This window comes from Eupeodes corollae, chromosome 2 (genome assembly GCF_945859685.1).
Source record: "Eupeodes corollae chromosome 2, idEupCoro1.1, whole genome shotgun sequence".
Taxonomy (NCBI): Eukaryota; Metazoa; Arthropoda; class Insecta; order Diptera; family Syrphidae; genus Eupeodes; species Eupeodes corollae.
This window is the reverse complement of record NC_079148.1, coordinates 101,571,036-101,631,983: the sequence shown is the minus strand read 5'-3', so window position 1 is coordinate 101,631,983 and position 60,948 is coordinate 101,571,036. Positions and strand designations below refer to the sequence as shown.

At 37.0% G+C, this 60,948-nt stretch overlaps 4 protein-coding genes across 4 annotated transcripts; 3 read left to right on the top strand and 1 right to left on the bottom strand.

Moving 5' to 3' along the window:
• The first annotated feature begins 565 nt into the window (after window positions 1-565).
• On the top strand, window positions 566-31,793 carry LOC129944643 (importin-7). Its single transcript, XM_056054209.1, has 15 exons — window positions 566-858; window positions 10,397-10,632; window positions 10,699-10,799; window positions 10,865-11,261; window positions 11,338-11,514; window positions 11,581-11,726; window positions 11,788-11,897; window positions 11,993-12,680; window positions 12,750-12,973; window positions 13,045-13,221; window positions 13,287-13,420; window positions 17,762-17,967; window positions 30,419-30,540; window positions 30,614-30,770; window positions 30,837-31,793. Exons 1-15 carry the CDS (start codon window positions 769-771, stop codon window positions 31,031-31,033), a joined length of 3,162 nt encoding a protein of 1,053 aa, XP_055910184.1. The 5' UTR covers window positions 566-768; the 3' UTR covers window positions 31,034-31,793.
• A 7,439-nt stretch (window positions 31,794-39,232) lies between these two features.
• On the bottom strand, window positions 39,233-40,540 carry LOC129946768 (mitochondrial 2-oxoglutarate/malate carrier protein-like). The gene has a single exon (XM_056057084.1). It carries the CDS (start codon window positions 40,341-40,343, stop codon window positions 39,360-39,362), a length of 984 nt encoding a protein of 327 aa, XP_055913059.1. The 5' UTR covers window positions 40,344-40,540; the 3' UTR covers window positions 39,233-39,359.
• A 7,090-nt stretch (window positions 40,541-47,630) lies between these two features.
• Window positions 47,631-48,967, top strand: LOC129946000 (mitochondrial 2-oxoglutarate/malate carrier protein-like). The gene is made up of 2 exons (XM_056056004.1): window positions 47,631-47,807; window positions 47,864-48,967. Exon 2 carries the CDS (start codon window positions 47,886-47,888, stop codon window positions 48,852-48,854), a length of 969 nt encoding a protein of 322 aa, XP_055911979.1. The 5' UTR covers window positions 47,631-47,807; window positions 47,864-47,885; the 3' UTR covers window positions 48,855-48,967.
• A 1,120-nt stretch (window positions 48,968-50,087) lies between these two features.
• On the top strand, window positions 50,088-51,714 carry LOC129946986 (mitochondrial 2-oxoglutarate/malate carrier protein-like). The gene is made up of 2 exons (XM_056057371.1): window positions 50,088-50,421; window positions 50,478-51,714. The coding sequence occupies exon 2, from the start codon at window positions 50,500-50,502 to the stop codon at window positions 51,466-51,468; it is 969 nt and encodes a 322-aa protein (XP_055913346.1). The 5' UTR covers window positions 50,088-50,421; window positions 50,478-50,499; the 3' UTR covers window positions 51,469-51,714.
• Window positions 51,715-60,948: the final 9,234 nt, after the last annotated feature.

Below are 60,948 nucleotides of genomic sequence, written 5' to 3'. Positions count from 1 at the left end.
TTTTTACATTAAAACAAAACTTTTAAATGTAAAAAATTTCCAGGTATTTGGATGTTTACTCGCATAGCTAATGTGAATGAAATTTAAACTTATTAAAAGAATCGTTAAAAAAATTGATTCAAGTTAATTAGATCAAAGTATTTCTAAAAGACAATTATTGAGAAACTAAAGACTTAAATTCCAGTTTCTTTGACTTAGAAATTTCAGAATTACAGCCTAACCGTAATTCTAAGTTGTATGATAACTTATTATATTTTTTTTATAAAACATTTTGAATTTAAAACTGACGATTTAAATTTAAGAAATTTAACTCTCATTATTTCAGACGGGTTTCCGTTCCATTATTCTATTTCTTACCGCCAAAATGGCAATCACCTTCGTCAAATCACATTTTTTAACGAACCACCTCATTTCCAACCCTTGCCATCTCGTTTTAACTCTCGTCAACCAGCTGACATTCACCCATCCAACACTCCAGCCATCTCTTTTCAATGCAAATCTCAATTCTGCAAGCTGAACGAAAAACTGATGAGGAGAGGACCGAATTTCAATTTTACGAATGTGAAAAAGAAAATCTCGTCTACTTTGTCTACCGCCGGTCCACCACCGCCGCGTTTTCATTTTTTTAACTCGACAAAAAAGAAGTCCTCTCCTGTTTTTGTGAAGTTAAATATATAAATAAATCGGTGCTGAATTGATTAAAAAATAAATCCAGCCAAACAATTGAAACTTCTGTGCGCGACCAATTGCGATAGAAATCAACCTAAAATGGATCAAACCAAGCTAACAGAGCTCCTCCGAGCAACAATAGATCCTTTGCCTGACCAACGAAAACAGGCTGAAGAACAACTATCCCAGGTATGATGATTATTAAATTGCAATCCCCCAAATTAATTTGGTCATATTCAAAAACATCATAATTAGAGTGCAATGTGGTGAGACAAATTAAAACCAAATCACCAACGAGCAGCGACAGTGGGATTGAAATTGAAATGCCATCGCATGGTTGGCCATTGGCAATTGCAAAGCCATGTGCTCTGCCAATAAGATGATTTTTGGAGCAGAAATTCCACTCGAAATTGGTTGGTAATCGATGCGGGCTGTGGAGGGTGTGAGGTTAATTAAGATTAATGAATTAATCTTTGAGATAAATGTTCAATTAGTCATCAAAATTGAATTTTTCAATTACATTTTGGCAGATTTTTTCCTTCAATTCTACTAATGGATGGCAAAGGCAGAGAATGGAGGAATCTTTCTGTCTCATAATGTTCTTTCTCTCTTTTTTTGAAGTTTTCTTTTTATTCGTCTTTACGAAATTCTCTTTGTTTCTTGTGTTTATAGTTATGTCAAATCAATTGAATGTGTTGGTGGCAAGAATATCGATGCACAACAAGTAAAAACGATGAATGACGTTTCTGCAGTTTTGTATTCTTATCGTTGTCCGTTGGATGGTCATGGTATTGCCAGATTGAATTTAATGCGAATGATTTTCTTTTTGAATTGATTTGTTGACCAAGAAATGCAACAGATGGATTTCATTTTTTATTTTATAAATAAATTTCAAAGACAATCTGCTGTTCGATTCGGATGAATAATTTGATTCACGTGAATGTAAACACGTTAATGCAAAGAAAAATGAAAATTTTCAGGGTAAAATATTTTTTAAGTTCATAATAGTATCTACTGAAGTAGTTTTCCTAAAAGACGTTATAAATTGAAATAATGGTTATAATCGAAACTTAAACGTTCTTTCAAATCATGGCTTTAACTGTTTTTTAAGATCAATGATCTGGCTGAATATAAGGGTGAGACAGTTAACAGTTAAAATTCGTTAAAACAGTTGAATCTTGAGGCTTCCTCCTAAGCTCAATGAAACCAGTTTGAGTCCCTTACGAAACGTGAGAGGCTGATTATGCTGATATGATTAAGATGGATGGTGGACCAAGATCCCTTCACAACGGCAAACTCGGTAAGCGTACAACTTAAAAAACCTAACAACGTCAAAGTGCATCCAGAAACGGTTAGAAGAGTAATAGTTCAAGGGAAGTTAAAGTCATGCACACCAAAGAAAAACCCATTTGTCAATAACATCAACGGACAGAAACGACTCTCGTTCGCAAAGGAGTATGTTAGGAAGTCTCCGGACTTCTGGCGAAAAGTTTTATTTTCCGTCGAGTCGAAATTTAACAATTTTGGGTCTGTCGGTCGTTTGAGGGTATGGTGAAAACCAAACGATGCCCTTAATCCAAAGTACACTATCAAGACTGTAAAGCACGGTGGTAGAGTTGTTATGGTATGGGACTGTATGGCTTCTTCGGAAAGCTGGAAATAATCGAGGGATCATAGATGAATATGTTTATATTGACATCCTCAAACGAAATTTAAAAACAAGTGCCGAAATTTTGCTGTTTGCAGACGATTACTATTTCCACCAAGATAACGACCCCAAACAAATCGAACATAATACACGTATGTGGCTGGCATACAATGCTCTCCATTTGCTACGAACCCCACCACAGAGTCCAGATATAAACCCCATAGAGCACCTATAGGATGCTTTAGAAATTAAGATCCGCATCCACTATATCCGAAATAAACCTCAGTTAAAAGCCTTATTATCTGAATGGAATAATATAAGCAGTTCTTATACAGAGAAACTTGTAGGGTCCATACAAACCCGCTTAAGAGAAGTCATAAAGCTAAAAGGATATCCGACAAAATACTGGGACCAAAAGTAATAAGGAACAATAATTATTTTTTTTTCCTTTTTTCCAAACTTTTGTGTATAATTTTCAATATTTCGTAATTGTACGCAGACTTTTGTGCAGCACTGTAAATGAATATTTGATTTTGTTTGCGTTTGATTAGAAATTGAAAATATGTATTGATCGATCACACAAAGATTATTTTTGAGAAACAAAAACTTGAGTTATTTTTTACTAAAAATGTAACTTTCTATTTTCTGGACGGAAAATAATTGTTTGTAAACAGCTAACACTGTTTAAAAGTGAAACGAACCATTGATTTCCTCCAACTTCACACAATTCTAATGACAGATTTCTGTCCGTAAACATTATTCGTATAAATGTCTTGCCAAACAAATTTCAATGATTGGTTTCAATGATGAAAACCAATGATAGAGATAATTGGCCCCTTACGACATCAGTATGGCTTCTAATCTCCAAGTTTTTTTTAACAAATTTATTACTTCAGCAGTCAGTCGGTTATAACCATTTAATAATAATAATTTTAACGCTTTCTTCTGTTCTTATGTAATCCGTTGTAGATTTCAAAAGATAGTTGAGTTTAATAGGTTTTAAATATCCAATATTAACTAAGACCACTAAAATGAATGACCCTTTATAGGCAGTGATTAAGGTTCTAATAGTTGCACATACAGACATGGACATTAAATTAGATACAGAGACAGTTGCTAAGAGTAAAACCAAATTAAAACAACAACATACATTAGAAGTAGTTTAACTTTCTCATGCAAAATAACATATTCCTTAGCTAAGACTGTATGTTTGGTGGACATTAAAATAGAAACACATTGAAACACAAACCTTAATATTTAACTAAATTCAAAAATATTAGCTTGTAATATTTTGTTTTACTTTTATAAAACAATAAGTTCACTTTAGGACTTAAATTCAAATTGTTTTAATGATAATACAATTCCATTGTTCCCTAGAAGAGAAAGCTGTCATTTAAGTTCTACGAAGAGTAGGGAAATCTTTGACGAAAATAGCCAGGATAATGAGCAGATCTCTCAAGTTGATTTCAAAAGCAATTTGACGCTGAGAGCCAAAAAACAGAGGGAAAACCAAGCAAACCAACCAAACGAGATGGCTGAAAGATAATTTGCGCCTCAAAAAAAGATCCATACAAGTCTGCAAGGGAAATAAAAAACAAACTACAGCTTCCAATAACTTGCAAAACTGTTCGTAGTAGACTTGTTGAAGCTAACTTGCTCAGAAGGATCGCAAGAATGGTGTCCTTTCTAAGGAAAACAGAATATAACAAAGCGGTTTAAATTCGCCCACGGTCATTTTGATTGAAGTGGGCCAGAAGGAGGCAAAAAGTGGAGGAATATTTTGTGGATGGAAGAAAAAAGGTACATTTGTTCGGAAGTGATGAAAGACAAACCGTTAGAAGGCTTAATATGAAAGAACTTTTTTTTTTTTTTTTTATAATAAACACACACTCAAGGGGATACTACCCTTATTATGCAGATGCACAGTGTGAGCACTAGGAAGAGGAGAGAGGGTTTAAAAGGAGATGTCGGTGCACATTGGTTTTGAATTCCTGAATATTGCAATGACTAGGAAAGACAGAGTGTGGTAAGGCAATCCACATTCGCGTAGTACGGCTAAAGAACGAATCTCTGTATTTGACAGTACGACCGAAGTTGGGCTCGAGGGTATACTGATGAGCATTCTTAGAAGCGCGAGTATTACGGTTGAACTGTTTAAGGGGAGGAATGCAACTGGCTATTTCACTAGAGCATAAGCCGTTAAAATAACGGTAAAAAAGGGTCAGACAAGAGACCTTACGACGATGTTCAAGCGAAGTAAATGAACTTATGATGATATTATCACCTATCAATTTAAATGCTCTACGTTCAATACTATCGAAGAGGCTTAAGTAAGTTGCAGGAGCACCAGCCCAGAGATGGGAGTTATACTCAAGCTTTGGACGTATGTAAGTCTTGTAGATAACAGCCAGATCAGAAGGGGTGAAATATTTCTTACATCGCCTAAGAAAACCCAAACACCTTGCGGCATTTTTGGCGACATCGCGTTTGTGATCATTCCATAAGAGGTGGTTGGTGACACACATACCGAGAATATCGAGGTGTTCAGTCTCATTGATGCAAGTGCCATCCATGGATAATGGCAATGGGGGTATATCTCGCTTTAACGATACAAGACAGCATTGGGTTTTCGAAGCATTAAATTCCACGCGGTTTTTTAATCCCCATTGAACAATGCTGTTTAGATCGGAATTTAATGAGCTTATCATATTTTGTCGTTGCAGTTCCACATCCGAAGAAGAGGGATGTGAGTCTGAAAACGAATATGAAAAGCTAAGAGTACTATCGTCAGCGAAACAATGTATTGGATTAGATGTTGCAGACAGAAGATCATTAATAAAAATGAGAAAGAGTGTTGGAGATAAAACAGAGCCCTGGGGCACACCAGCATTTATTTTATGGTTTTCAGACTTGAATCCATCCAATACTACTTGTATTGAACGATCCGAAAGGTAATTACTAATCCAATGAAGCAGGGATTCATGAAAACCGAATGCACGCATTTTCGATAAGAGAGCCTGATGCCAAACCCTATCAAATGCTTTTGAAATATCATGTTCAATAATCATACTTTCTCCAAAACTATGTAAAGATTTGTTCCACTGTTCCGTGAGATGAACCATGAGATCACCAGTGGACCTATTGCTACGAAAGCCGTATTTTCGGTCATTAAGAAGCTTTCGGTCTTCGAGATATTTCTTAAGCTGATAATTTAACAGCGTTTCAATGACCTTGCAAAGAAGGGACGTAAGTGCAATCGGTCGGTAGTTAGAGGGTGAGGAAGATTCGCCTTTTTTGGGAATAGGCTGGACAAATGCCCTTTTCCATCCGCTCGGAACGAGACCTGAGGAGTAGGACAGATGAAAAAGCTTACGCAGTGGTTTTGCCAGCGTTGAAGAACACCTCTTCAGAACAATAGCGGGGATACCATCCGGACCAGCGGATTTATGTGTGTTTAGATCTCTTAGGACTCTTGCCACAGTACGAGTGCGAAAAAAGATTGGTCCCATAGAATCACTAACTCGCTCAAGTACAGGCGGAGTCATAACACTCACTGGCAGCGTAGAATTGGCGGCGAACTGCCTAGCAAAGAGATTAGCTTTCTCTAAAGAGCTAACAAAAGGAGTGTCATTATCAACGAGCGTAGGAACCGAAGAAGAGGAAGAATTCCTCATGTTTTTTACAAATGACCAAAAATTTTTACTGCCTTTGGGACATTGCAGTATTTTTTGCCGTAAATTTTGGTCATGTAAAAATTTGGTCCGTCGAATAAGGGCGTTGCAGGCCTTCCTGGCTTGTTTGAACTTTTTCCGGCTTTCCTCAGTACGGTTGGCTTTATAGCAACGGAAACTAACCTCTTTGGCCCTAATAACCTCTTTACAGCTCGCATCAAACCAAGCGTTTTCCTTGGGTCTGATACTTTTAACCCTGTTTGGTATAAAAGTTCTCATTCCCAGGAGAATTAAACTTGTGATCATATCAGCGCTGGCGTCAACGTCACTATCGAGGAAGCATAGTGACCAGTTAAAGATCCTGAAGTAATTATTGAGGCCGTCCCAGTTGGCTTTCTCGTATTGCCAAACGGTTCTCATAGGAGCTCTTTCTTTAACTGAACAGTTTTGACACGAGAAATTTGCTGATATAACACAATGGTCAGATGTGCCTAGAGGAGATAGAACACTAACAGTGTACTTATCAGGGTCAGAGGTTAGAAACAAGTCAAGAGTGTTTTCTGCTCGACCTTCAACGTCCGATATTCGGGTGGGCTCGTTGACAAGCTGAGTTAGGTGGTTCAACTCAGCGAAGATTTCTGCACACACTCCATCGGGTGTTGTCTGGCCTGAATGTTGAAGCCATGAAGAATTGTGTACATTGAAATCGCCCGTAACAACGATTTCAGTGCGAGGATAGGACGAAACAATTCTTTGGATGGAATCAGACAAAGCATCAAATTCACGAGAAGTTGATACTCTGTCTAAATTTGGGCTTCGATAAAGGAAGCAGTAGTGAATGATTTGCTTATTCACGGAGAATTTAAACCACATATAATTAAAAAAGGAATTGGTGCAAAGACCATATTGTGGTAAGAGCTGATAAGCAACATCATTCCTAATGTATATGGCGAGGCCATGGTGGGAAAAGAATAAAGGCACCAAGCTATACCCATGAATAAAAAATTCAGCAGGATCGGAATCCTCACCTACTTGGGTTTCACTTAGTGCCAAAACAGCTGGCCTGTATGAAACAGTATGGCGGTATGCTAACTGACTCCCAAATACATCCAGAAAACGGTCAAGAATGATGGCGGCAGTATCATACTTTGGGATTAATTTTCTTGGTATGGCGTTGGACAAAAACATTCAATTGAGGGTAAAATTGATCAAAATATGAAGGTGAATATCATGAGGGATACGATGATGTCTAATGCGGACGAGAACCTGCCTCTCAAATGTGTTCTACAGCACCACAACGCCTCTTAGCACCCATCCAAATCTTAAAATTTTTCTCATCCAAAATTGCTCCAAAGTATTTTAAGGACCAAAAAATCGGCGTATTATGTGGCCATCCTAATTGCCTGACTTAATTCCCATAGAACATTTTGGGAGACATTTAAAATGCGCGGTTGGGAAAAATTAAACCAAACTGTGGATGATGGTTCAACAGGAGTGGTGCAATATTTCAAATGACGGAAGCCGGCGATTATTTGACTCAATGTTCAACAGATGTCACACTGTAAATTAAGCTAAGGGCCAGGCTACTAGATATTAAACTAATTTTTAAATCCTGAATAGCTTTGCATTTAATTTAATTTTTCTAAACTTTGTATCCATTTTAATGTCCACGAAATTAGTTCCTTTTTTTACATTTATGAATTTAAACTATTTTAAAGAGAGGAGATAATAGAAAAAACTGAATAAAACAACAACAATTACTTGTGTGTGCTTAGAATAGTATAGTTCGATAGAACGAAAAAACCTGTAATTGGCTTACAACTTTCATGTGGGTGCGGTGGCGTAGTGCGTAGTGCACTAGCTCCTCACACGCTAGATCGCTTGTTCAAGCCCAGCTCGGGCAAAAGTTCTTCAAAAATTAAATTGAACAAAAAGCGATTAAGCACCACTAAAGGAGTCTGATGATCGGGTTGGCCCCCGTGAAATAGCTATAACTCCAGCCTATGAAGTTGGTGGTAGCACACACAAGTTGTTGTTATTTCATTCTTATATTCAATTATAAATTCGGCAAGCAGCTGCCTTAAACTGTGAGTATAAAATTTCATACAAAAACCTCCTTAAACTATTTTATGTTATAATTTTACTGCAAATGTGTCAACTTCTCGTGAATTTGAGGCTTTGCCTGATTCCATCCAAAGAATTGTTTCGTCCTAACCTCCCACTGAAATCGTTGTTACGGGCGATTTCATTGTACACAATTCTTCATGGCTTCTATATTCGGGCCAGTCAACACCAGAAGGAGTGTTTGCTGAGATCTTCGCTGAGTTAAACCACCTAACTCAGGTGGTCAACGAGCCCACTCGAATATCGGTTACTTGTTTCTTACCTCTGACCCTGGTAAGTACACTATAAGTGTTTCATCTCCTCTAGGCACATCTGACCATTGTGTCATATCAGCAAATTTCTCGTGTAAAAACTCTCCAGTTAAAGAAAGAGCTCCTAAGAAAACCGTTTGACAATACGAGAAAGCCAACTTGGACGGTTCCAATAATTATTTTAGGATCTTTAACTGGTCACTATGCTTCGATGCGAGCTGTAAAGAGGTTATTAGGGTCAAGAAGGTAAGTTACCGTTGTTTTAAAGCCGATCCAACTGAGGAAAACCGGAATAAGTTCAAGCAAGCCAGGAAGGCCTGCAACGCATATATTCGACGGACCAAATTTTTACATGACCAAAAATTACGGCAAAAAATACTGCAATGTCCCAAAGGCAGTAAAAATGTTTAGTCATTTGTAAAAAATGTGAGGAATTCTTCCTATTCCTCGGTTCCTACGCTCGTTGTGAATGACACTCCACTTGTTAGCTTTTTAGAGAAAGCAAATCCCTTTGCTAGGCAGTTCGCCGCCAATTCAACGCTGCCAGTGAGTGTTATGACTCCGCCTGTACTTAAACGAGTTAATGATTCTATGGACAAATCTTTTTTCGCACTCGTACTGTAGCGAGAGTCCTAAAAGATCTTAATATACATAAATCTGCTGGTCCGGATGGTATCCCCGCTATTGTTCTGAAGAGGTGTTCTTCATCTTCATTCAAAACCACTGCGTAAGCTTTTTCATCTGTCCTACTCCTCAGGTCTCGTTCCGAGCGGATGAAAAACCGCATTCGTCCAGCCTATTCCCAAAAAAGGCGAATTTCCTCACCGTCTAATTACCGACCGATTGCACTTACGTCCCTTCTTTCCAAGGTCATGGAAACGCTGATTAATTATTAGCTCAAGAAATATCTCGAAGACCGAAAGCTTCTTAATGACCGGCACTACGGCTTTCGCAGCAATAGGTCCACTGGTGATAGGGTTTGGCATCAGGCTCTCTTATCGAAAATGTGTTTTTGGTTTTCATGAATCCCTCCTTCACTGGATTAGTAATTACCTTTCGAATCGTTCAATACAAGTTGTATTGGTTGGATTCAAGTCTGAAAACCTCAAAATAAATGCTGATGTGCCCCAGGGCTCTGTTTTATCTCCTACACTCTTTCTCATTTTTATTAATGATCTCCTGTGTGCAACTTCTAACCCAATGCATTGTTTCGCTGACAAAAGTACTCTTAGCTTTTCAGATTCACACCCCTCTTCTTCCGATGTGGAACTGCAACGACAAAATATGATAAGTTCATTAAATTCTAATCTAAACAGCATTGTACAATGGGGATTAGAAAACTGCGTGGTATTTAATGCTTCGAAAACCCAATGCTGTCTTGTATCGTTAAAGCGAAATACAACTCCCTTGCCATTATCCATAAATGGTACTTGCATCGACGAGACTGAACATCCCGATATTCTCGGTATGTGTATCACCAACCACGTTTTGTGGTAGATCACATACGCGATCTCGCCAAAAATGCCGCAAGATGTTTGGGTTTTCTAAAGGCGATTCAAGGAATTTTTCTCTCCCTCTGATCTGGCTGTTATTTACAAGACTTATATACGTCCAAAGCTTGAGTATAACTCCCATATCTGGGCTGGTGCTCCTGCAACTTACTTAAGCGACTTGGATAATACTGAACGTAGAGCATTTAGATTGATTGGTGATATTACCATCATAAGATCATTTACGTCACTTGAAAATCGTCGAAATGTTTCTTGTCTCACCCTCTATTACCGTTATTTTAATATTTAATGCTCTAGAGAAATAGCCAGCTGCATTCCTCCCCTTAAACAGTTCAACCGTAATACTCGCGCTTCTGGTAATGCTCATCAAGTGCAACTTCGAAGTGTTTAACGTTCCTTTAAAGCAGAACTTTTATTATAGACTTGCCCAAGTTGTAACACACTATTTTGAGCATTTAACTGAATTTTCAAAACTTCCACATCAATTTGAGTATTTTAAATATCTTAAAACTTTATTTCCAGATCCATAAAATAATTGGTTTTGTTCCGACCATTTTACAAATTGTTATGAAAAACACTGTTGAACTGCCAGTAAGACAGGCCGGAGCTATCTACCTCAAAAATTTCATCACTAACAACTGGTCGGATCGCGAAACAAAGCCAGGCGAGGCAATCATATTTTCCATCCATGAACAAGATCGTGCAATGATTCGTGCAAGTATTGTTGATGCAATTGTTCATGCTCCTGATTTAATTAAGTATGCATTTTTGTTTAATCATAAAAATACAATTAAAATAATTTATCCATTTTTGTTTGGTTCCAGGGTGCAATTGTCAATTTCTGTCAATCATATTATCAAAACTGACTTCCCCGGACGATGGCCGCAAGTAGTTGACAATATTAGCATTTACCTTCAAAATATGGGTAAAGTCTTTTTAAAAACAAACAATTTTTATAGATGCATAATAATTTGAAGATTCTTGATTTAGATGTAAACAGTTGGAATGGAGCTCTCCTGACAATGTATCAATTGGTCAAAACATACGAATACAAGAGATCCGAAGAACGTGTACCATTGAATGAAGCAATGAACCTATTGCTTCCAATGATCTATAGTTTGATGGTGAATCTAATGAACGATCCATCCGAACAGAGTGTGCTGTTACAAAAACAAATTCTAAAAATCTACTATGCACTAACACAATACAGTCTGCCACTGGAGTTGATAACAAAAGAAATGTTCTCACAGTGGATGGAAATATGCCGTCAAGTTGCTGCACAACCGGTTCCCGATTGTTCGCACTTGGATGAAGACGAAAGACCTGAATTCCCATGGTGGAAATCGAAAAAATGGGCATTGCGTATTATGGTACGCATGTTTGAAAGGTATGTAACAACAAACTGACTCTTAAAAAAATGTCAAAATGATTAAATTTCATATGGTTTGCTTTTTTGTTTATAGATATGGAAGTCCAAATAATTGTGTCAGCGAGAAATATCAAAAATTCGCTGAATGGTACCTGCCAACATTCACATCTGGCGTATTGGAAGTCTTACTTAAAATTCTCGATCATTATAGAAATCATGTCTATGTTTCGCCGAGAGTTTTAACAAATATTTTATCATATCTGAAAAATGCGTAAGATTTTCAAAAAGAAACAAAAAATACCCTTGACTAAATCATTGTTTTGTTTGTTCTTTGCAGTGTTAGCCATGCATACTCATGGAAACTTATTAAACCCCATATGGTTGCTATTATTCAAGATGTTATATTCCCAATTATGTCATTTACAGAATCTGATCAAGATTTATGGGAAAGTGATCCACATGAATATATTCGATTGAAATTTGGTAACCTTAATAAAATAACATTAATTCTAATATCAGTCGTAATCTATTGTAATTGAAATAGATATCTTTGAGGATTACGCTTGTCCAGTTCCTGCAGCACAAACACTTTTGCATTCGTGTTGTAAAAAGCGAAAGGGAATACTTCCCAAGGCTATGAATATTATAATGCAGGTAACTTAGATAACTCGCAAAATAAAAAAGAGAAACAAGCCATTTTCGTATTAGACATTTTTTGATAACATCGACGAATGTTTTTTATTTTTTAGATAATCACATCACCAAATGCTGATAACAAACAAAAAGATGGTGCGCTTCATATGATCGGAACACTAGCCGATGTTCTTATGAAAAAACGTGTCTATCGTGATCAACTCGAAACAATGCTAACAACTTATGTATTCCCGGAATTTGTGAATCCCGTTGGTCATATGCGAGCACGTGCCTGCTGGGTTGTTCACTATTTCTGTGACATTAAACTGAAAAATCCCCAAATACTAGGAGAAATCATGCGTCTGACATCGAATGCCTTATTAACTGACAAAGAATTGCCAGTTAAAGTAGAAGCCGCTATTGGCTTACAAAATTTCCTATCATCCCAAGACGATGCAGCACCTTTTGTTGAACCACAAATAAAAGAAATCACCAAGGAGCTACTAACTATTATTAGAGAGACTGAAAATGAAGATTTAACAAATGTTATGCAAAAAATTGTTTGTACCTTCACCGAACAATTATTACCAGTGGCTGTTGAGATTTGTCAACATTTAGCAACGACATTTAGTCAAGTTTTACAATCCGAGGAGGGTTCCGATGAGAAGGCAATTACGGCAATGGGTCTACTCAATACAATTGAAACCCTATTGAATGTTATGGAAGAACATCCTGAAATAATTGCCAATCTTCATCCAATTGTTATTAATGTTGTTGGTCATATCTTTCAACATAATATTACTGGTAGGTTTTTTTTAGAGGGTTCATTAAAGGTTTATTATAGGATGGAATGAATATTATCTTTTGTTATAGATTTCTACGAAGAGACCTTCTCTCTGGTTTATGATTTAACATCCAAGACAATATCACCCGACATGTGGCATATGTTGGAGCTTATCTACCAAGTCTTCAAGAAGGACGGTATTGATTACTTCATTGACATTATGCCTGCGTTGCACAACTATGTAACTGTTGATACACCAGCTTTTCTCTCGAATCCAAACCGATTATTGGCCATCTTTGACATGTGCAAAACTGTAAGGAATCTCTTTAATCTTTCCTTAAACAGAGAAATGTATGCTAAAAAGTTGCTTAAAATTTAAAACAGATGCTGACGAATAGTCCTGGAGAAGATCCAGAATGTCATGCAGCCAAATTGCTCGAGGTTATCATATTGCAATGCAAGGGACAAATTGACTCAGTCATCCCTATGTTTGTTGAATTGGCTTTATCCAGATTGACCCGCGAAGTTCAGTCATCTGAGTTGCGAACAATGTGCTTGCAGGTTAGAACAAGCTCTTAAACAATTGATTACAATTTAACTTTGGATTTTTTGTTTGTGTGTTAAAGGTTGTTATAGCAGCTCTCTACTATAATCCCCAATTGTTGCTATCAATTTTGGACAAAATGTCGCAACCAAATAACGAACCAATTAGCTCGCATTTCATCAAACAGTGGCTACATGACACCGATTGCTTCCTTGGGTAAGTTAAACACACACACAAAATAGAAGCTTCAAATAAGTTTCAAAATATTTATATTTTTATATTATTTTCCTTTATTTAAAAAAAAAAAACACTTTACTTTTCAAATTTATAATAATATTTCTTATTTTAATTTAATTTCAAATTTTCTTCATAAACCTCTGTCGGTCTATTTTTTTGAATCTTATTTTTTTCAGTTTTGTTGTGTATAATTAATAACTCAAGTAATTTGCGTTCTATGGTTAGGGTCCTGAGTAAACAGAAATGTGGTCTTGGGGTTTGTCATATAAATGTTCAAAGCTTTTTACCGAAGATTTACATTTTTATTAATTCAGATGTAGATGTTATTTGTGTTACTGAAACATGGTTAAGAGATGATATTGGTGACGAGTTGTGTGGGGGCTACCTAATTTTTAGGATCAATAGAGCAGATCGTGTTGGTGGTGGTGTGGCAATATATGTATATAAAATCTAAACCAAAGTTTTCTTCTGAGAGGTGGTCCTATTGAATATTTATTCGTTGAGGTTTTTGAAAGCGAAAGCAATCTACTTTTAGGAGCAATTTATTGGCCAAATAATCATCTAGAATTTTCAAAATTTTCTGAACTTTTAGAAGAAATCACTCTGGGTTTCCCAAATATAGTTTTATGCGGAGATTTTTATTGCAATCTACTAAGCCAATTGATAACATAAGTTCACTCAATCTTAGCCCAGCTAATACTGTGACTCCGACTCACTTCTTTGACTGGCGCTTCTTCCAATGAATAAGTTCAATTCTTAACGAACCCATGTACCCTGAAAACAAAAATTTTGAAACAAAATGATAAGCCCTGGTTTACAAATAATATAAGATCGTTAATGCAAAAACGGGATCATGCATTTAATAATTGGAAGCAATATCGATTGCCCGAGCTACGTCTCACATTTTGTTCTCTTCGGAACAGAGTTATTGCGAAAACTCGTACAACTAAATCTCAAATTTTCTCTAAGCATTTAAATACTTCACTGAATGGGCGACAACTATGTAGAAACTTGCGAAAGGTTATCATTGGAAATTCGAGAAATGCGCCTGCTGTAGATCTTGATGTAAACACACTTAACGAAGCATTTGCCTCACGACCGTCACCTTCGCCTTTGCCAATCGCTCCTGGGGGTGTCTCGTTTGCGGAAGACTCAGACCATCCTGTTTTCGGTTTTCGAGCAGTAGATTCTATTGATGTTGTAGAAAGCTTACTCTCAATCAAGTCTAATCCTATTGGTCTGGACGGAATTGATCCAAAATTTATAAAAATGATTCTGCCATTTTTGCTGCCCTACATCACGTTTACATTTAACTCCATTTTAATGCCTGGAGTTTATCCTGACGTTTGGAAAGTAGCAAAAATCTTACCACTTCCTAAAAATGCTAAAGCAACCGAATTCAGAACTATCTCAATTCTTTCTTATTTATCTAAAGTTTTTGAGAAAATTTTGCAGAAACAAATTAACGCTTTTCTTACGACTAACTCCCTGATTACCTCGCAAAAATCTGGTTTCAGCAAAAAGCACAGTTGTATAACTGCGCTTTTGAACGTAACTGAAGACATAAGGCAATCGTTATATAAGGATGATGTAACTTTTTTGGTTTTACTTGTTTTCTCCAAGGCATTTGACACAGTTAATCATGTCATGCTTTGTAACAAGCTTACTTACTTACTTAAGGTGGCGCTACAGTCCTGTGTGAACTAGGGCCTCACCCAACAAACTTCTTCATCTAGCTCGGTCGCTAGCTAGATGTCTCCAGTTTCAAGTTGGGTGAGGTCACCTTCGCGCCACCTGATCCGCGGTCTACCTCTACTGCGCTGTCCTGTGGGTGCGGATTCGAAGACTTTCCGGGCCGGAGCATTGGTTTCCATGTGCTCTACGTGACCCAGCCATCTTAGTCGTTGGACTTTTACTCTTCTTGCTAAGTCTACGTCGCTGTACAGCCCGTACAGTTCGTCGTTCCATCTTCTCCTCCACTCCCCTTAGATGCATACGGGACCGTAGATGACACGAAAAACTTTTCTCTCGAAGCGACCCAAGGTGCTTTCATCCGCTTTTGTCTTGGTCCATGCTTCTGCACCGTATAGCAGGAAGGGGATGATAAGGGTCTTATATAGCAACACTGTGGTCCCTCGAGAGAGGACTTTACCACTCAATTGCTTTCTTAGTCCAAAGAAACAGCGGTTAGCAAGAGTTATTCAGCGCTGGTGTTGTTTTCTGCGTTTACAGCGGAGCCTATGTAGACGAAGTCCTTGACTACCTCAAAGTTACGTCTGTCGATTGTGACGTTTTGACCAAAACGTCGGTGTTGTATGTCCTTTCTAGACGACAGCATGTACTTTGTTTTGCCCTCATTAACCGTTAAACCCATTTTTGCCGCCTCTGCCTCAATACTCACAAAAGCCCAATTGACACCACGCTGAGTTCTTCCGATTATGTTAATGTCATCAGCATATGCCAGTAATTGGACAGAATTTTTTGAAAGATAGTGCCTCTAGTGTTGACGTCTGCACTATTCTTTCAAGCACGATGTTAAAAAAATCGCATGAAAGCGCATCACCTTGTCTAAAACCTTTTTTGACATCGAAAGGTTCTGTTAAGTTGTTTCCAACCTTTATGGAGCAGCGTGAATTCTCCATGGTCATCCTGCACAAACGGACGAGTTTGGCAGGGATGCCAAAACTAGACATGGCTCTATACAGCTCTTCCCTGTAGACGCTGTCAAATGCGGCCTTGAAATCGATGAAAAGTTGGTGGGTGTCGATTTGGTGCTCTTGAGTTTTTTCCAGGATCTGCCGTAATGTGAATATTTGATCAACTGTGGACTTTCCTGGTCTAAAACCGCACTGATAAGGACCTATCAGGTTGTTGACGATGGGCTTTAGACGTTCACATATTACGGCAGAGAAGATTTCATAGGCGATGTTAAGTAGACAAGTAGACTTATTCCTCTATAGTTGGTGCAGTTTAGAGGGTCTCCTTTTTTCAGGATCGGGCAAACAATACTGAGGTTCCATTCATTGGGCATGTTTTCTTCCGACCATATCTTACAGATAAGTTGGTGCATGCTCCTAACCAACTTATCTCCAGCTGCTTTAAAGAGCTCGGCATTCAAGCCATCTGCTCCAGCGGCTTTATTGTAACAAGCTTATGCAGCAGTTTAATTTTTCAACAGGCGCCACAAAGCTCATATATTCATATTTACACAATAGAAAACAAGCAGTCCAAGCTGGTGACAGCTTGTCCAATTTTCTACGAACGTTATCTGACGTTCCTCAAGGATAGATACTGGGTCCTTTTCTATTCTCAATGTATGTAAATGACGTCCAAGTATATCTAAGCTGCGCTCTCGGACTCATTATCAATGGAGCCTAAAATGTCAATGAGGACCTTGAGAAAATTTTAAATTGGTCCCATTTAAATTGTTTTTTTTTTTTATTTAATCCGAACAAATCTAAATGCTTAGTTATCTCAAGAAAAAACTTAGATCTTGTTTCCTCAAATTATGTTAAGTAATGATATAATCGAATACGTACAGCAAAGAACCTTGGCGTTACATTTAATCGATTTTTGACTTGGGACGATTACATAAACGGACTTGTTGGCAAAATGTTTGGTGCTCTACGTACACTTTGGGTAACCCAACGCCAGTTAAAACACGAATACTGCTAGCGACGACCTTGCTTATACCTTTTTTGATTTATGCATGTGATTTATATTGAAACTGTAGATATGATAGCAAACGCAAACTTAATATTGCTTTTAATAATATCGTTCGCTATGCTTTTGGTTTACCTAGGTATAACAGAATATCTAATTATTCTTTCCTGTTACTAAATATGCTCTTCGAAAATTATGTAAAACTTCGTTGTTTAATCCTCCTCTCCGATATATTGCTCACACAACAACCACAATATTGTTTTGGCAGAATATGTTACCCCACCTCTAACAGGCCTCGTCAACTAGTTCACCCTCGCTATACATGCTTAACATCTGAGCGTCAATTTTTTGTAAATTCAGTTCGCCTCTGGAACTCCCTTCCATGCTTTATTAAAGAAAATCAAAACACAACAAGGCTTAAAAAGGACTAATAAATTACTTTTAAATTTAAACTTATATTACATACTTACATAGACCGTATAGAAAGTTCTTAAACTTTTCATATTATAATAATAATCATAATATAAATAATCATTAAATAATAACTACATTGTCGTTCCCATTTATAAGCTTGTAACTACCTTATAAGATATTGTATCTTACAGCTACTAAGCATTCTAATGATCAATAATAATAATAATAAATATTTTTTTACAGCATTCACGATAGAAAACTTTGTGTCCTTGGACTGTGTACATTGATATCACTGGGTGAAGCTAAACCACAAGTTTTAAGTGAGGTATCTGGAAAGATTATTCCTGCTTTGATTCTATTGTTTGATGGTCTTAAACGTGCTTATCAAGCTCGAGCTATTGATGAAGAGGAAGAAGAAAGTGAAGATGAAGATGATGATGGCTGTGAAGGTAAACAAAACTAAAATATAAATTATTATTATTAGGGCTGCACTTGGGAGACATTAACAGGCCTATTCTGCTATTCATCGAGGGGTATTTTACTTGAATTTTCACTAATCATTATTCTGATATTCATTCGAAGTGAATCTTTGTAGATAGATAGATAGATACATTTCTTTATTACATATATAAGTCTTACAGTCTATTAAAACTAAGAACATAAGGACATGACAAAGCTGCGTGTGCCTGATAGACATTTTTTAAGCTAAAATAGATTCAATAAACAGTTTTTTACATTTTTAATTTATTTTATAAACTTATTCGCCTTTTAAAGAGAAAATTGTTAAAGAAAAAGCGAATCTTGAAAAAGGAGTAGTTTTTGTTTAAAATAAAATTAGTTTATAGCAGATCATAGATAATGTTGAAATACGTTTTATATTTTAAATTTGAAAGATATTACACTTTTAAGCAATTTTAATGACTTGGAGCGTACCTAAATATCTACTATATAATTTTCACGTGATTTGAAACACAAATATTTGAAAGATATTAAGCTTTTTATGCAATTTTAATGATTTGCAACATAAATACTATACAATTGTTTCATGATTTGCAAAAAAGCTTTTTATGCAATTTTAATGATTTGAAACATAAATACTAGGTAAACAATTTTCACGTGATTTGAAACACAAATATTTGTTATTTTTTTAACTGGGAGTATATTTCATAAGGTTCAAAAACTATTGCGATATGTCAACGCATGTTTACAAAATTCAAAGAGATTTACCCAACCAATTGATTCGTTGAGAATATCAATAAGCTCGTTCAAAGTAAAAAAAAACTGTCTTGGAAATATAATCGTCTATTTTCTTGCCATATTGGGCAAACTGCTATAAAATGGTGAGTGTCTTCAAGTTCTCTTAAATTGCAGAGAGTGCAGATTTGTGATAAATCGGATCTATAAAGCATAAAGTTTAGATTAAGTATTTCGACCTTAGCCCTGAAGATGATACCGATAGCTTCTGCAGTTAGTTCCTTGCAAAAATAACTCATATCAGATGACAATTGGAGGTTCAGGTTCCTGTAAATGTTTCTACTTTCTGAAGAGGATGTCCTTTCTAGATATTGTAAATATATCGCATTATCAGTTTTAGCAATCAGGTCATCAAGTAAATTCTGCCATTCAATAACGTTATTTTTAGTTAAAGGAAGCGTTACATTTTGTGCCGCAGCACGATGGTTCCATTCTTTGAAAGGTGTTGCCTTTCTTCGAAGTTGCCTTAACAGAATTGACTTATGTAGTCCGTTTTTTCTTTTCACTACTGTAGTCAGATATTTGGCATGCGATTTAAGATTTTGGATGTAAATCGGTGCTAAATCTGACTCCACGTGTAAAGAATACGTTGGTGTTGCGTTAGGTAATCGTAATAGTCGTTTGAAAAAGAACCTCTGGATACTTTCGAATTCCTTATGTTGTGCGTACCCAAATGCTTGCACCCCATAACACATACAAGATTGACTGTTGCTTTGAACACTCGGTACTTCGAGCTAGTTTGGCTTCCCTACCTTTCTCCTTTGTATGTTTACTCCAGTTAAGGTTAGATGTTATCAACACTCCCAGGTACTTGAACTCCTTTACTACATTGATGCGCTCATTGTTGATGGTCATTGATTCCTCCGGTATTGATTTTTAGGCCCTAAGTTGAACAGTAGTCTTGAAGTCTGTTGATTTGCAGTTGCAGAACACATGTTGTATCAGCCAATAGCACCAGGTCATCGGAAGAATGTTAGTGACAGCATCGATATAAAAGGCAAACAAAATTGGGCTGAGAATGCATTCTTGGGGAACACCCGTAGTCGTCTCAAACCATTCCGATAAGTTGCTTCCATTCCAAACTGCCGCAGTTGATTGCAGGAATTTGGAGTATAATAGAAGAAATTTCCTAGATACACCTATAGATGATAGCTTGTAGATCAATGCTTGCCTATTTACCGTGTCAAAGGCCGCTTTAAAATCTACGAAGCAAACTTAGAGCAATACTAGACAGCGCGAAGATATGATTCACAGTAGAGAATCCAGACCGAAACCCTGCTTGAAAAGTACTTAGCGGTTTGTTGACTCAATCCATCTGATAAGCCCCTCCCATAGAGAATTGAGCTAAAAACTTTTCGCAGCGTATTTAGGATAGATATGCCCCTATAATTCTCAGCAACGCTCGTCTCCCCCTTCTTGAAAATGGCATAGATAATCGCTTTATTAAAACAGATCGGAATGGAGGCATCATCGAATTTATAAAATTCGGAAGGAATTCCGTCGACACCAGGGCCCTATTTCATAAACATTGACAGGTGACAATTCTACAAATTTGTCACACTTATGTGACAAGTTTTCATTGCATAACGTATTGACAGGTGACATAATTGTCAATTAAATAGAACGACAATTTTGTCGTGACAATTTTGTCGTTGTCAAGGTATGACAATTTTGTCGTGACAATTTTGTCGTTTCCAAGGTATGACAATTTCATCGTGACAAATGACAAATTTGTCACTTTCATATTTTGGCAATATTTTTTAACGTACATAAAAAAGTGAATTGATCTACAGTATTATTTATTTACAAATTGTGTATGCATGTACATAAAAAAATTGTGGGATGCTGAAGATGATGACCGATTTTTAACAAAGTTCTGCTGTTGTTTTGCAGACGCGAAATTTTTCCTTAAATTGATAATCACTTATTGAGCCGAAATCATTGTTTATCCTTTGTCTAAAAACTCGAGGGTCGCGTACCTCGCGTTCGGCGTCACTTTCACTTGAAAACATTATATTAAAATAAAATTGTCGTCTTACGACCGAAACTCAATTGCCTGTCACAATTGTCAACTATATACTGACAAAATTGTAATTTGCACCATTTTTTCTGTTTCATAAAAAAATTTTCACTACAAATTTGTCGGGGACTTTGTGACAATTTTTAAAAAAATCCCTGACAATTCATTGTCATGACAATTTTTTTATGATCCGAAATCTTGACAACTATGTAAAATTGTCAGGGAATTTTACAAAGTTGTCAATTTTTTTATGGGACCGAATTTATACAATTGTCAGGTTTGTCATTTACAAATTGTCACCTGTCACCTGTCGCACCTGTCAATATTTATGAAATAGGGCCCAGGTGCCTTGTTATTTTTCATTTTATCCAAAACTGTATGCAGTTCGTTCAGTGAAATTGGGCAGTCTAGTTTGTACACACAGGTGTATGGTTGCGCATAGCTAAACTCTAAAATGGTGGTATCTTTAATTGCTAACAACTTCTTAAAATGATTTGCAAGACTGTCTTCTCCTATAGAGTTATTGTTTGCAGTTTTTTGACAGCCTAGTTCCTTTACATTGTTCCAAAATTCTTTCGAGTTCTTACAAGAGATACATTTATGAGCAACAAGTTTCAGATAATCGATCTTTTTCGTTGTACATAGTTTTTTGTATTGCGAGTTGCAGCAGTGAAGATACTGGGTTTTGAAGAAATTAGCGTTGGTCGATCTGAAAAGCTTTAAAAACACAAAGGATTTCTTTCGTAGTCGCTTGCAGTCATTATCAAACCATCTTTTACTGGTTCAGATTTTTGGGTTTTGGTGAGTGCATATGAAGCTGAAGATTTTATTGCGTCCATTATACTTTCTGCGATTTCATCAATTGATCTTGATCATTGTATTAAAGGGAGGATATAAATATTTCTATTAAGACGATGCTGATAAAGTACACGTCTGTTCCCCATCCATTTTAATTTTTGTAACTTAAGTGAGGATCTTTGAAGTATTATATTTTCGAAACTGATTTTCACTGCAATTCGTAGATGAGCAGAAAATGTAGCTGCAAGCACTTCGAAATCAACTGCGGTTTTTATCCATAGACACAGCACATAAGTCAATGACAGAGTGTCCTTGACCACTTATGAAAGTGAGTTCGCCTTTATCATCTCCTTTGGAATTTTTAAAACAAAGAAACCAAAGTTTTTGAAGAAATCTATCAGAGTTCTGCCATTAGAGTTATTTGTACCGTCTTTAGAGTTTCTTTTCACTTTGAAGCCCGTTTGAGATTCTGTATGATTTAAAATGGGATTTTGATATTTACCGATTCGAGCATTATTAAGTTATTACAATTTAGATAGAGTGGTATGATAAAATAATTAGAAATATTATTATTGATTTGTATAAAAACCCTGTTTTCAATACTTTTAACTCACCAAAACTACCAACAGTGCTTGTTTTAATACCACATAGAATCCCTCCACTAGCATTAGGATCTTTGTATGTCGGTAATACTGCGCGGTATTCTTCTATTCACGTGAAAGCATTCATTCTATACAATTCAGATCCGCATATAAAATGCAGCGGATTTTTCATTTGATGTCAGGTTTGTTATTTTTTGTAAGCAAAATGTAAGTGAAAAATAATTTATTGCTAAATTTAGAATATTTGTTTTATAAATAAAAAAATATCAACATTTTTAGGAGACGGAAGACACTTTTTAACATTTCTCCGAAACTCTCTGTTTGAGCATTATCATATTCCTCTGCTTACAATTGGAATTAATAGTCCAATACCGCCCATTTCCAAAAATTACACAAAATATTCTGTTTAGGTGGATTGATTAAACTTAAACAAAACAATTTATACAACATTTCCAATACTTTTACATGAAAAGCTGTTTATTTGAATGTCAAATTGGTTTGGGATAATTTAGTTCACCGATAGTAGAATTCAAAGGCAGTGTGAAAGGGAATCGAATATACGATACACGTGAATAGCAGAATAAGGCAGTGAGTCTACATTTGCAGCGCCGCACAGTGGCTTTTGACTTTTTTGGTTGCAAAAATCATATCCTATTTTTATCTTGAATGAAATTTCCAAGGCTATAAAAATTGAAAAAAAAACAGTTTACAGGATGTTTCAGAAATTTGTGTTAAAATAAGAAGTTTTAACAAATGTGATAAACATAACGGTATTTTAATATGCAATCGTCAAAATCAATTTTTTAAGTAATATGAGTGAATTGAAACAGTAGAGAACAAAGAAAAAGGACCAATTCGAGTGAAACAGTGGCAAAAAAGTATTTTTTTATTTTCCAGTATTCAAGAGTACATAATGTATTTTGGTGATGTATTACAAGTCAAAAAGTAGAAAAAGAAATAGAGGCAACACAAATTAATACATAAACACTAAATTTCTTGAAAACTATTATCTAAGTTCGGGGAAATGTGTAATAAACTCATCATTTCTGGAGAGTATCGTTCTTTCAGATCTTTTTGGCTTCTTAAATGCCTTAAGGAAGAAATAAGTGGATCCGAAGAGGTGGCAAGCATGTTAAATAGGTCCTCGTTCTAGCGAATCCTTGAAACTTTACATTCTGACATTTCTCCAAGTGGTAGTTATTGATATTTAATGATATTTTGACTATGAACCAATATTATGTGTAGAGTAGTTGTGAGTAGTTTTTGAGGATACTTTTGTTTTAAAAGCTCTTTCGTTTTCTTAGTATACTCCCAAATTTAACTGCATTCACTACTTCTCTGAAATTCAAAACGTTCCATATTACTTTGAGCCTCATTATAACTTCTTCATTACTCCAGTTATTCGAGAGGTTGCATCTGACTGTTCAAAAAATCTTCTTGCAGTGTTTCCGTCATTAGTTTTTCCAAACCCTTCCTTTGGTTTATCCATATCAAGGCCAAGCTCATAGCGAAAACGCCTTTGGATCTCTTGTTTTCTTCTTTTGTCCGCCTCCTTGGTCCCAATCGATTCATCAGTACCTTTTAAGTCCTTTTGCATATCGGTTATGACCGCGTAGACTTTGTTTCCGTTAATTCTTTTAATACTTTTCCGTCTATCATAGTTAAAAAGAACTCGTGATTCACAGTTATTGTTGTTTCTTCATTAAGTTTATATATTGTTGGTTGAATATATGCTATTTGACTTTTAATATTATTGACTGTGGTATTTATGATGTCACTACTCTCTTTAACATATTGGAACATAATGGGCCGACAGAAATTAACTGATGATGGGCGAGGGTTCCTCCAACGTTCACCATTTGTACTATTGAATCGAAGTGGGACAACTGATGCCATGAACATGTGTGCGTCTGTTTCACCATCTGTTGTATTTATTTTTTTTAAATTTACTCTGTAACGTTAGACATCTTGGAAGTTCAATTATTGATCCTCCGTTTTGCTTTCTTTTAGCCGCCTTGCTGTATGATCCATCACGTTTTGAAGTTGTACTTTAATAATATTTCCGTGACTTCGCAGTTTTAAAGAACTGCTTCTTTTTTCGTAACTGTGATCATATTGTAGGATGGCAAGACATATATGTTGTGATGTCTTAACGAAGTTTTTAGGATTATATATTTTTCTTTTGAGAGTCCCAAATCCATAAACAAAGCTAATGGTGTATTTTATGGGATTTTGTTGGGAAGTGTGAATGCTTTCTTTGACTCTTTTGACACGAAGTGGACTTGCAGACGATATTGCCTGAATTATATCATTCTTCCGCTTTTCATGGTCCTTATTGTATTTTATACTCAAAGCTTCAGAGAGATGTCATGTACATATCTCCTTTGTGTTGGGAAGTGTGAATGCTTTCCTTGCCTCATTTGACACGAAATGGACTTACAGAATATAATGCCTGAATTATATCACTCTCCCCCTTTTCATGGTCCTTATTGAACCACTTCCTAGTGTCTCTCGGCGAATACTTCTTAAAATTGGTCAAGTTCCCACAAAATGTGCAAGGGTATCTTCTTCGTTTGAATTGCAGAGAGTACAGTTTAGATTTTCAGTTTCTGTGCTTCGTGTTCCATTGAGCATAATAGTCACCATCTCATCCAACTGTTCTACATCTTCCCGATGGAGGCTATTTTCCCACCTCCTAAACCATCTTCTTTTCAATTATCAGCTTGGCTAAAAATGTTGGTAACCTGTTATTTGCGTAAGCACTGAGAACTCTTCCCACATAGTACATATGACATCTTATCGTGTATTCAAAGAGAGGTTTCAACTGGCATTGAAGGTTCAAGACATAGTTAGGCGTCACACTTTTCAGACGACCCAATACTTTTTTGTAGAAGTATCTTTGCATCTTTTCCACTTCATCATGTTGTAAGTCCCTCCATACTTGTGCTCCATAGCCGAGAATAGCCCTAGTAACCGCATTGAAATATCGATCTTAGAAGTTAATTTGACATCTTTATGAGTGATAAACCTATTCCACATAAAATTTAAGCTCTGTCTAGCTTGTTTAGATCGTTCTTTGAAGTGCTCCGTTAGGCTTAGTCCGGAAGTTAGCCATATACCAAGGTACTTTTATTTGCTAACAACTTCAATGGTTGCTCCGTTGAGCTTCCAATTTTCTTGTCTAGCACCTCTTTTTCTAAATACCATCGATTTTGATTTGTCCGGGTTTATTACAAGATTCCACCGTTGACAGTATTCTGCCATCTTATTTATCATGCCTTGTAATATGTCTGGCTTATCAGCTATTAGCACAATGTTATCCGCATACATTAGCAATCGAATTTGCATTCCATTCAGCGAAATACCCCCTCCTATGAACAAATGGATATCATTTATATAGAGTGCGAAAAATAGTGGACTCAGCAAGCAACCTTGTTTAAAACCCATCGTTATATGATTATTATGATATTGAAGAGGTTAAACAGATTATCAGCAGTGCTGTAGGTTTCTCGAAATCCAGCTTGGAACTCATTTAGGATACTATATTCCTTCTCCCATTTCTGTAGTCTTGTTAATAGAACTCCGGCTCATGGCTTTTTGCAATAGTGTCTATAAACGATATCCCTCTATAGTTTTTGACGATGTCCTAATCATCTTTTTTGTAAATTGGTAAAATAATAGTTTTTTGAAATCTGGTTCCACTTTTCCACATTCAAGCATTCGATTGAATAGTTCAGCTAATATATTTATTGCTGGTTGTGGGGCTTTGGTAAGGAACTCATATGGCACTCGGTCTTGACCTGGCGCTTTATTCCTATTTGTATTTTGAAAAAATTCATTTAATTCGTTGATAGTGATGGGGTTGTCGAGAAGAGGAACAGCAAGATTTCAAGGCATACTTTCGATATGCACTGGAGGCATGCGGGGGATGAGTAGCACCAAGAAATATTCTTTAAAGTCTGCACTAGTCAAAGCATTTCCTTTCACAAATACAGTTGTTTTCAGCTCTTTTGCTAAATTCCACCAGTCCTTAGACGTCTTTACCTCTCTTCAGTTTTACGCCAATCGATTTGTAGTACTCTTTTTTTGTGTTTTTACAAAGATTCTTGTAAGCTTTATTTGTTCGAAGATAAATTTCTTTAATACTTGACGCATTTTTCCTAAATTTTTTTAACCAATAGAAGGAATTTTTTCTTGCTTTTTCGCAATTTTCATTATACTATTTCTTCTACTCTTTTTGTGTGTCGTTGGTTTCCTAACACTGATTTTATGATATCAATGATGTTTTTAGCAGTCCACTCTTCTCGGTCTCGTAATGCAGCAATGGCCTCATGAAACTTTTCCTTGTATAAATCCTCGGACTGATCATTCCATACAAGTTTGGGTAGTAACTTGAGCTCTGCAACTTGTTCCCTATTGTAGTCCTGCTCCAAAACGAGTTCGATTGGCATATGATCCGAGTTTATCTGAGCCTCCACCTTAAAACTTTGTATATGCGGTAGCATATTATAATTTGCAATACAAAGATCAAGTGTTGAAGAGCTATTTGAGTCAATGTAGGTCAAATTTCCATCCGCATCATCCTGGTTACGTCCGTTCAGAATAACCATCCCGAAATCTGTCCTTTGCTGTTTGTTACCTTGTCCTTTGATTTCCTTTCTATTAACAATTGTCTGTTAAGTGCAGCGATTTCATGTGAGATTTTTTTGTTTTCTCCTACTCTGGTGTTGAAATCCGCTGAGACAATGCAGTTCATAATGTAGCCATCTTCAAGACATCTACCAAAAGAGCGGAAGTCTTCTTCCCATCTGTTACAGTTTATATTCAATGGCAAGATATGCACGGATTCTTTTCCTTATATTATTTGCACTAAATCCTTGTCCAATAATTTTATAAAGTTGGCCTTCAAAAGAGATGAATTTGAACGTATTCCATTAACTGCCCCTTCACTTGCTCTTCCAAATCTGGACGTGTTAACTGCAGGAATCCATAGCAATTTATACCCCTTGACAAATTTTGAGAGCCTATCAAAATTATCTATCAAAAATGTTTCATAAAGAAAATATTTCAAAGCTGCATACATATGTGAAAAATGTTGTAGCTTTGATTCCTTGGTCTTCCTCTTTCTTTCTTTTTGAAGTTATTTCTAGATCTTTTGGCTGCTATCCACTTCCTATCAAGGTTGTAATAATATTCTTTTAATATTTGTTTGATTGCCAACACTTTTGCATCTGATAGTTGGTATTCACTTTCCACGGCAGATATAAACTCATTAAAAGTGCTAGGATCATTCGGAATATGCATTTTTTTTAAATTTTTTTTGAAAAATAAAAGTAACTGCTCGAACGCTCGTTTAATTTCTAAATGATTATAATGTTTCATCTGTTTATACCTTCGAGTAAATACCTGCACTCAAGACTTTTCTTATCCTTATATTAATTATACTTCCATCCCAATAAAACTACCTGTCTGTCTACTTTATACTAGGTTAGGTTAGGTTGGAGTGGCTGTCCAGATGTCATTGACGCACGTAGACCTCAAGGGTCCATTGTGATACCACTAATGAGGTTACTCATGGGAGAGTAATGAATTTAAACAAACCATTTTGTACTTTTAATAAAGTTAGAGAGACGTTTTGTGTCAATCATTGCCAGTTCACTGGTATTATCGAAGATGGGATTACCGAGAAAGTAATTCCTTCTGATGGAGAGTGCTGGACATGTACATAGAAGGTGTTGGACCTTTTCCTCTTTCTCCTCGTCCATGCAGCTTTTACAGAAGTCATTTGTGTAGACCCCTAGCCTCAGAGCATGTCTTCCTATGAGGCAGTGTCCCGTTATTACTCCAATTGTAGAGCTTATACTTTGTCTGCTCAGTGATATCAAGTCTTTTGACCGTTTTAAGTCAATACTTGGCCATATTTGCTTGGTTGCTAAGCAGGTGGTACTTTGTGACCATCTAGCTTTTGTTGTTTCTAGAGCATATTGCTTGAGAAGCAAGTAGTGTTCCTATGTTATGTTTTTGTCTAACATGAGGCAGAAGTGTTCCGTTTTTGGCGAGCTCATCGGCTTTACAATTTCCCGGAATGTCTCTGTGGCCCGGCACCCAAATGAGGAGAATGTTGAAATGTTCCGTCATCTCATTCAGAGATGATCGACAATCGTGGACTGTTTGAGAGTTTGTGGAGACAGACGTGATAGATTTAAGAGCGGCTTGGCTGTCTGAGGAGATTCGTATATCCTTGCAAGATATAACGTTTTCTTTGAGCCAGGATAGTGCTTCTTTAATTGCCATTACTTCTGTTTGGAATACACTACATTGATTGGGAAGTCTATAGGATAGACTGAGATTCAGTTGTTCTGAAAAGATACCACTTCCAATTCCGTTATCGGTCTTTGAACCGTCAGTATAGAAGTGTACCGCATCGTCTTCCAGGGGTCTCTCTTCTTCCCAGGAGGATCTTGAAGGGATGTACACATGGAAGCTTTTACCGAATACCATTTTCGGGGTGGTATAGTCTAAGCGATCTGGGATAGATCTGAAATTGTCTAGAATAGTTGTATGTCCAGTATTGTTACTGGTCCATTGAGAGGTGGCTCTAATCCTTACACATGAGTTGGCAGCCACCTTTTTGGAGAAGATGTCAAGTGGTGTAAGGTTTAAAAGCACTTCCAGTGCAACGGTTAGTGTTGAGCGAAGTGCTCCTGTGATGCACATACCTGCTGACCGCTGGACTTTGATGAGCTTATTTAGATTTACCATCTTGTCCAGTGCGGTCCACTATACGACAGCTCCATAAATGAGTATCGGTCTGATAACCGAAGTGTATAGCCAGTGGGTTGTTTTTGGGGAGAAGCCCCATTTTGATTCTATGGCCTTTTTACAAGTAAAAAGCGCTACAGTAGCCTTTTTTACTCTTTCATCAATATTTGCCTTCCAATTTAGTTTTTTGTCTAAAATAAGGCCCAAATATTTAGTTAGCCTATTTAGGGCATTTTGTAGGAGTTCCGAGAGAACTTGGGGGTGCTTCCCAGATAGGGATATTGCAACCTCGTCAGCATAGGCAATCACCTTGAAACCCTCTGCTTCCAATGATGTAAACAGGTCGTTTACTGCCATGTTCCATAAAAGAGGCGAAAGGACTCCACCTTGGGGAGTACCTCGATTCACCGATCTGGTGGTAGTAAAACTTCTCATGTTAGAAATTATTGTCCTGCTTTTGAGCATGAGACTTATAAGATCTATGAGTGCTTTCTCTAATTTCAGCTTATACATTGCTGTTGTGATCGCCTGGTAACTGACGTTGTTGAAAGCTCCTTCAATATCTAGGAACGCTACTAAGTTATATTCTTTGTATTCGAGGGAATATTCAATAGTACGTACCAGCGAGTGAAGTGCTGATTCTACTGATTTTCCCTTAGAGTAAGCATGTTGAGCTGTGGAAATGAGACATGGTTTTAAATTATGTCTGATGTAAATTTTAATCAATCTTTCCAAGGTTTTAAGAAGGAAGGATGATAGGCTGATTGGTGGTAGATCTTTAGGATTAACGTGTGAGGGTTTTCCTGCTTTAGGAATGAATACTTTATACTAACATATTCAAAAATTGTTTTATCCTTAAATCTTATCAATAAATTCTTGATCCTTATCAATAAAAGTAACTAATCATAATTAAATCGTACCTGAAAACAAATTGTAAACAAAAATAAAAAAAATTATTTCTTAAAGTCTTGAAAATTACCTAAGATTTTTAAATAAATTTTTCAAATTCATGCACAAAACAAAGACACCCATAAAAAAAAGAGGGGAAAATAATTGACTTCATCAATGCAAATTCCCTAGCTCAGTTTAAGTTTCGATCTAAATAATGGCAAAGCATATTATGAAAACGAAAAGCGAAGCCCTTTTTCTAGTTTTTACATTCAAAGTTAAGAAACAAATTTTTTAAAAATCTTCAACTTTAGCCTGCTCTATAAGGCTCACCAATAACCCAAATTGAATAATTTTTTCAATTACTTGAGCTCCAAGTATTTGTGAATACAGTGAACTAAAAAGTTAATATTTCAAGCAGTTTTGCATAAACGGGGAACTGTGGTGCCGATTGGTTTGATTCTACCAAGGAAGGTCTACAGAAGATTCATGTGGCATCAGAAAGGCCAGCAGCAACTTCTTCTTAACCTTTCCATCGTTAAATTTGTAATATGTTTTTCTTTTTTTTTGTTACAGAGGCATTGTCGAGTGACGAAGATGAAATTGATACATTTGCACCAAACTACTTAGAACAGATTTCTGAATTTACGAAAAAGAAAGGCATTGAAGCCGGTTTCGAAATGAAGGCTGAATTTAAGGTAATGTATATTTCTTTAACCGCGTCTCCTTTCAAAAACAAACAAAATCTATGTTTGTTATTCAACTTTACAGGAAGAAAAAGAAGACGACGAAGATTCAGAAGATAACGAAGAAGAGTCAGTGGATGACTTAAACGAAACAGCTTTGGAGAGCTTTACAACTCCGCTTGATGAAAACGAAGATGAAACAGCTATTGACGAATATGTCATATTCAAAGAAATCATTGCCGGTAAGAAATAAAATCTTCTCTTCAGTTATAACAAAAAAAATAACTTTTTTTTTTGTGTATTTTTAGGACTATCTACTCAAGACCAACAATGGTATGGTCTATTAACTTCTGGCTTAACTCCAGAACAAGCTAAATCACTACAAGAAGTCGTAGTTACTGCTGACCAACGAAAAGCACAGAGAGAGTCAAAACTAATCGAAAAACGTGGCGGTTTCCAATTTACTCAACAACAAATTCCCAGTTCATTTAAATTTGGATCTTAATCCAAATTATTTTTTAATATTTATATGCAACTTACATAAAAGCAAAAACAACAAACACGAGTAGGAAAAAACTAATATCCCCCTTCCACAAATGAAATGAAAATCGTTGTTGTTTCTATATTTTAACTTTCTACACGTTGTGTTTTAATTTTATTTTATTTTTTAATTTTAACTAAAAATGTCAGTAGGTTTTTTGCGAAGAACGAATTAAATTCAATGTAGCGCATTAAAATGTTTATAACAGACTTAAAAACAAACAAACAAAACACTGGGAAATGTTTAAGTTGTTGGCATGTATATTTATATAAATGACGAAACAGTGTTATTATTTATAAAATTAAATAAACAATAAAATAAAATGTATCTTTTCTGCAATTGACGAAAAGCAAAGTTAAACTTTATAGCCTGGGCATTGGAGAATCGTGTGTTGGAAAATATTCAATTTAGTTCCAGTGCACATATATTTTTTATTAAATAAAAGCATTTTTATTGTTTTTGGTTTGCTAAGTACAGTTCTTTAGTTCATTTTTTTTGTACAGCTTTAGTAGATTGAATATTTTTCTATTTCAAAAAAACCTAAAACCTCGAAAACACATTACATAATATCCCAGGCTATAGATTTTAATGATGACATAAATCGAAGCGAATGAACTCACGTTAAAAATTTATAGAAAGTGAACAACAAAAATAACAAGTTATAATTTTTAAAATGAAATCATTTCAAATTGTATTTATTAAAAATAAAATCAAGTAAAACATATTTTTTTTCATAATTTTGCACTTTTTAAATCTTAGGCTTTAACAAAAACAAAAGAAAAAAAAGGAAATTGAAAACAATGAACAGATAAAAGAGGGAGAAGAAAAAAAGGAGATTTTATGTTAATTTTATAAAAATATATATTTAATTATTATACAAAAGAAAACAAAAATGGAAAAACAAATATATTATGAAGAAAGATAAAAAAAAAACTTGTGCAACTTTATTTGCCAAACAAAAAGTGACAAAAGTTGTTGATATTAATAACAGAGGTGAGTCCCATTAGATTATATTTTAACAACTTATTTGTTAGTAATGAATGTAGGTAGTGAACCAACCTTTGTTACTAAAAATCGACAAGAAGTTTTAGATATGACTCTTGTCTCGTTACATCTCTCAAATAAAATATTGAATTGGAGAGTATCAAAGGAGCACTCGTTCTTCGATAATAGATACATCCAATTCACACTTATTGAAGAGTCCCCAAAACCGATCCAATTCCGGAATAATAGGAAAACAGGTTGGCCAAAATATAGGGCGACTCTAAAAAATCCCTCAATAAAGCCATGAAAACTGCCTGCCCCCTCACTATAGTGCGGGGAAAGAAGAAACCATATTGGTGGGCTGCTGAACTAGAAATACTCAGAAAAGATTGTAGAAGGCTTTTTAATCGTACAAAAAAGACTAGACAGCCACAAGACTTGGGCTCCTATAATTAATCCCTCAAAAAGTATTAATAAGAATTGAGAACAGCCAAAAGATCCTCATGGAAATCCTTCTGTAGCTCAATAGAAGAATCCTCGGAGGCATCAAGGATAAGGAAGATTCAAATCCACATTTTCTAGTTGTCTTAAAACCATTCCTAGTTGTCTTAAAACCATTCCTAGTTGTCTTAAAACCATTCCTAGTTGTCTTAAAACCATTCCTAGTTGTCTTAAAACCATTCCTAGTTGTCTTAAAACCATTCCTAGTTGTCTTAAAACCATTCCTAGTTGTCTTAAAACCATTCCTTGTTGTCTTAAAACCATTCCTAGTTGTCTTAAAAACTCGGATGGTACATGGACTTACTCTGGCGAAGAAACGCTAAACTTGCTACTAGACACCCACTTCCCAGACAGCTCAAAATCCGTTAATGCAACAAACCGTCCTGGATCGGGCATTAACTTAACTTTTCCTCAAGGTCTTGTTACAAAAGAGAAAGTGAAATGGACTCTGAATAGATTCGAACCTTATAAATCTCCAGGAGATGATGTTTAAAAGTTGTCTAGATCTGGTCTATATACCTCTGCGATTGGCAAGGCAAGCAAATGCTCGCATGCCAACCCTAAAGATCTTAGACCTATTAGCCTACCATCATTCATTCTCAAAACTCTGGAACGATTGATTGATATCAATGTACTGTACATACGTAATCTAATGCTATAAAGCAGGATCATCAACTCGTATTTTTCGGTAGAGGCACTCCACATAGTGGTGTTCTGTCCCTGTCCATAGTGGTAAACGAACTAATAATATCCCTTGATGTTGCTATCGCCGTCACAGGAGAACATCTTAATACACTGAGAGACCTCCTCTAAAACGCACTCAATACGCTCACTAGATGGGCTGATCAATGCGGACTTAGTATTAATCCTCAAAAAACAGACCTAGTCCTTTTTACACGGAAAAACAAGATCCCAGTAATTGTACCTACTTCAATAAAAGGTGTACCACTAATTTTTACCAATGAAGCCAAATATCTTTGTCTGATATTGGACAAAAAATTAAGTTGGAAACCTAATATTCAGGACAGAGTTAAAAATGCTACAGTAACTCTTTCCTTTTGCAAGAAAGCCATAGGAAGCAAATGGGGTTTTCAGCCTCGCATAACCTTTTGGCTATAGACATCAGTCATCCGACCAATACTTTTGTCTCTGCATAAGTGGGGCATTAAGAACCACACCTTCAGCAGCTTTAGACACTCTCCTTCATCTGACACCCCTCGACATATTCAGCAAATCGGCGAGTACAGCTATAAGACTCAACGCCTTATCTACATGGACCAACAACAATGTGGGACACTCGATCATTTTGAACCGCTTTGGTTCTATACCAAAGAACATAGACTACACTATTCCAAAACCCCAATTTGGAAAAAACTTCCAGGTATCCATTCCATCCAGAGATGAATAGGAAGACAAAAAACTCCTGGATGACAAAAGCATCCATTTTTATAGATATGAATCCAAGACAATGAGAGAGTTGGTAGTGGTGTGTACTCAGATAAGCTTAATCTAAGTATCTCACTCCTCCTCCCTAATCATTGTAGCGTCTTCCAAGCGGAAATTTTAGCGATCGAAGAGGTTCTCTCCTGGCTAAGAGAAAACGTCATATCAACTTCTGATATCCGCATCTTCTCTGACAGCCAGGCTGCTATTAGGTCTCTTGATGGTCTCAACCAAATCTCAAGTGGCCCTCGATTGTACATTGTCTCTTATGGAGATGGCGCAGCAATTTAACATTCACCTCTGTTGGGTGCCGGGCCACAGAGACATCACAGAAAATTGTAGAGCCGATGAACTCGCTAAAAATGGAACCGTCATACCTATTTCACCCGAAAGGGAATACGATAGCTACATGTAAACTTCTGCTAAAAGAAACAGCTTTCGCGATAGCAAATTCTAGGTGGTACAATTTACCAATACGCGCAGCCATAAAACTCAAATGGCCTTCACTGGACCTAAAGCGCTCAAAAGCCTTGTTATCTCAAACAAGACTTCATATTAGCTCCCTAATAAGTTTCCTTACGGGACACTGTCCTATAGGTAGACACGAAATACGACTTGGTGTAGCCTCAAATGACTTCTGCAGGAGCTGTATGGACGAGGAAGGAGAGGAAATAATCTCTCACCAACTCTGAACTTTGCCTGATCTTTCACTAAGACGCAAACTTCATCTGGGAGAACACTCTTTTGATAATCCCAGTGAACTAGCTAAAAAGGGATATCAAATATCTCCTTCGCTTTATAAAAAGCTCAAAATGGTTTCTTTTGGCCTTAGTGTGTGGATTCTGAATTCGCAGCCACTTTAACCTAACCTTACCTTGAATTTATGTAAGCGAGTTACAGGCTTCCAAAACAATGCAAATTTTGATGACTACGTTCAGTGAATTCACTTTAAAACTTGAATTTGACAAAAAAAGGTTACAATCATTTTTGTCTGCAATCAATTGATTGGTACCATTTGACACTATTTGATTCAGCCCTGTAAATGAATGCAGCCTTTTTAATATTTTAGTCAATTGTATTGAAAGACTCTTTAAAGTCTTGATTTAACATCAGTACTGTGACTTTTCAAACTAAAGTCCTAGTCGATTTTGCAGTATTTTATTTAAAAACCTTCTGAAGAATTTAAATCAAAAGAATGCATTCTTTTTGGAATTATTGGAGTCTCAGAAGTTCTTCAAAAGTCTTTTCAATGTATTAGTCTTTTTACTGATTTAAAGTCTTATTTTATTACAATTTGAAGACTTCTCTTTAAATTGCCACTTCGATCAAAATGTTGCCAAAACAGAAGTGAAGATTCTTTTGACACTTCAGAATTTTCAGAAAGTAGTTAGCTTATAGCAAGTGACAAACTACGATCAGAGGCTCATCATAAGTGCATGTAAGAAAATAAAACAATTAAAGCCTAACACACGCACAAAATACAAAACCAATAGTTATTAACATTTAACATGAATTATTACAGTACCAACAAAATAAAGACGTTTCCCACCCTATTTAAATTTAAATATATCGACGGACAGTTTAAGTTACAAAAAATGCTCATTCGACTTAAAGCTTCATTCTTCTCATAAAAATTTTCATGTCATCAGCAAAAATGAGAACTTCACTTAAGCGTAGACATGAATAGAAAAGGGCCAAGATGGCTTCCCTGGGGAACACCAGATTGAGCAACAAAAGGTTCAGAATGGCAATTTCTAAATTTTACCTCATAGGATCTGTTTTCAAGGTATGATTTAATCCAAACTAAGAAAAATGGTGGAAAACCAAGAGCCTTAAGTTTAAATAAAATAATTCCGTGGCTAAGTTGGTCAAAAGCTTTAGAAAAGTCAGTGTATACACAGTCAACTTTCAAGTTCTAAAGCGTTTGAACATATGTTTGAGAATGTGAGAAGATTAGTAACGGTTGATCTTTTTTCACAAAATCATGTTGCTGTTCGCAAATGATATTTTTACTAAAAAGTGATAAACTTTCACAAACAACTTGTTCAAATAATTTAGGAATGCAAGAAAGCTTTGCAATTGGCCTGTAGTTTGATATATCCGCCTTGTTTTCTTCCTTAAAAATTGGTGTTTGAAATGACTTCTTCCATATGCTGGGAAATTTGCCTGTTTTTTGAGAAAGGTTAAATAAGATCGTAAGGGGTTCAACTAAAGCATTACTACACTTTTTAGTACTATTGGGACCGGCTGAGCAGTCATCATTCATCGCGAATAAAAGATCAAGGACGGTACTCTGTAGCACAGGTATGTGACTACAGCTAGTTTTCGAAAACGTGTGAAGATTATGAAAATATACTTCATCAACTTCTTCAGGGCTATTACCAAATGACTCACGGAAATTTGTTGCGAAAACGTTACAGATTTAACAGTTTTATCTAATGAAAGGTTCTTATAAGTGAAGTTAACTGCGGAAAGCCATCTGATTTTTTAGTAGGTGCCCATATCAGTAACATAAATAGCATACACAAAATTAGAAAGAGACTTAAATTGTTTAAAGAGTTCAACATAAAAAGAGAAGTTGGTTGGAGACAGAGTTTTGAGATACATTTTCGATGCCTTATTTCTTTTGCTACGCAGTAAACGCAATACTTTCGTGTAGCAAGGTTAGCTAAAGTTTGCATTTCTTGATTTCTTTAAAGGTACATTTTTTTCTTAACAATTATTAAGGATCTTATAAAAATTTGAAACTACTTCGTCAATATAAGAAAATGCTAAAGTATCAGTCAAAATTGTATAAGCAATCAAAGGAATTACTGTGTTCAGTAAGGTGATTACTCAAGTCAAGAAAAATGTCCAATGGAGGGGGGTGATATTTATCAATATTAGTAATTCCTGATCTAGATTCTATAACAAGCATGCTAAAGCGTCAGAAGAAAATACTAAATCAAGAATTCAATGTTTAGAGTGTTTAATACAGCTTGTTTTCTGTAAGTCAGTAAGAAGGATTTTATCGAAAAGAAATAGTTCCAATTGTGAAGAAGAAAGAGAGGCTTCAAGGCAGGATTAGTCTTCGGATGGAATCTAGTCAATGTGTGGTAAATTAAAATCACCCATAGAAGTAAAATATTGGTGTCCGAGCAGGACAAACTGATCTAAAAATTTGTTGAAATTTATAACTTCCAACCGCTGCTTCACAGTAGTCGAAAAGCTTTCATAAGCTGTGAGAAGTTTCAATTAGTAATAAGACTTGAAAGTATTAAAACGATTTCAATACGTTTAAATGGCTACTTTAAGAATGTAAAAAACTTTTTAAAGGCTTCAAAGACTGCAAGCAGTAAAAAGAGATTGCATTCTTTTTATTTAAAGTCTTTAACTGCTTTTCATGATTGCATTATTTAAAGTTTGTAAATAGTATGGGAATTAAATTGCATAAAAGGACGAGAGCTGCTCATGAGCTCTATGAGCAGAAAAGGCAAGAGGAACACCGACTTCTCAGAAGAAAAAAGAGAGCGCATGAGAAGCGTGCGGTCGAAGATGTTGAGAGGTTTAGAAGCAGGAATGAAGTTCGAAAGTTTTATGAACAGGTAAAACGAAATTCACAGGTACATAAACCTAGAACCAAAGGCTGCAAAGACGAAAGAGGAAACATCATAGTGGAACCACAGTCAATGCTGAGGATATGGAAGGACCACTTCTGCAGACTGTATAACGGTGACGACGAACCAAATTCCGCTGTCAGGCAGGATGATCCATTCAACATAGACGACGAAAGCCAACAATGCCGTCCTCCCGACTTAGACGAAGTAAAGATTACCATATCTAAGCTGAAGTCTAATAAAGCTGCTGGAGCGGATGGCTTGAATGCTCTTTAAAGCAGCTGGAGATATGTTGGTTAGGAGCATGCACCAACTTATCTGTAAGATATGGTCGGAAGAAAGCATGCCCGATAAATGGAACCTCAGTATTGTTTGCCCGATCCTTTAAAATCGTCTATAAAATCTTCTCTGCCGTAATATGTAAACGTCTAAAGCCAATCGTCAACAACCTGATAGGTCCTTATCAGTGTAGTCTTAGACCAGAAAAGTCCACAGTTGATCAAATATTCACATTACGGCAGATCCTGGAAAAAAACCCAAGAACATCAAATCAACACCCACCATCTTTTCATCGATTTCAATGCCGCATATGACAGTATCTACAGGGAAGAGCTGTATAGAGCCATATCTAGTTTTGGCATCTCTGCCAAACTCGTCCATTTGTGCAGGATGACCATGCAGAATTCACGCTGCTCCATAAAGGTTGCAAACAACTTAACGGAACCTTATGTTGTCAGAAAAGGTTGTAGACAAGGCGATGCGCTGCCTTGCGATTTTTTTAAAATCTTTTGGTGAGCTTTTATGGTGTGTGTGCGTTTCGGGCTTTAGAAATCGAAGAGTGCTTTTGAATAAATTATTTTTATAAAGTAACGGGCGTGTTTTTAGAAGTGTGGTTTTAAATCTGCTAATACTTTTGTTGGGGTTTATCTTTTTAACAGATGTCACTTGATTTATTCTTGGGCTAATTTGCCATTTAATAATGAACTGACTTCCTTTTTCCACTTGCATACATTTATTATCGAAATAATGGTTTGGTTTGCGCGACATGCCATGTAGCCAATGGAACAATCAATATATTGAAGGAATCTTTTGGTGAACACATTACAGCGTCGTGGACCTGTAGCGTTACCCCCAATACCATTTATTGTTTTATAAACCACTGGACTAGTTTTATTTTTGTCAGGGTTATGTGAAGTCCATTGTTCACGCAGATAAGTCGTTGACCTCTTGGAAGAGAATATTTGGCTCGTTTTTGCTGACAAACGCCCCCAATTGATGCAAAAAGTTGACGTTAATTCCTTCAAGCCAGCCGCGGTGCCGGGTACTTATCCGAAATCATTCATGAAAAGTAATAGTAAAACATACAATTAAATTATGTAAATGCATTTTGTTTCTTCTTGAAAATCGCACGTAAAAGACACCCTTTAAATGCAGACTTAAGCACAAATAGTACGCAAAATAAGCACACAAGACTTGAACATTGACCAGAGACAATGGTTCTTGTAGATATTGGAAACATTTAAAGGCTGGAAATCTAGGTATGCTTCTAAACTGGTAAAATTCACAAAGACGCTTCGAAACGTATTGCATGTGAAAATCTACAAATATAATTCGTTTGGATTGGGAAAACAAAAAAAGGTTGTATATCATAATTCATAATTTATAATTCTACTGTACAATTATTTTATTCGTCTTATTTAAAATTATATTCATCATCTAAATGCAATATTATTTTCGTCTCTCCGTCGTTGGTACACTTTGCACCTTTAAAGGCCCGATCCGCTACTTGTTCCGAGAACGTGCTTAAAATATAATTTATTTAGCTTCTCCAAAAAGACGAGTACCAAGACTGTGTGTGGCCCCAGACGGCAGTAGGTTGGTGTGAAGCCCTTCCACAAGGCGAGAATACCTTCTTGGCGGGCGATTCTTCCCATAACATCGATTGCTCCTTTGTATTCGGGTTTTCCGTCTATATATGTCATGTTCTGGACCCGGGTCTTGGCTATGTCCACGTGCATAGATGCAATTGTCGTTATGAATCCCGACATCATTGCCGCCACGAAATGCAACCGAAGACCTTCCTTCATTTCGTATTTCTTGAACATGCTCTTGGCCTGTGAATAAGATGCCAACTGGGCCATATTGACAACCATTGCTCTGCTCATTGTCGGCATGCATCCACGCCAAAGAGTTGTGACGCCCTCTTCTTTCACAATTCGTGACAAGGCATTGGCTACATTTTTATAGTTTCGTCGTCGCTCCACAGGCAATCGGCCATCGGCTGTCATCCGGATCAGAGCTACTTCGAATGGGGTTCCAATGAAGGCACCACAGGCACCAGCAACCACTCCCATAGCCAAGTAAACTAGCAGAGTTGGTTTTTCGTTGAATTTGACCTTGTAGAAATCGTTCAAATATGTGTACACTCCGAGCCGGCTGGTTGTGTAAGTAGCTTGCCTGAGAAGCCCAGCTCCGATTCCTTTGTAAATGGCCAGAGGTCCTTCATTGGTAATTACCTTTGTCAGACAATCAATTGAGTTCTTGTATTCCTTGGCAGCTCCTCCAACGCCCGAGATTTGCATTCTCGTCTTAACAAGGTCAAGAGGTTGAACTATACATGTTGCCCCCATTCCAGCTGCTCCGCCTAAAATGAATTTCATTCCAAGGGGGATTCGTTTAGCAGCGGGAGCTGGAGCAGCAGCGGGAGCGGGAGCAGCAGCGGGAGCGGGAGCTGCGCTAGGTTTCGGCATTCTCTAAGATATTGCACTTGTTCTAGAAAAGAGTTGACTTCAATGACTTTGAAAAGGAGGTAAGTAAAAATAAGACGATAGATCAGCTGTCTGTCTGTCACTCTCGTTTCGTTATATCTTTTTACTATAAATTTGATGTTTCAAAAACAATTGATTTGTGCTCCGTAGACTACTTAATAGCTTATTGTTTTATGCTAATATTTAATCGAAGTAAATTGCTATATGTTTAAATTGTAGACAGGCGCATTCAAGAGGACACAAGCGTCCACAGGTTTTTCTCAAAATCCACCTCTGTCTATCAACTCCTACTCTCACCTCCCCTTGGTGAACATCGGGTGCCTAGTACCATTACTGAAGATTGGGTTCCAACCCTAGTGGAAAGTAGTTGGGGGCTGCAAAAGAGGGAGAGAGGGAGAGGTGTTTCCACTAAGGCACCTCTCCTTATCCAGGCGGCATCGGACGAATTCTCGAGATGGAATCAATGGTGGCGTCTAAAGTTCCAGTAAGGTTGAACTACTTAGTGAACACCTTATAAGGCTTTTTCGACATTTTCAGGACTGTAAGGAGCAGTTTATCCGGCTCGCCGTCCTTATAGTTATACTAAGGATCTGCTTGGGGATTGTGCCTTCGGGGTGACTTCCTGGCTACGTAAAAAATACCTTAGTTGATAAGGACTAACAAGCCTCGAACACGGACGGATTCAGTGCTGACAACCGACACAAACGAAATAAGGAGAACGAACTTCGAAAGTCTTAAGTTTCAACAGTGTGAGCGAGCGCATCACGACAATCCGCATCAAGGCTAAATTCGCCAACAAAAGGATAATATGCGCGCATGCCCCAACAGAGGAGAAAGATGAAGGCACCAAAGACATATTCTTCGAGCTCTTGGACAAGACATATGATCAGTGCCCTGGCTATGACATTAAAATTGTCTTAAGATATTTTAATGCCAAACTAGCCTGTACGACACCACCTTCAGCGGATTTAGGCTGATCGATTTCGCTGCGGGGCGAGACGTTCTGGTAGCTAGTACGCAGTTCACAAATCTCAATATCCACAAGGGGACATGGAAATCTCCTGATTAATCAACAGTCAACCAGATTGACCACATTGCGATCGACGCACGACCCTTCTCTATAGTATACAGGATATCCGAACATTCCCAGAGGCCAACATTGACTCGGACCACTACCTCGTTGTAGCCAAGATCCAAGCCAAAACAAGGAAGTACTGTGAGAAGATTCGACGTTAGACGGCTACAATCGCAAGAGACTGCCATGTCCTTTTCCGATCGAGTCTCTAATAACCTCTTAAGGAGTCCTATGCTTCCTGCATTAAACATTGAAAACCAGTGGCAACATTGCCTTTCAGCCACCAGAGATGCCGCCTCTGAAGTGCTAGGTTTCACACGGCCACCACAGCGAAACCCCTGGTTTGAAGACGAATGCCGGCAAGCGCACGCAGCGAAACAAGAGGCATACAAAACGGCGCTGCCCAAAGGACTAGAGCTGCTCGCTAGCTCTACGAGCAGAAGAGGAGAGAGGAACACCGGCTTCTTAGATGGAAAAAAAGAGAGCATGAGAAGCGCGCGATCGAGGAGATAGGGATGTAGGGATGTCACAACAGGAATGAGGTTCGTAAATTTTACCAAAAGGTAAAAAAAACCTCCCAAGGGTACCAGCCACGAACCGAAGCCTGTAAAGACGATCAGGGGAACATCGTAGAAGAACCGCAGTCGATGCTGAGAATATGGAAAGATCACTTCTCCAAATTATATAACGGCGATGACGAACCGAATTTCACTGTAAGGGAGATAGAACCACTCAACATCGGCGACGCAGATCAACAATTCCGCCTACCCGACCTTGACGAAGTGAAGATAGCTATATCCAAACTTAAGTCAGGAGCTGACGGCATCGCTGCCGAACTATTCAAAGCAGCAGGCGATGACTTGGTAAGGAGTATGCACCAACTCATCTGCAGAATATGGTCGGATGAAAGCATGCCCGATGAGTGGAATCTCAGCATAGTTTGCCCGATACATAAGAAAGGAGACCCTCTAAACTGCGCCAACTACAGAGGCTTCAGTCTTCTTAACATTGCGTATAAGATCCTATCTGCCGTATTATGTGAACGTCTGAAGCCATTCGTCAACAACCTGATTGGTCCTTATCAGTGTGGCTTCAGACCAGGAAAGTCCACTATCGACCAAATATTCACACTACGGCAGATCTTGGAAAAAACCCAGGAGCTTCAAATCGATACCCACCATTTCTTTATCGATTTTAAAGCCGCGTATGACAGCATCTATAAGGAAGAGCTCTACCAAGCAATGTCTAGTTTTGGCATCCCTGTCAAACTTATCCGTTTGTGCAGAATGACGAAAGTACGCTGTTCTATCAAGGTCGGAAAAGATCTTACCGATGCATTTGATGTCAAAAAAGGTTTAAGACAATGCGATGCACTGTCATGCGACTTCTTCAACATCGTTTTGGAAAGAATCAACACTAGAGGCACAGTCTTCCAAAGTTCCATCCAATTACTCGGATACGCAGATGATATTGACATAATTGGAAGATCAAAGCGTGATGTCAGTGGAGAGTTCTTGAGCATTACGACGGAAGCGAAGAAGATGGGTTTAGTGGTCAATTAGGGCAAGACCAAGTATATGCTGTCATCAAAAAAGAACACTGAACAACGACGTCTTGGACAAAACGTCACCATGTACAGCTATAACTTTGAGGTAGTTAAGGACTTTGTCTACCTAGGCACCGCCATTAACACAGACAACGACATTAGCACTGAAATCAAACGAAGAATAACTCTTGCAAATCGTTGCTTCTTTGGACTTAGAAGGCAATTGAGAAGTAAAGTCCTCTCTCGAGCATCTAAAATCACTATCTATAAGGCACTCATCATTCCGGTTCTCATTTATAGCGCTGAGGCCTGGACCCTGTCAAAGAAAGATGAGACCGTCTTAGGATGTTTCGGGAGAAAAATTCTACGGGTGATTTTTGGTCCCGTACGCATAGATGGAGAATGAAGGAAAAGATATAACGACGAACTGTACGGGCTGTACAGCGACCCTGACCTAGCAGAATTAAAGTCCAACGGCTTAGATGGCTAGGTCATGTAGAGCGGATGGACATCAAAGGTCCAGCCTGGAAGGTCTTCGAATCCAATCCCGAGGGACGGCGCAGTAGAGGAAGACCGCGACTCAGGTGGCGCACCCAGGTGGGAGAAGACTTCAACCAATTTGGCGACCGAAACTGGAGACAGCTAGCTAGGGACCGAGCAGGCTGGAGACGCATGTTGATTGAGGCCCAGGTCCGCCCGAACTGTAGCGCCACCTTAAGTATGTAAGTAAGTAAATTGCTATATTGCTTGGTTGTTAATTTGATTGGTCATTCTAGATCAAGTCTGTTGTTAGAATTTAAATGGGAACAACGACTGCGGTGTGGACCCTAGTTTCGGGGATATTGGTTCTGTCTTCTGTGACTTGGTAGGTACTGTGGGATGTGAGACTTTTCCGACCCAAATTACCTTTTGCCAACAGGTTTCAGTTATGTCAGAAAATAGATAGAGAGATGACAGAGAAAGTTTTTGGTGAGCTTTTATGGTGTGTGTGCGTTTCGGGCCTTAGAAATCGAAAGCTTGTTTGAAGAGTGCTTTTGAAGAAATTATTTTTATAAAGTAACGGGTGTGTTTTTAGAAGTGTGGTTTTAAATCTGCTAATACTTTTGTTGGGGTTTATCTTTTTAACAGATGTCACTTGGCTAATTTGCCATTTAATAATGAACTGACTTACTTTTTCCACTTGCATACATTTATTATCGAAATAATGGTTTGGTTTGCGCGACATGCCATGTAGCCAATGGAACAATCAATATATTGAAGGAATCTTTTGGTGAACACATTACAGCGTCGTGGACCTGTAGCGTTACCCCCAATACCATTTATTGTTTTATAAACCGCTGGACTAGTTTTATTTTTGTCAGGGTTATGTGAAGTCCATTGTTCACGCAGATAAGTCGTTGACCTCTTGGAAGAGAATATTTGGCTCGTTTTTGCTGACAAACGCCCCCAATTGATGCAAAAAGTTGATGTTAATTCCTTCAAGCCTGCCGAGGTGCTGGATACTTATCCGAAATCATTCATGAAATGTAATAGTAAAACATACAATTAAATTATCTATATGCATTTTGTTTCTTCTTGAAAATCGCACGTAAAAAACACCCTTTAAATGCAGACATTAGCACAAGTAGTACGCAAAATAAGCACACAATAGAAAATTAACGGAAATATAATATTTAAGCCGTCTTTCAAGCAGTCAGATATGCTGCATAGGAACTAGTGTAATAAGTTCTGACGAGCGCGAATATATTTCTGTCCGCTTGGTTTATTTTCTATGAAATGCAATCAAATAAGTCTCTAGACGGAACAGGCCAGAGACAATGGTTCTTGAAGATATTGGAAACATTCAGAAGCTGGAAATCTAGGTAAGCTTCTAAACTGCACATTCATAAAAATAGGTTTCGAAGAATGTGTTATACCGTGAAAACTAAAACATTTCTTAATTTGGAGGTAAACAAAATGAGAGGGCTATAAGAATATTTAATTATTTAACTGTAGGTTCAAAATCGAGCTTAGGAGTAAACTGATGAGGGCATTCTTGAAAGTGTGATGTCTGAGTATTACGATAGAATTGTTTAAGGGCCGAAATGCAATCGGCTATTTCGACAAAAATATCGGTAAAACAACGAAAGACATGAAACATCAGCTTGAACTGATTCAAAAGTTTCGGTTATAGGTCTTTTCAAAATATTGGGAGTTGACTCAAATACGATTTTCTCTTGCAGGAGTGCACGTAGGACGAATCAAATAAAAACAAAAAAATGGTTGTGGTACACAAAAATACTAAAAGCCGTTTATTATCACGAATGAAACGTCTAAATTGTAGGTTGATTAATAGAATGTGCTTCACACATAAATACTAAAAGGGAAGCTTAGAGGCAAAGCATCATGTATTTGATTTTTTAAAACATTACTACACAATACCTAAGAGTGACAATAGCATAGAAACAACTCTTTAAAAGGTAGGGCTAAGATGATCAGGTTGGTTCCTCGTCCAGTACAAAAAATCGAATTAGAAGGCCTTCAACAAGACTGAAATGAACTGATTACAAGACCCGACAACATGATGATCTAGAGGTTGAGCAATTTTTATGAGACTATAGTGCACTAAGGATCAGACTTTAAGTTCTTAGTAAAAGCCCTCTCCGAACTCTTAGCTCAGTAGGTGAAGAACGACGATTCTGGAGACTCTACAATCATGAATTTTACAAATTTCCCCACAAAAGTTAAGCCCGAAAGATAAGTAGGTCAATTAACTGGGGAGACAAATTTCTTAAGGACATAATGACAATAATGGAAATGCAGGCGAATAGTTCAAAAGTTGATTTTTACTTCATCCGAGTCAAAACGATAGCATTGATTTTTTTTACTTAAGCAGAAAAATGGATCATTTCAAGCAACCGATAGTCAACCTTGTCACTTGCTGAGTTTCGAAATTTTGAACAGGATATATTTCACATCCTCTACGAATGGCCAAGTCTAGGCAAAAAAAGGAATACTTTTTCGAGAAATTCACCTAAGAAGGATGATTCAGAAATCAACCACAAAACTAAACTACATCAACTCTCCCCAATCCTACATATCATTGTGATGCTTTACTTATGTCTCACCACACCACGAGGGACCGAACTCCAAAAATCCTTTTCACCAATTTCTATTGTAGGCAACTGCAATGTATATCATGGTTACGCTGAGGGTCCGAATGTTTAATGGAGAAAGATTACGCAGAAAGAGTGAAAACCTGGAACCTATTTAAAAACTATCTAAAATATTCAAGCCTAAATGAAAAGTCTAAGAACAAAATAATAAAGGTCCTCCATTTTGTACATGTAGTTATTATTCACCAGGCTTGTAAGACTACAATCTTTTGTAAATTAATTAAACGAATGCAGACTGCAAAAAATGAGGCTTCAAATAAATAAATACACAGTTGTAAAATAATGCAATACAATGTTATTGCATTCCGAAAAGTCCCACTTATTGAACTGGTTCTTCGGGAATTCAATAACGTTTATGTCCTATTGGTGTGGATTCGAAGACTTTCCGGGCCGGAGCATTGGTTTCCATGAGCTCTACGTGACGCAGCCATCTTAGTCGTTGGACTTTTACCCTTCTGGCTAAGTCTACTTCGCTGAACAGCCCGTACAGCTCGTCGATGCATACGGGACCGTAGATCACAGGAAGAACTTTTCTCTCGAAGCGACCCAAGGTACTTTCATCCGGTTTTTTTCATAGTCCATGCTTTTGCACCGTATAGCAGGACGGGGATGATGAGCGTCTTATATAGCGACACTTTGGTCCCTCGAGAGAGGACATTTCTTAGTCCAAAGAAACAGCGATTAGAAAGAGTTATTCTGCGTTCGATCTCAGCGCTGGTGTTGTTTTCTGCGTTTACAGCGGAGCCTAGGTAGACGAAGTCCTTGACTACCTCAAAGTTACGTCTGTCGATGGTGACGTTCTGATCAAGACGTCGGTGTTGTATGTCCTTTCTAGACGACAGCATGTACTTTGTTCTGCCCTCATTAACCGTTAAACCCATTTTTGCCGCCTCTGCCTCAATACTCACAAAAGCCCCATTGACATCACGCTGACTTCTTCCGATTATGTCAATGTCATCAGCATATGCCAGTAATTGGACAGACTTTTGAAAGATAGTGCCTCTAGTGTTGACGAGTGAGTCTCTATCTATTTTCTGACAGAACTGAAACCTGTTGGCAAATGGTAATTTGGGTGGGAAAAGTCTCACATCCCACAGTACCTACCAAGTCACAGAAGACAGAACCAAGTCTAGGGTCCACACCGCAGTCGTTGTTCCCATTAAACCCAGCATTCGTCACGCACCAAAATGGGACACCAGTCGTCGCGTGGATTACATATGTAATCCATTTTAAATAAATAAAACCAAAATGCTTTAATTTTTTCAAATTTATTTTGGCTTAAAATGTAATTACATGTTATATTAAGTTAATTTAACTAACTGTTCTAACTATTTAACTGTAAATACTAAAAGAGATGAAAAATTCCCACTACTAGTTTCTTAGGAATACTCCATTTTGTATGAGTGGATTACAATAGTAATCCGCGCGACGACTGCAGGGTTAAACTAACTACAGACTTGATATAGAATGACCAATCAAATTAACAACAAAGCAATATAGCAATTTACTTCGATTAAATATTAGCATGAAACAATAAGCTATTAAGTAGTCTACGGAGCACCAATCAATTGTTTTTGAAACATCAAATTTATAGTAAAAAGATATAACGAAACGAGGGTGACAGACAGACAGACAGTTCTATCGTCTTCTTTTTACTTACACTATATCCAGTGAGTATATTTAATCAGCCTCCATTTTAAAGTCATTGAAGTCAACTCTTTTCTAGAATAAGTGCAATACCTTAGACAATGTCGAAACCTAGCGCAGCTCCCGCTCCCGCTGCTGCTCCAGCTCCCGCTGCTCAACAAATCCCCCTTGGAATGAAATTTGTTTTAGGCGGATCAGCTGGAATGGCGGCAGCATGTATAGTTCAACCTCTTGACCTTGTTAAGACGAGAATGCAAATCTCGGGCGTTGGAGGAGCTGCCAAGGAATACAAGAACTCAATTGATTGTCTGACAAAGGTAATTACCAATGAGGGACCTCTGGCCGTTTACAAAGGACTCGGAGCTGGGCTTCTCAGGCAAGCAACTTACACCACCGGCCGGCTCGGAGTGTACACATATTTGAACGATTTCTACAAGGTCAAATTCAACGGAGAACCACTTCTACTAGCTCGCATGGCCATGGGAGTGGTTGCTGGTGCCTGTGGTGCCTTCATTGGAACCCCAGCCGAAGTAGCTCTGATCCGGATGACAGCCGATGGCCGATTGCCTGTGGAGCAACGACGAAACTATACAAATGTAGCCAATGCCTTGTCACGAATTGTCAAAGAAGAGGGCGTTGCAACTCTTTGGCGTGGTTGTGTGCCGACAATGGGCAGAGCAATGATCGTCAATATGGCCCAGTTGACATCTTATTCACAGGCCAAGAGCATGTTCATCAAAAATTTCGAAATGAAGGAAGGTCTTCGGTTGCATTTCTTGGCGGCAATGCTGTCGGGATTGATAACGACAATTGCATCTATGCCCATGGACATAGCCAAGACCCGGATCCAGAACATGAAATATATCGACGGAAAACCCGAATACAAAGGAGCAATCGATGTTCTGGGAAGAATCGCCCGCCAAGAAGGTATTCTCGCCTTGTGGAAGGGCTTCACACCATACTACTGCCGTCTGGGGCCACACACAGTCTTCACATTCATCTTTTTGGAGAACCTAAATAAATTATATTTTAAGCACGTTCTCGGAACAAGTGGCGGATCGGGCCTTTAAAGGTGCAAAGTGTACCAACGACGGAGAGACGAAAATAATATTGCATTTAGATGATGAATATAATTTTAAATAAGACGAATAAAATAATTGTACAGTAGAATTATAAATTATGAATTATGATATACAACCTTTTTTTGTTTTCCCAATCCAAACGAATTATATTTGTAGATTTTCACGTGCAATACGTTTCGAAGCGTCTTTGTGAATTTTACCAGTTTAGAAGCTTACCTAGATTTCCAGCCTTTAAATGTTTCCAATATTTACAAGAACCATTGTCTCTGGTCAATGTTCAAGTCTACAGAAAATAAGCTCAAGAGCCTTGAAGCGCACGCCTGTTCCGTTGATTGCATTTCATAGAAAATAAACCAAGCGGACAGAAATATATTCGCGCTCGTCAGAACTTATTACACTAGTTCCTATGCAGCATATCTGACTGCTTGAAAGACGGCTTAAATATTATATTTCCGTTAATTTTCTATTGTGTGCTTATTTTGCGTACTACTTGTGCTAATGTCTGCATTTAAAGGGTGTTTTTTACGTGCGATTTTCAAGAAGAAACAAAATGCATATAGATAATTTAATTGTATGTTTTACTATTACATTTCATGAATGATTTCGGATAAGTATCCAGCACCTCGGCAGGCTTGAAGGAATTAACATCAACTTTTTGCATCAATTGGGGGCGTTTGTCAGCAAAAACGAGCCAAATATTCTCTTCCAAGACGTCAACGACTTATCTGCGTGAACAATAGACTTCACATAACCCTGACAAAAATAAAACTAGTCCAGCGGTTTATAAAACAATAAATGGTATTGGGGGTAACGCTACAGGTCCACGACGCTGTAATGTGTTCACCAAAAGATTCCTTCAATATATTGATTGTTCCATTGGCTACATGGCATGTCGCGCAAACCAAACCATTATTTCGATAATAAATTTATGCAATTGGAAAAAGTAAGTCAGTTCATTATTAAATGGCAAATTAGCCCAAGAATAAATCAAGTGACATCTGTTAAAAAGATAAACCCCAACAAAAGTATTAGCAGATTTAAAACCACACTTCTAAAAACACACCCGTTACTTTATAAAAATAATTTCTTCAAAAGCACTCTTCAAACAAGCTTTCGATTTCTAAAGCCCGAAACGCACACACACCATAAAAGCTCACCAAAAACTTTCTCTGTCATCTCTCTATCTATTTTCTGACAGAACTGAAACCTGTTGGCAAATGGTAATTTGGGTGGGAAAAGTCTCACATCCCACAGTACCTACCAAGTCACAGAAGACAGAACCAATATCCCCGAAACTAGGGTCCACACCGCAGTCGTTGTTCCCATTTAAACTAACTACAGACTTGATCTAGAATGACCAATCAAATTAACAACCAAGCAATATAGCAATTTACTTCGATTAAATATTAGCATGAAACAATAAGCTACTAAGTAGTCTACGGAGCACAAATAAATTGTCTTTGAAACATCAAATTTATAGTAAAAAGATATAACGAAACGAGGGTGACAGACAGACAGCTGATCTATCGTCTTATTTTTACTTATACTATATCCAGTGAGTATATTTAATCAGCCTCCTTTTCAAAGTCATTGAAGTCAACTATTTTCTAGAACAAGTGCAATATCTTAGAGAATGTCGAAACCTAGCGCAGCTCCCGCTCCCGCTGCTGCTCCAGCTCCCGCTGCTCAACAAATCCCCCTTGTAATGAAATTTGTTTTAGGCGGATCAGCTGGAATGGGGGCAACATGTATAGTTCAACCCCTTGACCTTGTTAAGACGAGAATGCAAATCTCGGGCGTTGGAGGAGCTGCCAAGGAATACAAGAACTCAATTGATTGTCTGACAAAGGTAATTACCAATGAAGGACCTCTGGCCGTTTACAAAGGACTCGGAGCTGGGCTTCTCAGGCAAGCTACTTACACAACCGGCCGCCTCGGAGTGTACACATATTTGAACGATTTCTACAAGGTCAAATTCAACGCAGAACCACTTCTGCTAGCTCGCATGGCCATGGGAGTGGTTGCTGGTGCCTGTGGTGCCTTCATTGGAACCCCAGCCGAAGTAGCTCTGATCCGGATGACAGCCGATGGCCGATTGCCTGTGGAGCAACGACGAAACTATACAAATGTAGCCAATGCCCTGTCACGAATTGTGAAAGAAGAGGGCGTCGCAACTCTTTGGCGTGGTTGTGTGCCGACAATGGGCAGAGCAATGATCGTCAATATGGCCCAGTTGGCATCTTATTCACAGGCCAAGAGCATGTTCATCAAAAATTTCGAAATGAAGGAAGGTCTTCAGTTGCATTTCGTGGCGGCAATGCTGTCGGGATTGATAACGACAATTGCATCTATGCCCGTGGACATAGCCAAGACCCGGATCCAGAACATGAAATATATAGACGGAAAACCCGAATACAAAGGAGCAATCGATGTTCTGGGAAGAATCGCCCGCCAAGAAGGTATTCTCGCCTTGTGGAAGGGCTTCACACCATACTACTGCCGTCTGGGGCCACACACAGTCTTCACATTCATCTTTTTGGAGAACCTAAATAAATTATATTTTAAGCACGTTCTCGGAACAAGTGGCGGATCGGGCCTTTAAAGGTGCAAAGTGTACCAACGACGGAGAGACGACAATAATATTGCATTTAGATGTTGAATATAATTCCAAATGAAACGAATAAAATAATCGTAGAGTAGAATTATAAGTTATGAATTATGATATACAACCTTTTTTTGTTTTCCCAATCCAAACGAATTATATTTGTAGATTTTCACAAGCAATACGTTTCGAAGTGTGTAAATGTTACCAAAATAAATTATATATATATAAAATTGTTATGTTAAATATGCTTATGGTTTTTTTCATCGTTATCTGCAGTCTGATGACGTCGTCTCAGCAGAGGCTAATCAACACGATAAGGTTTTTCTAATACTTTCTTTTATTCCTTGTATGATAAGAGAGCAGTCAATAGCTCCTCTGTAGTCACTTTGAACTCCTCGAGTTTGTATACAAATTGAATTGTATTTTGTTTTTCAATTGGCCAAGAACTTTGTTTACAATTATGCGTTTCGTCGTCAGGCGAGCTAAATTTAGATCAATGTTAAACAATAAAACAAAAGCTTCTATTCAAACGCGTTGATAGTGTTATGTTAATTAATGTTTGCGTTGTAATTAAAAGTTTTTTTTTGTTTGTTCATGTACACAAAAAGATTCTGTATTTTTTCCGTAAATACTTTTGTCACACTTTTTGAGTGCGACCTTGAATTTTCATCTTATTTTTGAGTTTTTCTTCTTAGATTTTCGATGCAGATGGGGAATTTTTGGCGACTTCCGAGTTCTGCATTTGCATTTTCTAATTTTAATTTAAAAATAAGTCCTCAAGCTAATTTTAAGAGATGAATTTAATTTTTCGTTGAAAACACGAGAGTTGGATCTATTTTTAATGATTAGCTGATCATACGCGTGTTGATTGGATTTTGATATAGACATAAGGATCATAGACTAGGTTTATGTTTTTGGGTGTTGGCGGAAGAGATTATCTTTACGATTTATATCAGCATAAGAAATTTTATCAAACTCTTGACTTTCTTTTGTGAGAAATGTTTTCATGTGCTAGGTATTTATGCAAACAAAAACAAGTAAACAAAATAGAGCACGATTTTAAAGTGTTAACATTGCACATTGAAAAACGATCGATTGTGTTTTGTCTGTGCAGTGTGTGCTTCATTGCATAAATATTTAAGGCTTTGAGAGGTCATGTTTTTCAGTTCAATTACCCAAGTATTTGTTTTTTAATTCTTTTTTACAAAACAATCGAAAGCAAATTCAATTGATTGTAATTTAACAAAAGATATGCACCTTGGAATTTTTGTAATGCAATGTACGAAAAGAAATATGTGAATAAATACCATCATAACTTTTTAATTTTAAAGAAGATCAATTGAAAACAAAACTAAAACTTAGAAAACAATTTTGTATTTGTAAAACGATGGTCATTAAATCAGAAATTTGCGAGCTTTTATTTTTTAAATCTAATAAGTTAACTTCAAGTTTAGCCTGAAATTTTGTCAGTAGATCTACGATTTTAACTAAAGTAGGTGCTCACCATTGACCCTTTATTACTTACTTGATTACTTAAGGTGGCGCTACAGTCCGGGCGGACCTGGGCCTCAACCAACATGCGTCTCCAGCCAGCGCGGTCCCTAGCTAGCTGTCTCCATTTTCGCACGCCAAGTTGGTTGAGTTCTTCACACACCTGAGTGCGCCACCTGAGTCGCGGTCTTCCTCTACTGCGCCGTCCCTCGGGATTGGATTCGAAGGCCTTCCGGGGGCTGGAGCGTTGATGTCCATTCGCTCTACATGACCCAGCCATATAGTCCGTTGGACTTTAATTCTGCTAACTAGGTCAGTGTTGCTATATAGCTCGTACAGTTCGTCGTTATATCTTCTAATCCATTCTCCATCTATGCGTACGGGACGAGACGATCTTATCTTTCTTTGACAGGGTCCAGGCCTCAGCGCCATAAATGAGAACCGGGATGATGAGTGTCTTATAGATGGTGATTTTAGATGCTCGAGAGAGGACTTTACTTCTCAATTGCCTTCTAAGTCCAAAGAAGCAACGATTTGCAAGAGTTATTCTTCGTTTGATTTCAGCGCTGGTGTCGTTGTCTGTGTTAATGGCGGTGCCTAGGTAGACAAAGTCCTTAACTACCTCAAAGTTATAGCTGTACATGGTGACATTTTGTCCAAGACGTCGTTGTTCAGTGTTCTTTTTTGATGACAGCATATACTTGGTCTTGCCCTAATTGAGCACTAAACCCATCTTCTTCGCTTCCTTCGTAATGTTTAAAAACGCTCCACGGGCATCACGCTTTGATCTTCCATTTATGTCAATATCATCAGTGTATCCGAGTAATTGGATGGACCTTTGGAAGATTATGCCTCTAGTGTAGACGCTTGAGTTTTGCACAATTCTTTCCAGAATGATGTTGAAGAAGTCGCATGACAGTGCATCGCCTTGTCTAAAACCTTTTTTGACATCAAATGCATCGGTAAGATCTTTTCCGACCCTGAAAGAGCAGCGCGCATTCTCCATCGTCACACAAATGGATAAGTTTGAGAGGAATGCTAAAACTAGACATTGCTCTGTAGAGCTCTTCCTGTCATACGCGGTTTAAAATCGATAAAGAGATGGTGGGTATCGATTTGAAGCTCCTGTTTTTTTTCCAAGATCAGCCGTAGTGTGAATATTTGGTCGATAGTCGACTTTCCTGGTCTGAAACCATACTAATAAGGACCTATCAGGTTGTTGACGAACGGCTTCAGACGTTACGGCAGAGAGGATCTTATATGCAATGTTAAGGAGACTGATGCCTTTGTAGTTGGCGCAGTTTGACTCATTATTGGATCGTTTAAATTGGACCACAGGAGAACGAAAAATTACATTGGCTTTTGGTTGTCTGTATACGCCTTGTAAGATGAGAAGAGCGATTTGGAAACAATGGCAAAACCTGTAGTATTATCCATACTGATGTATTTAAAAGTTAAAATTTGATCCTTTAACTCAAATTCAGACGTACTGTCAAATATACAGATTAATATTTCTTTCTCCTCTTTTCTTATTATTCAAAACTTATTGGTTTTTAGGGTGTGCACGCATTATTTCCAATTTTCTATATTTCTTTCTATTTTTTTCTATCTCATTTACTTATAATTTGTATTTTTGGAACTGTTCAACTTATGTAAGTTTTTTGGCAAAAATTTGTATGGGTAAAACAGAGATTTGTGTTGTCAAAGCCAGCAGTCTGTCCTTGTGCCTTATTGATACACATAGCAATAAAAAGCTTTATAAGAAATTGTACTCGTTTAAATTCAAAAGGGTATTTGTTAGTAATCATCGGTATCCTGGGAATGAAAATGACTTGACCTTGGACTGAGCCGGAATGAATTTTAGCTTCAATCCCGTTCCTCTGCATAGTTACTATCCGTAATCTTATACCTACCATTGCATAATTTCGGTGTGAAATTCCTCATAAGTATTATTGGAGCCCCAATTTACAAGTCCAGTTTATGCAGAGGAAGTCCTAATGCATTCAAAGAATTCGAAAATTCAATTGGAATATCAGTGGCATTATCTTGATCAGTCATATGTATTATCAATAGAAAGATAAGTTTGTTGGTGGGCCTGAAACATTGAAAGAATTTAATTATTTATGCTTGTAACAGAATCCTTTTTAGGTGCTAAAATCGATCGCTCGCGTAACCAATCATCCGTTTTCTCTGAAATTTGGGCAACTTGCGGGTAAACATTAGCTATTAATTCGTCTTGTCCAGAGACGCTAGTTGCAAATGTTGGTTCTATTAGTACCTCACCATCATTATTAAAAATATTTCCATTTCCTATATCCAAAAGAGTTCTTGAAAATTATGCTGCATTATTATCACCACCCAAATGTACATTTATAAGAAGGTACACCATCTGGACCAGGGCTATAACAAAAGTCAAGTTCTGAAGCTTTGCGAACGATTTCATCTTCAGAGATCCAAAGACTAATTGAATTCAAATGAGGGAAATTTTGTGAGAGGGCCAATGACTCAGGCGTCTGAAATGAAAGCATCTTTGAAAAAATTTGCAATTTTTTCAGAGTCATGAATAAGTTCGTTGTTGAAAAACATGTAGTTTGGATACCCGTCAATATTTCTCTTACTATTAACATAGCTCCAAAAGTTGTTTGGGTTGTTTTTTATGTCGGTTTCAGTATTTAAAATAAAGTCATTATAAAGAATATCTCGATAGTCAATAAACATATTTCTAAGCTTATTGTATATTACCAAGTCACTATCAGCTTTTGTTTTATATGATATTTAATACAGGCCTTGTTTCTTCTATTTTTTAAGTTTTTTAAGCAAGAGTCAAACCATGGAGGAGATTTAGAAATATTGCGCGGTTTTCGCAATGTTGTGGTCTCATAAAAAAAAGTTAAAGAGAACACAGCAGAATTTGTAGCACATAGCATTAATGCCACAGTTCTAAAATAAATGATTCCAGTTAACATTGTACGCGGATGTTTGTGGTCAATCTTAAAAGCCCAAAGAAACGACGATTTTAGGAAAGCATTTATTTCATCACTTTTTGTATATACCTCTTGGCACAACTGGAAATGTTTGCCAAAAATCACCGGCGAATAGTATCACAACATCTCCCATTGGACCTTCATCAGCTCTTAAATCTCTAAGTGTACGATCCAGAGCTTTAGGTGTACCTTTATTTACCATAGTCGATTCGTCCCACACAATTAAGTCGTTTCTTTAAGCACTTTAGCTAGTGAGCTTTGTTTCGAGATACTACAAAATGGATGGAATGCAATTTTTTCTTGCATTCTAAATTTTGCAAGCAATAGATTGACCAAGAACTTTTGTACAGAAGAAATTGTCTGTCCCGTTCTTTAATCCGTGTAGGAGATTCCATATTAAAGTCTGATATCATTTTTCCTGATATTTTTAGAAGTTAATATGCCTGTATTGTTGCAATATGTCAGATGCCATATTTTCTTTGTGTTTCTTCCATAAATCATTCAAATTTTATATATGACAAAAGATTATCATGGTTACACTTGGTATTCATATTTCCTAGCGAAACGTGAGATCAGTGAGTCAGTGATATTTGGAATTTATATGCAAAGATAACAAATTATTGACTAATATTATTGGACTTTATTCATGCCTGCTTTATTCCGTGATATCCTCTCTTATTTAAAAAAAAAATGCTTAACAATTAGTGTTATGTTATGTGCTTGTAATAAAGACAGTTAATAAGTCGTAGAATTAATTGAATATTTATTAAGAACATAAACTTAAATATAATATTATGTAATACATAAAATGGAAAATAGAATTGCTTTTTTAATGAATATAATTGAATGAACTTGCTGGATGAGAATGCAAAAATGGAATGTGTCTGTGATATTATCCCGCCAGAATATATGTCACTTCAGAATGACAATCTCCATCCAGGGTTGGTACTTGAGGTTGCTGTCATTCATAATGTCAGGGATGTCGTACCTTTAGGGTGGTAACAATTGGATAAGAAGTTTTGAAGCCAAACCGTAACAAAGATTTTCTCTTTTGATTTCAGTTTTATATATATAGAAGAGAAGATACATATATCTTTCTAACATTATTATTTAAAATATTACGAGGGTTGAAAATAACGACAAGTGATGAACTGTCATTTATCAAAACAACTTTTGGTGAGGAGTCAATGTGCTTTTTTGACAACATAAACGTCAGAGTTCATAAAAATAACGCCATTGCGTTGCAAGAGCCATCTGTGAGCCACTTTAGGAACAATGAACATGGTTCGGGTCCGAGGTCGAGCCAACATCATCATTCAACGTATGATAGAGTTGCCGTCTGCCATGAAACTAGTTTTAATTTGTTTAATTTAAATATTTTTTGCTATAATGTCACTGGACTTAAAAACAAATTATTAATGCCAGATTTTTTTAAATTAGTTTTAAGCTATGACATATTTATATTATTGGAAACATTTGTGGAAGAGGGTAAAGAGTTACAATATCTTAAGTATTTTGAAGGTTTCAATCTTCGATGGTTGCCAGCTATTAGAAATAATAGACTTGGTAGAGCTAGCGGTGGTGTTCTATGCGGTATAAAAAACAACTTTTTAAACAAACATATTAATTTCAAAATTAGCGAAAACCGTATTATAATAGAATGTGTCATTGACGCGAAACACTATCTAATAGTTCCTTTGTACCTGAATTTCAGTAATTGGAAAAGTGACTTTGAAAATTTGCAAGACTTTCTACTAAACCAAAATAATGACAACATTTTAATAATTGGAGATTTAAACAGTCGGATAGGGGATTTCCAAAACTCTCCTTTTATAAACGTGGACAAGTTTTCATTCAAAAGGGGATCTTTAGATGAATGTACAAATTTAAATGGAAAATGCCTGATGGATTTGATTGAGGATTTTGGGTTTTTTATCTTGAATGGGACCTCCATAAGTGATAGTGCTGGAAATTTTACGTTTATTTCCAATCAAGGTTACTCTGTAATCGATTACTGCTTAGTCAAAGGGGATTGGCTTGACATTGTGAAAGATTTCGAGGTTTTTCTGGCTAATTATTCAACTCACCTTCCCATTTGTGTGTCGTGTGAGTTCAAAACCCAAGAAACCAATATCCGACGTCGAAATGTAAATGGTTGCAACAGACTACGTTGGATTAGTAATAAATCAGATATTTATAAGAGAAACTTAAACCAGCATTCAATTAATATAACAAATCAGGCTACAAACACAATTGACGAAGCAACAGATTTGATATTGCGAACTATTAGAGAGTCAGCAGTTACCTATTCAAATAGTAGAGGAAGCGTTTTTAAATCTAGTTGGTATGACGAGGAATGTAGGAGAAGTAGAGAAAAATCTTTCAAGTTTTTGAAACTTTTTAGAAAAACGAATAATTTGGCTTTCAAATCCTTGTATTTGGAGTCAAATAAAGCTTTTAAAAATCTATGCAGCCGTAAAAAACAGCTTTTTCTCAACAACTCTGCATTAAATCTTGTACAGAGCAGAGATCCTAGAGTGTTTTGGGCTAATGTGCGTATTTTAAGTGGGCGCAATAAGTCGCCTGTTATTTGCATTAGTGCCGATCAAATGGCATCGTATTTTGAAACACTTCTACTGGCGGATCCAAATCAAATATCTATAAGCTTTGCGTTACCGTTCATTCACATTGAAGAGTTAGATGCTCCATTCTCCATGCATGAACTGCTTATTGCATTAAATAAAATGAAAGACAGCAAAGCTCCGGGTTTAGATGGCATCCCGGCTGAGTTTTACAAAAATGCCAGCTCACAATTTCTTGAACATATTTTAGTTTTGTTTAACAGAATTTTTGATAAAGAAGATATCCCAAATTCTTTCCGGTCTTCATCCATCTCTGCAATTTTTAAAAAGGGTGACCCAAACCTTCCTGAAAACTACAGGGGAATTTCTGTCCTTAGTTCACTGCGGAAGCTGTTCACTCAAATTCTTTACTTAAGACTTGCTAGTTGGGCTGAAAGAAATAATAAAATAAGCTGTTTCCAAGCTGGGTTTCGTGCTAATCTCTCCACAGTGGACCAAATCTTTACTCTTACTAGTGTTGCTAGACGCTTTATAGAGAAGAAAACAAATCTTTATGCATTTTTCGTTGATTTTAAAGCAGCCTTCGATACCATCAACCGAAGCTCATTATTATTTAAACTTTCATGTATCGGTGTATCAACAAAATTTATAAAAATTTATGAGCAACTTCTCTCAAATACGACAGCTGTGGTTAAAAATGGCATGAACACGTCGAAACAATTTAGGTCAGAAACAGGTGTGCCACAGGGTTGCATTTTGAGTCCCTTGGTTTTCTCGCTCTTTATAAATGACATTGAATATAATATACCAGGTGGTGTTGTTTTTGGTGATCTAGTTATCAAGGTGCTCCTTTATGCGGATGACCTTGTTATTTTAACTGATAATCCTGTGACGCTTCAACTCCAAATTAACAAGTTAAAACAATATTGTGATTTGTGGGACCTTCAAATAAATACTGCGAAGTCTAAGATCATGATATTCAGACACCATAATCGCAGTGCACGTAATGACCGTTCTTGGAACTTGAGCGGTTCAAATATAGAAGTAGTGAAGCACTTCAAATATCTGGGTTTCACAATAACACACAATCTGAACTTTCGAAGTCATATAAGAGATAAATTGACTGCAGCAAAAGCAGCTATTAACTGTATGTGGTCAAATTTTTTCAATAACAAAAATATAGATCCGGCTTCGAAATTTAAAGTGTTTGATTCAACCGTTAAAAGCTGCCTTTGCTATGGAAATGAAGTTTATGGCTACATGAAATTAGATGAAATAGAAACTATCCAAAGATATTTCTTCAAGCGAATCTTTAGACTCCCATCTAATACCCCCAATTATGCCATACACGTTGAGTCGGGACTACCACCAATTTTTGTAAAGAATCTAAAAGCGAATGCAGACTATATAATCAAAGTCATGCAAAGATCTAACAACAATTTGCAGAAAAGGATTCTCCTAACAGCGTTACACTACAGATACACACCCTTTAAAGATTGGAGTGATTTGGCCTCAGAACATAACTTTCCTTTGACGATTTGTTTGGATAATCTAGATTCGTGGAAGAATGAACTTTACGATTGTATTTCTGTTATAGATGACAACATTTTTCAGACATTTCTCAATCGGGCAAGGGAGTCCGAATCTAGATCATTATATAGTAAACTTAATTTATCTTTGGGGGAAGCAAATTATTTTCGAACCGAGTTCACTTTTGTTGAGATAAGTCTGATATTTAAGGTTCGCACGGAGATGCTTGAGCTTAACTATAGACCTCACAGAAATGATATTAATCCTAACTGTACATTATGTAACCTCAATCAAATTGAAAATGTTTTCCACTTACTAGCGTTATGTCCGATCTTACAAGAGATCCGGCGTTTCTACTTCAATAAGAGCTTCCTTTCGTTTGAGGACTGTCTTGGAGTTTTGAATGGTGAGGGTGGTTGGAAACTACTTATCCGTTTTTTCTCTGAAGCTGTTGCGTATAGAAATTCATTCGTGGACCTCTAATGTAATGTTCATTCTAATATAATTTTGTTTTAGCTAAACTTAAAGCACGTTTAAATGTTGATATTGAAAGTCTTTTACTGCTCTTCCATTTTTTTTTGTATGTATCTAAATATCAATGATTAAACCTAAAAAGTTACCAATAAGCTTAACTATACCAAACTAATATTTATTCCAAGATATATGTTAGTAGTTTTTGTTTTTGTTAAACTGAAAGCCTGTAACATTTGTTATTTTCAAATCAAATAAATCGTTCAATCTGGCATACTTAATCATAATCAGTACCTTAATCTTAAATTATTTTGTAAATTGTTAATTTTTATTATATAACAGCTAAAAAATAACTTCTCTCTCAATGTTTAAAATTTATATATAACCGGCAGACGGCTTAATAGCCATGCTTGTAAATC

Bases quoted from the DNA above. Each gene is read 5' to 3' on its own strand.
- LOC129944643 (XM_056054209.1), top strand. From the start codon at position 769: ATGGATCAAACCAAGCTAACAGAGCTCCTCCGAGCAACAATAGATCCT. The intron at 11,898-11,992 runs GTAACTTAGATA...TTTATTTTTTAG, and splicing joins CTATGAATATTATAATGCAG to ATAATCACATCACCAAATGC. The intron at 13,222-13,286 runs GTTAGAACAAGC...TGTGTGTTAAAG, and splicing joins TGCGAACAATGTGCTTGCAG to GTTGTTATAGCAGCTCTCTA.
- LOC129946768 (XM_056057084.1), bottom strand. From the start codon at position 40,343: ATGCCGAAACCTAGCGCAGCTCCCGCTCCCGCTGCTGCTCCCGCTCCC.
- LOC129946000 (XM_056056004.1), top strand. From the start codon at position 47,886: ATGTCGAAACCTAGCGCAGCTCCCGCTCCCGCTGCTGCTCCAGCTCCC.
- LOC129946986 (XM_056057371.1), top strand. From the start codon at position 50,500: ATGTCGAAACCTAGCGCAGCTCCCGCTCCCGCTGCTGCTCCAGCTCCC.